The sequence below is a fragment of the Carya illinoinensis genome, chromosome 6 (assembly GCF_018687715.1).
Source record: "Carya illinoinensis cultivar Pawnee chromosome 6, C.illinoinensisPawnee_v1, whole genome shotgun sequence".
Classification (NCBI taxonomy): Eukaryota; Viridiplantae; Streptophyta; class Magnoliopsida; order Fagales; family Juglandaceae; genus Carya; species Carya illinoinensis.
The window spans coordinates 4,752,751-4,806,285 of record NC_056757.1 but is presented as its reverse complement, the minus strand read 5'-3'; the positions used below and the strand labels follow the sequence as shown (position 1 = coordinate 4,806,285).

The window sequence follows — 53,535 nt, the reverse complement described above, 5'->3', positions numbered from 1 at the left end:
TGCTCTTAAGTGTTTCAGTTCTACAGAGTAAAGTCATTTTAATTTATTTATTTAAAAAAATTGAAACAAAAAGAAAGGAAAATGAATACACTATTAGAACAAAAAAGATATAAAAAAGAGACATCAATTCATATGCGCCGCGAGGCTATTAAGGGTCTTTTGGTAAAACATGATCCTTTATTTAATTCTACGATCGAGCTACACATCAAATGGTCAACGGTCTTAAAAGTCCTTTGGTAAAACAAGACTCAATGGACTTAACGGAAAAATACCAAAAATTAATGGAAAAACAGCAAAAGCTACTATTTATAGTTAGATAGCCATTTATTAGAATATATTGTAGTTGGGCAACGTCCAAGGAACGTTCGCTCAGTGTATAGAAATATTTTTTTAAGAATTAATATTGTTTTTATTAAGGAAAAAACTTTGATTAATAATGTAATACTTTTAAAAAATATATAATTTCTAATATCAAATAATAAGATAGACTTAAATCGGTTTTAAAATATTTAGAATTAAAATCTTATTATTTACTACTGAATGTGCTCATAGATATGATATGACTAAAAACAACAAATACGTGAAAAAAATAAAATAAAAAACCTTAAATCAACACTGTGCATTGCATGAGATGAATCGTTAACAGTAAAACAACGTGCAGAGCACGTTTTCTTAGTTTAATAAAGTGATTATTTTTAAAAAGTGATAATTTTTATAAAGAAATAAAATACTAAAGTTTTTATGAGATATTATTATTTGATTTTAATGTTTCATAATAAATTTAAATTGATAAATAAATAATATTTTATTTAAATAATTATATTCGTAAATGTAATTGGTAAATAGATTAACTTAATTATTATACATTTCTATTTGTTTATATAAGAAATGAATAGAAATTTTAAATGATTATAAATTATAGTTTATATAAAATATCATATATATATATAATAGAATATAGAATATATATAATTCATATAATTTATATAGATATATATATATACTAGGTAGGAGTAACGTGCAAAGCACGTTTGTCTAATTTTATGAAATGATTATTTGTAAAAAATAATATATATTTTATAGAAATTATTGATGTCACTTAATAATTTAAGGCATATTGGAGAAAATAAAAAAAATTAGTTCAAAGTATCATATAATCCAATACATGTTTATAACATCTATAATTTTAACAAAGATGTATACGAAAAATTTAATAAAAGTCTAACACAAATGGTAGTTCAAAATATGTATCGTTTGATGTTTGTATTATAATTTATCAATTTATGTCATCCTGTAGACAATCAATAGAGACAATATTGAAATTCTTATTTTGCTGTTGGTTGAGTCGATCAAGGACAACATAAAGTTAAAACATAATCTTTTTATAAAATTTGTGGTATAATATTTTCTATATATAGCATATATATAAATCATAAAATATATTTTGAAATTGTTGGCCGAATTTACTCTTTCTTGATTAGCTCAAGGATCACGGTCTTTGTCACGTGCCTATCATAGCAAGCCCACATATGGAATATGACTTAGCGAAAGCTACGTCCTACTATCATGGGAAAAAAAAATACTTTGATTAAACACACTTATATTATATATTATATGAGATTTTTAAATTTGAAATACTCAATAATCTGAGTTAATGAAACGTATAATACACGTATATTATACTTAGGAATTCACGTCTTATGCACCTAATGCATGTGTATATGTTAAGGAGAAAGAGAAAAATATAATAACTAATCTTTAATTACTTATTATTATATAAACTATTAAGTATTATAATTATTGAGATTAATAAATCATATAACAACATTGAATGCTATCTCTCTCAACATTTATGTCTTCATTTTATGTGCCAAACCGTTAAAACAAACGGTGTTAACTTTAACGGAAAAACAAGAAAAACCGTTAAAACAAGATTTTCCGTTTCATACACACTTTTTATATATAGAAGATATAATAGAATATATATCTAATATACCTCATAAATAAATGATCATCAATGCATTGGTTCTAGGATTGATGCATGCTGGATGAACTTTAATAACTATGAATTTATTCATAAGTGATTTGAGAGAGAGATTAAAAAAATAGCAACTTTTAAGAAGAGAGAAAGGGGTGAGTTTGTGATTACCGAAATTATGTAAGAAAGTAATTAATTTTATTATGATTTATGCAACTAACGGCGTTAATTTTAACGGTAAAATAACAAAAACTGTTAAACCAACAAAATTTCATTAGATAGCTACTTTATATATATAAAGATATATTATATGTTGACATAGAGCAATGGCATTGGAATAACCATTTGTTCTAGTTAATCATATTTTACTTAAGTTATCTTCATTTTTCTCTACATTGAAGAGGTATTGAAAAGGCAAACTTGATGTTAGTCATATTGGTTCAACATATTTGTTTAGATTTATTAGGTAAATGAGTAATGTTATATACAATTGTAGAGTATATAAATGTCGTACAGTCGCTTTGAAAAAGAGTGAGGTCTACTGTTAAAAGATTAATTTATTTTCTTGTGGGTCCTGTATTTATTTATTTATTTCAACATGATTGTGCAACGATTACACACTCATGACTGGAAGTATAATTTCTTTAGATAAATAATATAATATTTTTATTTTCTCTCTTTTGTTTTGATTTTTGAACATTATTTCATTTTCTTGAGGGTCTTGGTAGTTTTGATATATAGATAGTTGGAGATTATGAAAATAAAAATAAATAAATAACACCCATTAAAAATATATTAAAAAAATATTAATATTTTGTTATTATAAAAAGTGGGATGATCTAATGTGAAGTTTAATTTCTGAGTGATTAATCAAAAGTAAAGAGTGACATATTAATATTAGCTGAACTTTAGTTGAATCAATGTCAATGGTCTTAAGCTTGTATGAGTGGTATATTTGGTTTGTATAATTTCACTTGTTTTCGTAAATAAAATGAGTTGAATTAAGTTGAGATTAAAATTAAAAGTGAAATAAAATATTGTTAAAATATATTTTTTAATATAATTTTTTTAGATTTAAAAAAATAAATTGTTTATTTTATTTTATATAAAAATTTAAAAAAATTATGATAATTAGATGAGATGAGTTGACATAAGTTATGAAAACAAACGACAAAATGTTATGTTTGGATGTCAATTCTATCTCAACCTATTCCAAACTAATCATTACTAAAATCACTATTTTTTTAATTTTTCATAAGAAGTTAACATATTTCAACGAATTTAATATATTTAAACTTATTCTAATAAAATTTACACAACGTTACTATTCACGTAACAACAATTCAGATCACATGGGATTCGGCACCCAAACGCAGCCAATGCTTTTATTAAAGGAAAAAAAAAAAAAAAAAAAAAAAAACGCTTCGTAGTCGTTATATTTCGTATCCACGTCCCAAGCCCTTCCGAAGCCTCGACCGACAAATGGGATCGTTAGACGCACCGACTACTGGAGCGGAGAACGGCTCTACAATACCCGCCACGTTTTCCGGCCACCACAAGTCTCTAACTGGAGACGGGTTACCCGCCGGAAATTTTCCGGAATTGGACGCTATGAAGAAGCGGAAAGCGTCTTTTCTACCTCTTGAGGTTGGTACTCGTGTCCTGTGTCGTTGGAGGGACGGGAAATTCCACCCGGTCAAAGTCATCGAACGGCGAAAATTGCATACCGGTGGGCTGAATGATTACGAGTATTACGTACATTACACCGAGTGTAAGATCTCTCATATATAATCTTTTCTTGCCTTTGAACTTTCGCTTTGGATTCCTAATGTTAGGGTTAGGTTAGGGTTTGAAGCCTTGGAAGTGGCAGATGCCGTTTCGTGACGGACTATGGTGGTCCGGTGCTTCGTATTATTCGGTTTTGTTTCATAATATGTGTCAATTAGGGTTTCAAAATTACTGTTTGCTTTTGCTAAATATATTGCTTTGAATTTATTTTTAGGTGGGTATGTTAATGTTGATAGATATCTGAAAAATGTGGTGATTCGTGCTGCACTTTGTGGAGTTATGACTTATTACAAATCTCATCCTCTGTTACCGGAATTCAGTAGCAGATGCCTGTTTTTGGGTTGAGGCTTTGGCGCGTTTAGTTGCAGCCTGTGTTTTTTGTTAAAGACCCAATCATTGATCTAAAAGTCTTAGGACTGTTGGATACTAATTTGTTTCAGCCTTTAAGCATTAGGATCATAACATTCCGCCACACTTCCGAATCTGACGTCCACGGCGGCCCACTCTATTGATATTGACCCGGTAGTGGCCATTTCCCATTTGGCGGCTTCACTCATTTATTGGTATTCAATGACTTTACATAGTACCAAAGCATTTTAATTCAGCCTATAGGTCGCCTCTTCCGTGACTTGAACCCGTGATATGGTTCCTGATCTGATACCAATTGTTAAAGACCCAACCATTGATCTAAGAGCTCTATGTCTGTTGGATACTCATTTGGTTAAGCCTTTAACCCTCAGGATTATAACATTTTTTTTTTCGTGTTGTGCCCCGTTAACAGCCTATTGAAGGGCGCTTCAGTAGCTATAGGAGATTATCGAGTCAAACAAGACTCCATCATCCATATGGACAATATTTTTTTTATTTTTATTTTTATTTTTTTTATACTTATCAAAAAAATTGTCCGAATGGATAATGGAGTCTGTTTGATGAACAATGATGGAATGACTAGTTTATGAAAACACTGAATATGAATTGGCTTCTTTCCGCTATAGTTAAATTAGATGTTTGGATGATAAGCTTTCATTCTTTTACTTAAGGGGTTTTTGGTTTGACCTGTCTCAATTAATTAGGGGATTCTGCCAGTTTTCCTAGGACCAAATAGGCATATCCTCCTTTCTCTGATAAGAACTAGAGAGGGGGAGGAGAGGGAGGGGGCCCATGGGTCCATTCCTTACGGGGTCTGTGAGTTGTGTAATCGGAGAGAAGAAAAACTATGGAGCATGTGTTCATGTTACAGTTGGTATGCAATTATTTTTAGTGTATTAATAGGTTCTTGGACTTGTGGTCAAGGAGTTTTCTGTTAGGGAAATTGAAATAAGTTGCTTTGGTGAATGATTTAAATGTCAGCTAGAATGCTCCAAATGTCATGGGCTGTCATCTTTTGCATCTGATTTGTTCTGTAAATTTCTTAGCAGTGTTCTTACTTGTGGCCACACCCAATGACCCATGTCCTTTTATTCATGTTGTATTGAATGAAATTGTCTTTCTTATAGATAAATGAAATTGTTTTGCAAACTATGAAATCAAGGTTCTCATTTGGCATTCCATTTATTTCAAAGTTATCACCCTTATTGTCTATTATGAATGCCCATCTCTTCACTTCCCATACATAATGGTAGTGGAAATGATTATTATTATTATTATTTATTTTTTTTTATTTATAATTTTTTGCATTTTGATAGTCAATCGGAGGCTTGATGAATGGGTGAAGCTTGAACAACTTGATCTCGATTCTGTAGAGACTGTTGTTGATGAGAAGGTTGAGGACAAGGTATGATCATATGATATTGGTTAATTATTAGGCACTTTCCTTTCTCTAATTGTTGGTTTTGTTAAATGAGAATCCTATATCTTTGGGCACATCTCTTGGAAAGAGGGTTTTTTTTTTTTCCCCTGTTACCTTGCACATTTTACATGCTTCTCACAATTTATTATCTATTAGTGCTGATTACAAGAATTGTGCATGAGCTTTCCAGGTTACAAGCTTGAAAATGACACGCCACCAGAAGCGGAAGATTGATGAGACTCATGTAGAGGTAAATACATGTCAAAAACTGCTTGGAATATTTTTGGTGCTTTGTTGGTGCATTTATATTTCTTTGTAAATCTGAAATTCTATTTAAATAAAAGCTTGAGGACAAATTAGAGTGATCAAGTGAACCAAAAGGCAAAATGGGCTTTTGGAAGCAAGTACTTCTGAATTAGTTACGAGTGAAATGAAAATGGAATCTTGATGTGATTTTTTTATTTAGTTGGTAAGTTACACAGGCAACCAGCAGGTCTTTGAATTTGTGGTTTCATGCATCACTTTATTCATATGAGGGAGAAGTTGCAATTTTAGCTAGAGCCGTTAGCCTCTATATTCAATGTATTATGAGAGAAAAAATGAGTTGAGATTAGTACTTGGGCTATGCCTGTTTTTGGTAATAAAACTCTTATTAACTAAAAAAGAAAAAAAAAAAGAGTTGAGATTATGCAATGGAAAAGCTTTATGAAGATTTAACATAAGAATAGTAACCAATAAGTCAGGGCCTTCATGTCTCACGATCCCCCCCCCCCTTCTCTCTCTCTCTCTCTCTCTCTCTCTCTCTCTCTCTCTCTCTCTCACACACACACACACACACACACACACACACACACACAAACACACACAATCACACACCTACGAACCTTACCTACAGGAGAGTTCTTTCCCTTTGTAATGAATCTCAAGGAGCTCCATTTGTAATTTTACCAATCCTTTTGGAGTATGGGCCTAGATGCGGCTTGATCTTCCCTGGGTCATTACATTCTGCCTACATCATAGTACATCCCGTATTTATATTTTATAATCTGAATATTTCCTTAATAATTATTTAGGGTCATGAAGAGCTTGATGCTGCCAGCTTGCGAGAACATGAGGAGTTCACAAAAGTGAAAAACATAGCAACTATAGAACTTGGAAGATATGAGATTGAGACATGGTACTTTTCTCCCTTTCCACCAGAATACAATGACTGTTTGAAGCTGTACTTCTGTGAGTTTTGCCTCAATTTCATGAAGCGCAAAGAACAGCTTCAAAGGCATATGGTGAGCTGTGCCTCATATTACACTGTTTTCACTAGCTTTCAATTTTCATTTTATGGTATAGCATGCTTGTATGTAAAATTTAGATGGCAATTTTGGACTGTTTTTAGTTCATCAATATTATATATATAGTATTCAGTTCATCAATACATGAACTAAATATATATATATTTTTTTATTGGCATCAGGTGTCCAGGAACGTCGTCCCAACTAATACCTAGATGTTATTCTCTAGATTAGTCCCTAGTATTCAGTTCATCAATTACATACTAATTCCGACTAATACATGAACTAAATATTATTCCCTAGATTCTTAATTCTCTGCCATAATTGCCAATATACATTGAATCTGTTGCAATCTTGTGTTACTGCAGTTCATGAAGGGCACCGTATTTTTTTTTTTATAAGTAATAAGAAATTTTATTAATAAGCATAGTTCAGGTACATTGGAAGTATACATGTGAATACACCTATTTAGGATCTAGTAATTGATACAAGGGAATCTTGGAAACTGAGACCATTCAGCTCTAGAGCGATGGCCCACATAAATAGAGTCTTCCAAAAAGACCTCCTAAACTCTTCTAGGGAACGTTCCTGATCCTCAAAAAGTCTTTTCACTCCAAATACACCAAAGAATACAAAGAGGAGCCATTTTCCATACAGCTGCAATCTATGGTGTCCCCGCGATTCCTCTCCAGCTTGCAAGTAATTCTATCACTCTTCCCGGCATGACCCATGCTATATCCATTCTGCTGAAGAAATAATTCCATATTTCCCGAGCAAAATCACAATGTAAAAGTAAGTGGTCTACTGTTTCACCATTCTTTCTGCATATACAGCACCATTCTATTATGACAAGGCCTCCTCGTCTTCTTAGGTTGTCCATCGACCAAAGTAGTATGGTTTGGTTGGAGAGACCATTTGAAGAGGAAGAGGTACACATAGTAATCAGAAAAATGAATTGAGACAAAACACTGGGCCCGGATGGCTTTACTATGGCTTTCTTTCAGATGTGCTGGGAGGTGGTGAGAGAAGATGTTATGCAGGTTTTCTAGGAATTTTTCACATATGGTAAATTCGAGAAGAGTTTGAATGCTACTTTCATTGCACTTGTTCCAAAAAAAAAGGGTGCTATAGAGGTGCAAGATTTCGGGCCTGTTAGTCTTGTGGGGATCATATACAAGATAATTTCTAAAGTCTTGGCTAATAGAATGAGCACAGTTATGGATAAGATTATATCTAAGACTCAAAATGCTTTTGTGAGGGCGCCAAATACTGGACTCGGTTCTTATAGCAAATGAGTGCTTGGACAACAGGATCAAATTGGGAGTGCCAGGTATTTTATGCAAATTAGACATGGAAAGGGCCTATGATCACTTCAATTCGGACTTCTTGTTATACATGTTGAGCCGATGTGGTTTTGGGACAAGATGGAGAAAGTGGATGAGGCATTGTGTGTCAACGGCTCATTTCTTGGTGTTAGTAAATGGAGATCCGGTGGGTTTCTTTAATAGCTCGTGGGGATTACGACAAGGTGATCAATTATCACCCCTATTATTTGTCATTGTAATGGAGGCCCTAAGCAGAATGATGTCAGCTGCAGTTGAGGGGGGATTCTTGTCTGGTTTTGTAGTGGGAAACATCAACATTTCACATATTTTGTTTGCGGATGACACATTGCTGTTTTGTGAGGCAAATGCAGGACATATACAATCTTTGAAGGCCATTTTATTGTGTTTTGAAGTGGTATCTGGGTTAAAGGTTAATCTTGCCAAGACGAAGATGGTCACGGTTGGTGGGATGAGGAACATTAGAGGGTTGGCCAACATTTTGGGATGTGTAGTCGCTTCATTGCCATTGAAGTATCTTGGCCTTCCCTTGGGGGCTACCTTCAAAGCCAAGGTAATTTGGGAGGAGGTGTAGGAGAAATTAGAGAATAAATTTGCCGGGTGGAAAAGGTTGTATTTAACTAAGGGGGGGTGGATCACTCTTACTAAGAGCACCCTATCCAACCTTCCTACATACTACTTGTCTCTATTTCCTTTTTTTTTAATAAATAAAATTTTATTAATCAAAAGAATGGCAAAATGCCTGTGTTACAACTCTAATGCCCCACCTAAGTGGGTGCAGTAGAGGCTAGAAAGTCCCGAAGGGCCATACCATTAAAATCAACAGCTATGACCCAATTACAAAGAGTTCTAAAAAATGAAAGTTTAAGCTCCTCTATAGATCTTTCCTGGTCTTCAAACGTCATTTCATTGCGCTCCCGCCACAAACTCCACACAATGCAAATCGGAATCATTCTCCACATAGCTTTAATCGGCCGCCTTCCTCTTATGCTTGGCCAGCTAGCCAATGCTGCCTCAACCGTTCTTGGCATCACCCATACCATTGCCGAGCGAGCAAACACCTCGTTCCATAAAGTCCTTGCTACCCCACAATGTAACAAAAGGTGATCGACTGACTCTCCTCCACTTTTGCACATACAACACCAGTCTGCAATGATAATCCTTCTTTTCCTTAGATTATCAGTGGTAAGAATCTTACCCAACACTGCTGTCCAGATGAAGAAAGAGGCTTTTGGAGGTGCATTGTGACGCCATATCTTCCTCCACGGGAAAAGAGAAGTAGACTCTGGGGTGAGAACCTTATAGAAAGATTTAACCGAGAAAATACCTTTTCTTGTTGGCTTCCACCACATGACATCCTCTTGCTGGCTGTCTAGATTTATAGAGTATATAAAGCTGTAAAAATCTGCAATGCTACTCATCTCCCAATCCTGTAGCGCCCTACCGAAGTGAATATTCCAAACAATCCGTCCCTCCATCACCTCCATAGCATCCGCCACTGAAATATTCTTTGCACTCGCCAGTTGGAAGAGAGATGGGTACACATCTTTTAAGGCCCGACAATCACACCACACATCGCTCCAAAATTTAATCCTGGATCCTGTACCCACCTGAAACTTAACAAAACGGTTAAAAACCTCCCATCCTCTTCTAATGTTTTTCCACAAACCAACTCCATAAGCCCCCCTTACTTCTCTCGTGCTCCACTCTCCCCATAAGCCGTCATACTTTTTTTCTATAACCATTGTCCATAGCGCATCTGGTTCTCTGGGGTATCTCCATAACCATTTGCCTAATAGTGCCCGATTAAACACCCTTAGGTTTCTAACACCCAAACCTCCCCCCTGGATAGACTTACATACCTGTTTCCACTTGACCAAGTGAAACTTGAACTCATCTCCCAATCCTCCCCACAGGAAATCTCGTTGAAGCTTCTCAATACGGACTGCTACACTTGCTGGAATTGGAAAAAGAGATAAGAAATATGTGGGTAGATTAGAAAGTGTGCTTTTTATCAAGGTGATCCTACCGCCTTTAGACAAGTACATTCTTTTCCACCCTGCCAGTCACCGCTCAATTTTCTCAAACACCATATCCCATATAGAAGTAGCCCTTGAAGCACTCCCCAAAGGCAATCCCAGATAGGTCATAGAAAGAGAAGCAACCTTACAACCCAGCGTTCGTGCCAATAGGCGGGTGTTTGGAACCGACCCAATTGGCACCAATTCTGATTTATCCAGATTCACCTTCAGCCCAGAGACAGCCTCAAAATAGAACAGTACAGCCTTTAGCGCTTGAACCTGCCTATGCTCAGCTTCACACATGATCAATGTATCATCTGCAAATAATAAGTGGGAAATATCAATGATGCCCCTGCTTGGGGTACCAATCGGGAAACCTGCAATAACACCATTCACAACCAGTGCCGATATCATCCTGCTTAGCGCCTCCATGACCATGACAAACAGCAAAGGAGACAATGGATCCCCTTGTCTCAAACCACGTGAACTCTGGAAAAATCCCACTGAGGTTCCGTTCAATAGTACCGAAAATTTTGCCGAAGAAATACACCAACGAATCCAGGCCCTCCACCTCTCCCCAAAACCACACCTCCTTAATAAGTGTAAAAGGAAATCCCAGTTAACATGATCATACGCCTTTTCCATGTCAAGTTTACACATGATTCCTGTTTTCCTGGCGTTTAGTCGACTGTCGAGGCATTCATTGGCAATTAACACTGCATCTAAGATCTGTCTTCCTTTAACAAAAGCATTTTGGGGTTGAGTAACAATCTTACCCATCACCTCACTTAGTCTATTCGCAAGTACCTTGGATATTATCTTATACACCCCACTCACTAGACTGATAGGCCTAAAATCCTTAATCTCCGTCGCTCCCACCTTCTTAGGTATCAAAGCTAAGAAAGTGGAATTAAGGCTTTTTTCAAATCTTCCCACCCTAAAGAACTCCTGGAAGACTTTCATTAGATCTTCCTTAATAACACCCCAACAGTCTTGGAAGAAACCCATAGAGAATCCATCCGGTCCTTGTGCCTTGTCCTTAGCCATTTTCCTCACAACTTCATAGATCTCTCTCTCTTCAAAATCCCTTTCTAAATGTGATGCGTCACTCAAACCAATGGTATTAAAATCCAGCCCATTCAGAGGAGGCCGCCATCCCGCCTGTTCCTTTAGCAAGTTCTCATTTTAACCCACAACATGATTGTGAATTTCCTGTTCATCTCTGCACTCCATTCCATCCACCTTCAACATCTCAATGTTGTTATTTCTCCTGTGTGAGTTTGCTATTCTGTGGAAAAAGCCCGTGCACCGATCCCCTTCCCTCAACCATAAAGCTCTTGATTTTTGACGCCACGACACCTCCTCTAATAGGATCAACCTTTCAATTTCTGCACCCAGCTCAACCTTTCTGTCTTTTTCTGCCTGTGTGAGGTGTTGTACCTCTTGAAGTCTCTCAAGCGCCTGAAGTTCCGCCAGCTTTGCTTTTTTGGTTTCCCCTACATTGCCAAACGATTCCAAGTTCCAAGTTTGGAGATCCTTTTTAAGAGCTTTCAATTTTGCCGCAAAAATGAAACTCGGGGTTCCTTGAAGCTGATAGGAGGACCACCATTGTTTAACCCTATCCACAAAACCTTCTGATTTTAGCCACATATTCTCAAATTTAAACGGCCGACGACCCTTCCGAATACCTCCACAGTCTATCATAATTGGCCAATGGTCCGAGCCAATACGGGCTAGCCTCTTCTGCCAAACCTCCGGAAAGTGACTTTCCCATTCCGGTGAAATGAGAAAACGATCCAGTCGGGACCAGGACTGATTATTCGACCAGGTAGCGATACCCCTAGCTATAGGCAGATCTACCAAATTCAAATAAAAAATGCACTCTGAGAAAGCCTCCATTGCTGGTCGTAATCTTCTGCTTCCCGATGCTTCACTTGGGAATCTCACGACATTGAAATCCCCCCCTATGCACCAGGGGAGATCCCACACACTGTGAATCCCAGCAAGTTCATCCCATAGCAAGTTTCTTTCAGAATCTGAATTGGCACCATAAACACCTGCAAAAGCCCAACGATAGTTATCGGCTATACTCTGAAACGAGCATGCCACCGTATAATTACCAATAAATTCCTCCACCCTTTCTACCACACGTCTGTCCCACAAAACCACAATTCCCCCTGAAGCTCCATTAGAGGCCAAATAAGCCCAATCTACATGTACACCACTCCATAAACTTCGCACTATTTCTCTATCCATACCTTTCAATTTAGTTTCTTGCAAACACACAATATCCGCTTTCCATTCCCTAATCATATTTCTAATCCGCAGGCGCTTATCCCCCTCATTAAGCCCACGAACGTTCCATGACACAATTTTTGGTTTCATGGAGAAACATTCTGCCCCTTCCCTTTTAACCTACCCCTACTAGTGCTACCCTCCATGTTCATCGACCAAGTCAATCTTTGGAGTTCCCTATGCTTTTTTGATTTTCCTTTATCCTTTTGTTTGTGCCCTGCTTCGATGGCTGTAAACAACGCCATAAACTGATCCTCATACCCATCACACTCAAGCCCCACTATTTTTTGAATTTCTTTCACTTTATGATAAACCCAATCTGTTACAATCGGTTGGGAAGGGAGGCAGAAATTTAATGGGGTAGGTTCCTCCAATCTACTTAGCAGAATTTCGTGACTGACTCCATCCAGATCAACATCATCCAAACCCACTTGTTTTTCTTCATTAGGAAGCACAAAATCACCCTCCACCGAGTAACTACAATCATCGGGCCCCTCTCCTTCCGCTTCCTCAAACCCACTTGTCTCTATTTCCTCTCCCCGCCAGCATAGCAACAAAAATAGAGAAACTAAAACGTGATTTTCTGTGGAGTGGTCTAGGCGAGGAGCTCAAATTCCACCTAGTGGAGTGGAATAAGGTGTGTACTCCGTTGAGAGATGGGGGCTTGGGGGTCCGTAATGTGAGGGCCTTTAATGAGGCATTATTAGGAAAATGGTTATGGCGTTATAATAAGGAAAGGGGAGCCTTATAGAAAGGAGTGATTGACATGAAGTATGGAAGTGAACGGGGTGGTTGGTGCTGTAAGGAAAGTAAGGGGGCATATGGGGTGGGGTTATGGAAGTACATAAGGAAAGGTTGGTGTACCTTTGCTAGTAATACTCATCTTTGTGTGGGTGATGGCACGAGGGTCAGCTTTTGGAATAATGTGTGGGTGGGAGACACGGTCCTAAAGGAGGCTTATCCTAATATTTATGCAAATAGGTGCTTGGCTCTTCTTTCTATACGTGATCACATGATTTGGGTTGAACGAGCTGTGTGAAGTGTGAACATATTGAGGATTGAGTACGTAATGGCCTATCAATGGCTGATTTATTAACTGTGCCATTTCAATTAGGTGAAAGTGGTTACATGGCTGAGATGGTCCTTGGTGTTATTATTGGAAATAATTATTTTCTATCCATATGTAGATCTCTGCCTATTAATGTCTTCAATGAATTGAGATCTTAGATGGGAGAGATGGTTGATGAATACTGTGGAATAGTTGCAAGGGTTGAAGGAATACGTGAGTTCTTCCAGGCTGCTCATAGTTGTTCCAATCCCCATGGCCATTTTCTAATTTTGGCTGAATTTGGAGGTGGTGATGGCAAAGGACACATTCTCATACCGGAAACTATTAGAGGTAAGGGCTGGAAGGGTCTTGCATTGGCATTACATAAGGTGGCATATGTTTTTCAGATTTTTGTTGGTGTTGGATAGAAAGCAAAGTTGACGAAAAAACTAGAAGTCCCATGATTCTTTAGCATGCGGGTCAACCCATATGCAGAGGTGCAAAGAATATTTGTTTCTAAAAAGCAGTTACATGTGGAGGTACGGGCAAGGCTGAAACCGAGCTCAACAAGCATCACATCATATAGGGCAAATACCAGTAAAATTTCTAAAATTAAATTTGGAAAACCAGCTGTTGGAGTGTTTAATTCCATATCTCCTGCCGGACAAACTTTTGAATGTGGTACCGAGACTTCCAGTGGGAAGGATGTGTCTGGTATGGTAACTGCAAAGGATGTGCTTGTAGATGAGCATAGTTTACTTCGTGGTTTAAGAGGCAAGTAGAAAAGGTTATAGGGGAAGTGGAGTTAATTGAAAAGTTGGAATTAGGCTATGGGTTAAATGAGTTAACTAAGAGGCCACAAAGTATGGGTCAAAATGAGGCCCAATTCAATATAGGGTGGTTACTAGCCCAACTAGTGTTCTATGGACCTAGGTATGCTGTGAAGGCTCATAAAAAACCCAATGTTTTGAGGCAGGCTCAAGGGTAGGCTTGTCATCATCCTAAAATAGGCCTAGTCATACATTCAGAGCTAAAATGCCTATTGGGATGATGACAAGCCATCCCTTCATTCCCTTGAGCCTGCCTCAAAACTTTAAGGCGGATGGTGTTCTCAAGAAGTTAATGGGACATTTGGAGTTGGACTTTGGTAAAGCATCCGAAGAGGTTTTGGGGGAGTTTTTCCATTTTTCTACATATGCATGTGGTCAGAGATGGTTTGAGGACAAAGTTTTGGCATGATGGGTGGTCCGTAAACAGTACTCTAAGGTAGCTTATCTGGAACTTTTAAATTTTGCTCGCTTCAAGGAAAAGCTTCAGTGGCAGGCCATTTACAAATCTCCTATGGTTCACATCAGTATGATGTTGGTTTTATTGAAAAGGTGAATGATTTGGAGATGGATGCTCTTACTTCATTTGAGAGGTAGTACTCCACCCATTAAAGCCAAGGTGGTGAGGACAGGCTATGTTGGGTTCCCTCCAACCGAGGAATATTTGAAGTACGATCATATTTTAGAGCTTTTGATATCTTATGATAGATCCTCTTTCCCATGGAAGAGAATATGGTGGAATAAGGCTGATTTCTGTATGATTTCCTTTGTATGGATAGTGCATTAGGGAAGACGGGGATGTTTTAGTGATTGACTGGTGTTGTACGTTCAAAAAGAGTGGGGAGATCCATACTTTAGATAACTTAAAGTCCAGAGGCATGTTGTGATAGAGTGGTGTTGCAGGTGCAAGAGGAACGAGGACTCCATTGATCATCTTCTACTCCATTGTGAGGTAGCTAGCACATTATGGAAAGGCTGTTTCCAGTCTTTTTGTGCTAACCTGTGTGATGCCTCGACGGTTGGTTGATCTGTTAGTGTGCTGGAAAGGGCGGTTTGATAATCCTTGCAGTAAGACCATATGTTGAATGATCCTGATATGGTGCATATTGACCACTAGTAAAACTTATTCAAAAAAAAAAAAACATTGGGTCATTCCTCAATGGGTAGTTGATCCTTTGGTGTGCTGTAAAGACCGGACCAGTAATCTTCATAGTGTTACTTTATGGAAATTGATCCTGTTGTGCTCAATGTTGTTCTTTTAGAGGGAAAGAAATCTAGGAACTTCGAGGATTGTTAGAAGACAATGTGGTGAATTTGGATGAATGTTCATGTTTATACTATTTCTGATTTACAGGACTTTCTTGCTTTTTATTCCTTTGTCGTTTTGGGTGCATGCCATTTATGCTCCTTGTGTACTTGGGAAGCACCCTTACAGCTTTCTATTAATAAAATTATTAACTTATAAAAAAATGTAAGTTAATAATTTCCCAGTCTTCCTTGTTTTAATTGTTTTTAGTCTCAAGATGTAATTTGATTATTGAATTCCATTCTATATATGCAGAGGAAGTGTGATCTTAAGCATCCACCTGGTGATGAGATATACCGAAGTGGTACATTGTCAATGTTCGAAGTAAGTTTTGTTAATGCTTTGGTTTTGAAAACCATGTTATTTCTCCCTTCTTAACTCTCAGCTTCTGTTTGATAATCTTTTAGTTGATTTAACGTTTCTGTGATTGAATGTTTTGGAGCAGGTTGATGGCAAAAAGAACAAGGTCTATGGGCAGAATCTATGTTATTTGGCAAAATTGTTTCTTGATCACAAGACTCTTTATTATGATGTTGACCTATTTCTGTTCTATATTTTGTGTGAATGTGATGAGCGGGGATGCCACATGGTTGGTTATTTTTCCAAGGTAACATTACTTTTCGGTTTCTCATATTTAGTTTTGAGTGGAGTCTTTTACCTCTATTGGGTAATATGGTATTTTATAGAAGTTCAAAATTTTTGACGCAGGAATGTTGGAATCTCGTGTAAAATTTGTTGTCATGCTGCATGCAGTCTGTGTGAATTTTGCATGCATTTAAAATGATTTATACAGTGGATACATACTTCAAGCATTGGAGGGAATAATTTAGAAGTTTTAACATGTTTAGGATGCGTAATTGTTGTATCCCTACATTGACATTGTTTGCACTTGACGTATCTTCCATATAGAAGACCTTGATCGGTTTAGTATTTTTGTGGACTCTGATTATGGTAAAAGTAGTTTTAACCTCTTCTCTATATGTTATTCTGTTGTTTTGCTTCTCCCGATCTGATGTTCTATGCTTTGAGTGACCTATAATATTTGACCCTATTTTACTGAATTTTTTAATAGTAGCTAAAGATAATGGAATAACAAAAAGTGAGGATTAAGAGCCATGTATTTTGTGTATGCTGGTGCAGGAAAAGCATTCGGAGGAGTCTTATAATTTAGCATGCATTCTCACCCTTCCTCCTTATCAAAGGAAAGGCTATGGAAAATTTTTAATTGCCTTCTGTAAGTTCTGTGCCTTTTATTTTATTTATCTAATTAATTATATTTTCTATTGGAAAATCTTTTTTTATTCTTTGCATATCTTTATCTTGTCTCGTGCATTTTTAAGCAGAAAGAATTCTTAACATAATAGTAACATTATTCTTTGCTTGGAGCAGCATACGAACTTTCCAAAAAAGAAGGTAAAGTTGGCACGCCTGAGAGGCCCCTTTCTGATCTTGGACTGTTGAGCTACAGAGGATACTGGACCCGGGTTCTTTTAGACATCTTGAAGAAGCACAAGGGCAATATTTCCATCAAGGTGTGATTTTTTTTGCATATTTTAATAAGATCAAGACATTCTCGCCCTCTGCAGTTCAATGGCATATTTTTTCTTATGTGAATTTGTTTGTCGTATTCAGACATCCCATGGAAATGATTTGAAGTTTTAAATACTACTAGTATTCCCATCAGTGTATCAGGAATTAATTTACATAGCTATGCAAAAAAAAAAAAAAAAAAAAAAAAAAATGATAAAATATGCACACTACGGTCCCATGCCCTGAAAAGAGGAAAACTCAGGATATGTCTAGAGATATATTTGAACCTGATAATTTTTTTGCAATTTGTTAGTGTTGAGCCTGTGATGGGTATTTACAATTAATTAGTGTATACATGGACCTTTGACAATATATATATATATTGGCAATTTGACAAATCATTTTTGGGTTTTTATTTTCATTGTTTTTTACCTTGTAGGCATGTTTGTGGAGCTTTGCTATACATAAGCTCACAAATCACACTTTTTTTCTTTTTTAATTTTTTAAAAAAATTTTGGGTTTATTCTTCTTAAACTAATTGAATTTTCTTACTAAGAATTCTTCTACACATTATCCCTAATCCAAACATCTGGTAAAAGAAAAAAATAGAATTTTTCATGTTTGTGTGATTCTCTCTCTCCATTGGTTCTTATTTTATGAACTTTCTGTTGAACCCCTGCTTTCGGCTGGTTATGCTATTTATTTGCAGGAACTTAGTGACATGACAGCAATTAAGTCGGAGGATATTTTAAGCACCCTTCAGAGCCTTGAACTGATTCAGTACAGGAAAGGGCAGCATGTCATCTGTGCTGATCCGAAGGTCTTGGATCGCCATCTAAAAGCTGCCGGCCGTGGGGGTCTCGAAGTTGATGTCAGCAAATTGATTTGGACCCCTTATAAAGAACAAGGTTGATGGCAAGAGTCATCCGGATACTTGCTTCCTATCTTGACTTGTAACTGACCTCTCTTGTATAGAATATAGGCTTTTAGGGTATGAAACTGGGAATTGTCTTGGTGACTTTTTCCCTGCATTAACCATTTTGTGATATCCTGTACGTATGCATGAACAAAAAATTATTAATAGATTCTGACAACACTAGGCGTAGGTTACCGCTGATTATTTCAATTGACTCAAAAGTCTTTTGTGCTTGTGAAGATTTTGAGTTGGCACCAAAATCTGTTCCCATGAGATGAATTTGTCAATGACAAACTGCTTTGATGACTTTCCCAATACCCTCCAGAGTCCAGAAGAAAGAAAATTTCAACAAAAACTGTGGGAAGTGCATCCATGAGGAGGGAAAAGTAAACTGGCAACAGATATATGTGGTTCGGTTCTACGTACCGTTTCAGTGGTATTGCCGTCTACGCAAAAGATTCCAATGTCATAATGTAATCTTTTTTAAAAGCCCAGTCTCCCTTCCAGATGCTCTGTTCCCTCTTATGGCCAATGCGATAACGGTTTACATATTATTATTATTATTATTATTATTATTATTATTATTATTATTGTTGTTGTTGTTGTTGTTGTTGTAGTAATGGTTTATATTTCTGTTATTATAAATAAAATAATAAAAAGAAAAAAGTAATGCTATTTTTCATCGGTTTTGTCATTTTTTGTCACATTTTAATTGATTTTATGTAGTAACCTCTTAATAAGTGTCATATTAACAAATAACATTCACAGAAGGAGAATGTTATTAAGCTCTTAACGAGTGCTATTTGGACTGGTTTGAATTTAGAGATGAGATGAGATGGTTTTAAATGAAAGATGAAAGTTGAATAAAATATTATTAGAGTATTATCTTTTAATATTATTATTGTTTTGAGATTTAAAAAAATTGAATTGTTTATTATATTTTATATAAAAATTTATAAAAATTGTAATAATGAGATCAAATGAAACGTTTTCCAAATCCAAATGGGGAGATAACGTGAAAAACCGAACAATCATACAATATCTTCCTTGCGCAACTTGTAGGAATTATGTAGCTCGTGTTCACAGAATCAATAACTGTAAAAGGCTCAGAACAACTACGAAATATTGAAGTACCTAAAGAGCCAGTTATACCACAGATTAATTATGTTGGAACTGAGACGTGTAGCTTGGCTTGCTTATCCATTTCATTTGCGTAAAGCTAATTTTACATGTAAAGAAACCGACTGGGAAAGCCTCGGAGCGTACTTCCTGCAGGATGATCATCTCGTGATCTCTTTTCTCAGTTATTATTGCCTTTTTCATTTTTTCTTTTTCCCATAATTTTCTCATTTCTTATGTCAAGTTCTCAACAAATGCCTGGATCGACGTTAGAGCAATTACAACATACATCATGATAATTAAGCAGCACCGAACTGTGAACAAAGAATTAAAAAAAAATATTCAGATTTGGAAATTAAAACCAAATACATTTACATGAATGTTTTCTTATGCCTCATCTTTCTCATCTCCCATTGAAGTTTTCTTAACAAAAAGTGGTAGGTTGAAGATAATGCTTAGGATGATGAATCTTTTGAAGCTGTAAAGTTTTCAGTGCTACCCCACCAGATCTCCTCTTCCAAAGATTTTCCACTTCTGGCTTTTGCTCCTTCTTGATAACCGGCAATGGAGGATCCAAATCTTCGATGCTGATAGGAACACATTTCTCTCCACCACGATTAGTCTTGAGCCCTCTTGCACTATTCATGGTCACTTGTCTCCTCCTTCCACAGCTAGCAGTGGTGGCCACGTTGGTGACAGTTGTGGTGGCAGCCATCATGTCGAGGTTTTTGTTGGAGAAGAGTTTCTTGAGTTTGGAGTACTTGACAGATAAATCGACGTTGTTGTTGTTGCTTTTAGCATTGTGGTTGGTGGTGAGGGTGAGTTTATGAGAGGTAGGGAAGCCACTCACTCTGTTGTTTCTCCTGACCTGGCCCAAGCAACCGATTTTCGGGGACAAAGTGTCGTCGGAGACAGACACCGAGTGGTCTTTCCATTTCGGTAGTGCCACATCTTTGACGGTCATTCTTGTACATAACATGGGCATGAATGTAGTTCTTGAATGGAGATGCAGGCTTTGGTACTGCTGGTGGTGGTGGAGACGATGGTATTCTTTGCCCATGTTTTGATGTTCCCTTTGTCTGTCTTCTTTGGTGTTTGGGAGAGACACAACTACAACAACTACAACTACAAATACAAATAGACTGGGTGTCTATGTTTCTCAAACTGATCTTCTTGGTTAATGAGAAGAAGGCATGGAATCTGTCCAAAGTTGCTTAGGTTAGGTGGTCCAAGCGCATGCAGAGAGAAACTGCACAAAGTGGAGTGTGATGAACGCAACAACGTTAGTGTTGCATGCCCTTTTTCTCTATCTGTCTACCTAGTTCTCCCGGGACTCCTTCCTCCCTTAAGTACCCCTTTAACCAAATGAATAAGACCAGGAAAGCATTAACTTTTGTTGGCACTAATTACTTATCAGTTGCAGAACTGTAAAGTGGACCCTTGTTTTGATGACTTTTGGAATGAGTAAATTTGGTTTTCTGAGAAAAACAAAAACAAAAATGGAAGAAAAGCAGGCTGTCAAGATTATTGATCAGCCGGGGGAGTTAGCCAAGTGGTTCAAGCAACTTTACACGCTACTTGGTTATACATCATCATAGGCTGACCCTCGGGTTGTCCCCTCGGAGCATAAATCAAGAAGATAGTGGAAGTGTGAAAAATACAAAAGAGAGGCATTATTATTTTCATAAGTATTTTGTATTCTTTCACACCATATACAAAATACCATCAGTACTATAATATTCATTTCGGGTACAGATAATTTAAGTGATGGCAGAAATATCCTTTCTCATAAATTCAATAAATGCGGTAATTATAAAGAGATCTCACAAAAATAAATATATAAAATGATATAGTTTTATATTACATATCAGGCAAACTTTATAATAAAAATAATTTTATAATCTAATATATCATATTAAGTCACATCAGTTTATAGATTTATTTTTATTTTTTATTTTTTATTTTTTGGGTTGATAAACGTACTGGGATCGGTTTCCATTTATTTTGAATTTTTATTTTTATTTTTTTCAGTAGTAATGGCAGAAAACCTAAATCCTTGACTATAAATAAGTAGAGTCAAATGGTCCGAAGTAGAGATATTGGACGATGGCAATTAATAGGAACACATATTGTTGGTGGAGTCAAGTTTGGGAAGGTGCATAACGTCCACGTAGTCATTATTATATAGGCATAATTTATATTGTAGTAAAGATCGGAATTAGGATACTGGGCAAGTGACAGCAACTTTGTCATTTTGAGTTACCTCATCATTCAACGGTCGGCCTCTCTTCGCACAATTTACCTTGCATTTATTTATTTGTAAAATGACTATTCAAAATAAAAGTAAAAGAGAAATGATAATTGTAATAGTAAGTATGCAAGAGCTGCACAATTACTTTAAATAAAAAGCGAAAATAAAAGAGGGACATTGTTCCATCCATATGTGCTCTCCTAGCTCTTGCAAAGACAAAGCAAACTGTGCTAGGTGATGTGCTATATTATTTTCTTCCTTAAGAGTGAAACTTAATAACCATCTTTGGATGCTTCTTAATTTCCTTTTTCCTGAAAGGCCGGTAGCTTGATTGACATAACTCCTAAGTATCCAAAATGGGGATCTTCGAAAAGCCCCCTCTCCCAGGCCAAATTTATCCAAAAAAAAACAAAATCCCTTTTCAAGTCTACCGCAAGCTGTACATACCATGCTAAGGACGACTCTTCACTCTGAATGGCATTAATAACCATTAAAGCATAACTACTTTCCGACAACCCAGCTCAGAGCACAACTATATACTCTACTGCCTTCGCATTGCGCGCGGTGCCAAACTTTTGTTCTCGACTGGTGGTCATTTATCTTTAACAAAAATTGTACTCTTCATTGATATGAATCATGATTAACATGAATGGCTAAAATGACTTGGAAAAGTAGTAATTGAGTAGGATCATTACCTATAAAGCCAAGTGACTTCAACCCAACATAAAATTCTTGCTCAAAGTTGAAATTCATCATTTAATATATATGTATGTATATGTATATATATATATATGTATATATATATATATGTATGTATATATATATATATATATATATATGCCTTGAGCTAAAACTCATCTATCAGAAATTGAGGGAAAAGAACAAAAGAATTGAGGAAAAATACATAAACCAGCCTTCTAGGTCTTACTTGAGTTTGAGACGAGAAAAATAGATTTATATGGCACCCTTTCGTCATTCTTATCATAATTAAAATGATGTAAGATTATCTATCAACTTAACTCTTGAAAATGTTGTTTGGTATGGATAGCATTTAGGTATTCTAACTCTTGGAAAAATGAGAGAGTTGAATACCTAAATGCAACATTTTCCCATCCCATTTTATTTGAATCTCTTACTTCTCCATCATCCTCCCATTTCAGTATTTGAACCACCCGCCTTGCCGTCAAGGGTCGGTCACCCATGCCTATGGTGTGGGCCACATGCTACAAACTTCAGATGGAGTCTCCACAGCAAACCCTCCTCCTATGCCTGACTTTAATACCATTAATGTGGATGGAGCCCACTTTTTTTAAATGCAGCTATAAATCATAGAAATCGTCTGATTTGACACTTGGTCAAAAGACCCAAAAAATCACGTTAGGCTACGATCACGTGCGTGTCTAGATGGGATACTTTGATATTTATATACGAGAATTGTGAAGGCAATAAATACATCACATAAAAATAAGAAAAATTATATGTGGAATCATTTTTGTGGATTCTTTTATGCACTTCAATAATATAATTGATTGTGTATTAAAAAAAAATTAATTCAGTCAATCATATCAATGAAGTGCGCAAAAAATATACAAAAGTGACTCATTTATTTTATAATAAAGACTCATTTATTCATTATTTTTGCAGCATATATTATATATAATTTTTTTTAATTTTATTTTTGTTAAATTATAAAAATTCTTCTATTTATTATACATACATCACATATTTGATAAAAATAAAATAAAATAAAAATATAAAATATGTTTAGTGTATAATATAAGTACGATGAGAAGAATTAAAAAAAAAAAATTATAAATTAACATATTTTTATATGATTCATTAGATCTTTACAATAAAAATAATTTTACAATTTAACATATTATATCAAATTTCATGAATTTTCGTGAAGCATTGTGGTCGATGTATAACGTCTAGGCCATGCATGTGAAAGCTTCTCTATGTACAAAATCTCAATAATACGACCACTCACCTTCCAACTTCAATATTCTTCATATTTGATATTTTCAGCAATTTGAATCTGGACACACCATATTATCAATATTCTTATTTTGTTGCTTTTACTTCCGTACTATTTTAAAATATAAATATATATGATGTTATAATTATTATCATACTAGTCTATATCGACTTCGACGTGCATCATTTGTGTGAATGTTTCTCACGATAAAACTTTTATAAAAAGCAAGGTTACAAACTGATGTACTCGATTCTAGATGTCTTATTGTAATTTCATTTATATTTGTAAAATATATAATATTTCATATCAAAGCATGTCGATCTATAAATTAACTCTAGTAAAATTTCTATGTAAATCAAAAATTTCTCCTTGACAAGAATGTTTTACATCTTCATGGAATGTAATGTAATGCATTGCCATAAAATTCTCCCCTTCCATTCCGGATCTTTCTGCGTATAGCCGTCACTCATTGCCAAAAAAAGTTATAAGCTTAAAAGAGAGCTTCTCATTCACCGCATGAAAAGGGAAAGAAAATGGCTCGGTGGCTGTCTTTTCTTTCCCTTTGTAATTCAACTTACTTTTACAAGAAACATGTTTTAAAAGAAACATCATTAAGAAGTCTCATCATTTTCCCCACCTTGAGCTGAAAATGCTTCATCCTGTGGCAACTTGGATTCAAGAATATCCTCTTGTAATAAAGGAACATTATATGAACCATCATCTTCCCTGGTATGCTCTTTTGAATCGTCATTTGGTTCTACACTACTAGTATCTCCAGGTTCTTTATCGGTGACAACTCTATGCTGCAGTTTCTGAGTTTGAGAATTGGGCAAAGGAGAAGGAGCAGCGCCCATCCCCTTGGAAAGACAAACATACTTGAAAACAAGTTGTTTGTAATTGTTCAGCAGGTCTTCTATATTGTCGACTGTAAGGTCACCAACATGAGCAAACAAATATGGATAATCCGAAAAGACTTGGCTAACCATATCCTCCTTCAAAAGCATAATTGCCCCTTTGTTCTCCAAATCGGAGAGGGATGGAATTTTTGTCACTGATAATGGATCTCGAGATGCGGAATCCCCATCATTAGAAACATTAAAAGACGAATGTTTAGGATCCATATGTTCTGCTGTAGACACGCCTGCTGCATTTCTATCACTTTTATCAGACTGGCCATCCCAATCAGCTGAGAGTCCAGAAAGAAGTGCTCGAGCAGATTCCATGTTCTTTTCAAACTCAATTTCATCCATCGAGAGCGTCTTTGCATCAATGTTGGAGATGAAAGACTCAGCAGAGAGCATGTTCGTAAAAAAATATGCTGATTCCGCAACTAATCGAGATTGATGCCTGTACCTTTGAATATACAACAAATTTGAGTGCAGTTGCGGAGGGTTTGCCTGCTTGATATCATTCGTGCAGTCATAAATATAACATTATAAGTGTCAAATTGCAAGGGACATTGAAGAGAGATATGAAGCATGGAAGCAAACAGTTTGCAAAGCATTATTGGTACTAAATCAGGCTTTGTAATCACAATAATTTGCATTACCTCCCATCCCATCTCCCCTTACAGGATAGGTGGAAGGGATGCTACCATTTCATTATATCCTAAGACATACTATATGTCTTCTAATGCGATCCTATCACCACAATAAATTTAGATTAAACAATTTATCCTTTGTTAATTTCAATTTTTAAAAACACGGCGGACATTATTTTAATAAAAAATACTTTTTATACCAAAAAATTCAAAAGGAAGATCTTAGAAGTTACACATTTATGATATATGCTGATTACTTAGTAAATTTAAAGGAGAAAGCAAACATCAACAACGTTTAAAAACTATATCCACAAAAATATATCACAAATTAACAATAATGGAACCAATATGACTTTGAATAACAAAACGTGCGCCATGTTGGCATGAACAGTAATAGCAGATTTATTTGTTTTTAAACTCTATGGTAATCGCAATGTTTTGTCTTTTAACATTTTATCCAATATTAGAAAATAGGGTTTTATTTTGAATGTAATTTGAGAGAGCATAGCAGCTTTTTAAGGAGATGGACACAAACGTATAGCATGCACATGGATATAATATACGGTTGTTTGACTTCTAATCCCCATGTCAAGTCCTACTTCTAAAACTTACCCTTTTCTGTTTCATGGGATGCTCCATTATCAATGATTAACGGGTGAAGCAATAACAGAGATAAGGGATCCAAAACAAAGATACTAATTTCATCATGAACACAATTAACTATATGGAACCATCAGATTTTTGTTTTCAACAATAGTAAGATATCAGCAATTAAATTATGTAATTATATAGTATATCTAAACTCACCTTTATGGTAACATAAATCAGGACAGGAAGAAATTCATCAGCTCCAGGGGGGTTCTCATTTGAAGAAATAGAAGCATTAAGCAGTAAGTTACCGATAACCTTGCAACAATTAAGTATACAAACAAGCTTGTCTCTAGGAGCCTTGTACATATTGATCTTCTGCAATTCTTTCTGTGCAAGCTGCCAACACCGAAATAGAGATGCAATTAAGACTATATAAAAAATATTAAGCAAACCCCCGCGCCCCCCCCCCCCCCCAACAAACACCACAACAAAACCCAACCCAAAAAAAACCCAGTTTAGCATTCTTCTAATTGAGCATGGAGGTTAACGGAAGTAGGAAAATCTTGTTAGCCTTTTGAGATTGTTGCATATCCCACATTTCAAAGGATGTTCTACATGCACTTTTGCTTAAACCATCTCCTAATGCCATTTATGGTAGTTACTTATCCAAGAAACATACAAGGTGGTATCTGTCAGTGTTAATGGATTCAATATATTCCTATTCATGACCTGAACAACATTCCTTGTTGATAAAATTCAGCTGATGTGGGACTTGACATATATCGGGACCTAGCTCTCATCAAACAGCCTGAAAATGACAGGATCAATATAAAGCTAGTGAGTTTGTTTAATTGGCACTAAGTGACACATGGTATGCCAACTGTGGAGTCAAGATAGAGAAGTATAATGATGGAAAACTTCAGATGGAATCATTACCCTTCTTCAGTACTGAAAAATATAGTGAAATCCACATACCTAGAGGTGTTTAGTGCAACATATACAGAAAAAGGTAGATAATATCAAATGAGTCACGCTTCACGGGTACTAATTTATCATCGGAGGATATTCCAAACTCTTCCAGTCACTTTATTAGATTTTTTCTTGCTAAAGAAAACCTTCTTTTGCTAAGCAAGCTCTACAAAGTTAAAAACCTTGGGCTTCAAATGACTGGAAATTGAAAGCCCCAAATAAAGTTTTGAACTTAAAATTTTGAATCCCATTTTAGTAATTTATATAATATCCATAACAGGCAATGGTAACAGAACACAAGATCTGGAATGCCCTTCATGAGAACTTTGGCTGAATATCCATTTAAAAAGAGAGATAATTATATTTGGGCAGAGCCAGCCAAAGGAAGGGCATTACCAAAAGTAGGATCTTTTTGTGTACTCCAGAATCTCCTACTCGAAGCCTCCACTCAATCATAATAACACCTCTCTTCCTCCCAAACAAAAAAAAATCAAGAAGAAACATAATCATTAAAAACCAAAAATCTAGTTTAGGTCAATCAAGCTACGGATTATGGGAGATGAAGTATGAAAATTATAGGCAGCAAAAACCTGAAGGAAATGATGACTGAAATAGACCTTTATTTAAAAGAAAAAAGAAAAAAAGAAAAAGAAAATGACCACCTCCAGTAGGGGAGGGGGGGCATCTTGGGCATGCCATCTTGTAAAAACTCTGTTAGACATGAACTTAATAAAAAAATTAAAAAAAAAAAAAAAAGAATAAACTCATGAAACTTTATAAATGAGAGATCTCTATATGTTATTTTTGTGCATGTGTAGGAGAACATATATAAGCTTTTTATATGTGCCATCTCTTTTGGCGTGCTAGAGTGAAACTTTGTATGAGGAAACAACTGTGGGAGTTCTCTTATGGCAGCTTGACAGTTAAAAAAGTCAGAACATAAGTTAAACTTGAGTATGTTGGGTTGGGTCCCACACTTAAAATGCATCCAAGACATTTTAAATTATGAAAAAAAACTAAAAAAATTCTTATGACCATCCAAAATATCCATTGCTTCTTAAAATGTAAACATGCTAATTAATGCCAATAGGTTAAATCAGATATATATATATATATATGTATGTATATACAGAGAGAGAGAGAGAGAGAGAGAGAGAGAGAGAGAGAGAGAGAGTCCCACTTACTAGCCATGATGTTTCATTTTGAAAGGTTGGTTTAATATCCAAATTTTCTGGTCGAATGAATTGTTGGATCAAAGCGGTCTTCTCAAAAAGTTGGTCATCAAGTTTAACGTCATTTGGATGTGAAGCAAATACACGAGGAAATAACTTTGTCATGACATACTTCTCTAGTCCCTGTATTTGAAAGGTGCAGTGGTAAAGAAATCACTATAGATAGAAGTATGTTCACAGCACAGATTACAAAGAGGAAAAAACAACTAAAATGGAAATTGAAATGAAAACAACCAATGTTTTAAATTCCGTTCTAGTGACCATTCCGGTTGAAGCACTGGAACATAATATTTTGGTACTGGTGCATTCCGGTGTATTGTTTCGGGATTAGTTATATATATATATATTTAAAGATATAACTGATATTTAATAAAATAAAGACATGTATATGTAAGTGTGTATCATGTATGTATTTGTGTGTGTGTGTATATCAATATATATATGGAAGAATTGGAGATTTATAAAATGAATATACGTTGAAAACATAAAAAAATGGTGATAAAAGATAATATTAAAAAAAATCACAAACTTGAGTTGAGACACACAGACACAAAGAAAAAAATAAAAGAACTGAGAAATTATTAAAAATAATGAGATTTAGAGAGAGAGAGAGAGAGAGAGAGAGAGAGAGAGAGAGAGAGAGAGAGAGAGAGAGAGAGAGAGAGAGAGAGAGAGAGGAACATATATAATGTTACAAAAAAATTAAATTATATCATTGACTTTTAGATTTTAAAATTACATAAATGCCATCTAGATTTGAAATTTACAAAAACGTCATCCAAATTCAATAACATTACAAATTTGCCATTAAAATGGTCTGGAATGGAGTGAATTGACTGGAATGAGCCGGAATTTAGAACAAAACAGAATGAGCAACCATCAAGAACTTCATAATAACAACCACCCAACAAAGAAGTGCAATTCAGTGTAAATGTCCAGTAACTCACTTCCCCAGCACTCTCCAGCTCCTCCTCTGAGCAACCAGACCAAAGTGGATGAACCCTGAAAGCTGCTTCCATATTGGCAAGGAACTCCTGTACTGCAGCACCATCCGTCTCTGGATCAGGAGCATTGTTTGAAAACGAGACGATAAAACTGCCATGTGGAAGACATCACATTCAAGACCTTGCACATGATTGCTTGTTATAAACTGTTATTACCATATGCACCTAAATATGCAGAAGGAAAGAACCTTTTGCTTAGGTGAAGAAATAAATAAACAAAGCATGGTAAATCTTATATGGAAAGGCTATCATTAGTTTTGAGTAATGATGAGGTACAATGCAGTCTCTCCCATTCCAAGTATCTCTCACGTATAATTGGCTGCACCCCTAATCACTGGATGGGGAATTCTATGAAGCTCCAGAGTTGAATTAATTATCCTTCGACTATAAACTTTTACTGAAGCATGTGCCCCAACTCGCATGCTCCATGCAAGAAGAGCACTGCTAGGGCCACTGAGGCCAGTCCCAACAAATTCTACCGACAAGTGCAAAATCTACTTTTTATTTTGTGTGTATTTTTTTTTTAAAGTATTTTTTTGAATCCCTTAAACATTTTAAAAAAAAAAAGACAAAAAATCACAATTCATTAAAAGACACTTCCTTAACCATTAAGTTAAAAAAAATAAAAACAAAAAAAACAAAAATCGGTAGAAAATGTCTGTGGCCATCCTCGTAATGTTTTCCATGCAAGAAAGGGAGTGTGAGTTTCATTCCACAAACCCGAAAATCTATAATTGAAGGGAAAGCTTGTGGCAAGTTTTGTTTACCACTCTCTCACAACAGCTTCACTTGTCTATTTTAATCATCTTGAATTGCAGGTTTGAAATGTAATTCCTCATACCGTTCCTAAACGGGTTGTGATACATCCTATATCAGCCAAAACCTGACGCAGTTTCCTCACACACACACACACCCGCCCACGACTAACTTCAGCTTCGATTCCAGTGAAAAATAAATTCGAGCAGTAGTTAAAACTATAGGCAATCAATCATAACGTAGTCGGAGTCGGAGAGAATCATAAACATCAAGTAATTGACTTTGAATTCAGTGAATTTTCCTTGTTCTTTTTTTTTTTAACTTTGAACCAGTGGTTAAAGACCAAGTCCTAGGTCTTTCATGCAAGGAACAGAATCATCGTAACTACTCTATAATCGGAACAAGATACTCTCAAAGTCCTATTCAAATTTGAAGGCTTCTGCTAGGAGAAACATATGAAGTGGTGGGAGTATTTAATAATGCCGGAAAAGTCCAGATGGGACTTCACCAGTCTATTTCAACGCCCTCAAATTTAGAGAGGAAATTTTTCTTATATTATCTACTGGAATCTTGGACAGAAGAAACAGCTTCCCAAAAACTTGCTAAAATTATTGGCTAAGCAAAGCCATCATAATTGCAAGAAGAACTTGGTAATAAATACATCACAGAATCAGGAAAAAATTAGAGGGTTTAAATTTGGAATTAATTTGGATCATAAATGCAGTACCTTTTGATAGATTTGACGAAATCTGCTGCGGAAGGTTGTCGCATACGCTCCAGAAAGTCGTGGAGACCCAGGAAAACGTCGGCGTTCTCCATCCACCCACGCACCCCCGTTTGATTGTGTCAAAACCTGAGCTTTCAATGAGAGATTACAGATTACTAGGCCAGTTTAACAAAGCAGAGTTACCGATTAAAAAACAAAGGAAAAAGAGTTCGCAAAAATGGAGTGGCTTGGTGCTTGGATAATTTAACAGTATCTGTCTTTTGTTCCTTTGTATAAATGAGAAGATTCACCCACAATTTTTTATTGAAAAATTCTTTTCATCGTCTTCGAACTACACATCACAAATTATTATTATTTTTTTTTCATATATAATTTTTTTATTTTTTTCTCTTGTCCAATATATAATATATAGATGATAAGTAGAATAACTTAATTACTTTAAAAAGAATAAAATTTTAAAATTTTAAAAAAATAAAAATAAATACAGTGTCTAGTATAATGATGAATAACAAAACTAGCTCTAAATAGATAAGCATCGTACCAGCCCTATCAAAATAAATAAATAAATAAATAAAACTTTTTTAAAGTAGAGTACTTTTTTTACAAAAACTTACATGAAATTTATCTATTTGAGACTTGTATAAATTATTTATCATCCACATATTCCTCCTTCAGTGGAGCCTGCAGCCTACGAGGGTCATCTAATCAAAACTTCTCACAATTTCTATCTCAATCATCATGTAAAATAAAATATTTTTTAATTTTAAATATTCAATTTTTCATTTAATTATTATCTCTCTTTTTTTAAGAGATTTAATTATTATCTAATGATTACAATTTTTACAAACTTTATAACAAAACATCAAAATGAATACAATTTCTTCAAATTTCAAAACAAAAATAATATTAAAAAACTATATTAAAATAATTTCTTAAGTTTATAATATGTTAATTCAAAAAAATTTTTTTTTTCTGTTTTCCTAAAATTCAATAAAACATCTTGACTCAAACCAATTCAGATCATTTTACTACTCTTCACATAATTAATGAAATACTCCAATGTCCAAAGAGAAACCCAAATATTATATGCACCAATTTAGATTCTATATATAGAAAGAATATAAATGAAATAACAATTAGAATGTAAACAAAAGCTAGCAAATGATTTTTTAATAATTTACCTGCAAACTTTTTGATGCCATGATGAAAGACTGTAATTAACTAGATTCATAGAGAGGGCTCTAATGATAATAATTTTTCTCCTACAAAATGTTGTGCTAATGAATATTCTTTAATGTTCATCTTCATTTTAAATCTTGTTAGTTTCAGTAGTGCACATTTTAAATTTTACATCAATACCATGTATCCTTCACAAGTACACATGCAACAAAAAATGGGTTGGAGGGTCCCAACATTTCTCTCTGGTTAAATAGAGATGCTCTAAAATACATGTAATTACTGACCACAACAAAATGGAATCAAGACTTATTTCATTACGACATCGTTTAGTTCATCTTTTTCTTCTATAAATAGGAATGTAATACCAGATTGATTCTTTGAACAATTTGGTATAATTGAGTTCTTTCTTGTAAGGAGGTTCTGGGTTCCACGAAAACCCTTGTCAAGAATCAATAAAAGTGGATTCTTGTTTCCATTGTCTTTGAGTGAGTAAGGCTTACTGGGTTAGTTCCTTGGGTTCGTGTGTTGTAATTGTTCTCTGATTTGGTACCTTACATTATCAAAACATAAGATGTTGATAGAGATTTTCACCACAAATTGTTGGTCATGATTTCCAATACGCAATATGAATGTTGCATTCAACTTACAATTTTCACTACAAAAGGTAACCATAATGAATCAGGTAACTTACTCCCGCTAATGAGGGCTACAACACCTTTAGAGCATCTCAATCCTTATAATTTAACTTAAAATCACATTTTCTCAAAATTTTTTCTGAATTTTATTCATCTTCTAAAAACCTCCCACATCTCATTCCCCATCCCCATCTCTATTCTATTAAATAATATTTCTCTATTCTTTTTTTTATTTTTTTTTTCTCTTCTATTTACAATCTTAACTATTAACTCTTTTGTCTTATTATCTTTTTTTTTTCAAATATCAATTTCTATTAAATTTTTTTACGGTTTTGACTATCAAATATAGTATTTTTTTAACCGAAATTCGTATTATAAAAATAGTAATTTTTTTAATTTAATTAGTGCATTTTCTAACGTGATGGCCATATTTTATTATTTAGTACTCTTTATCCGTTTTTTTAATGATAATACCTAGTTACATATTGAATATAAAATTTCTACTCATTTTTTTAACGGTAACATTTTTTGTCTTTTCTCCAACGGTAATATTTTTTGTCTTTTTTCCAACGGTAACTTTTTTTGTCTTCTCTCAAACGGTAACATTTTTTGTCCTATATGTAACAGTAACTTTTTCCTCCATAAATAAGCATATTGGTAACATTCACATTCTCACAAACTCTTATTTTATTTGATCTATAGAACCGAAATTCAATAGTCTCCCCTGATTTCCCACTTCTTTCATCAAATGGCTGGTACTTTCTTTCACAAATTGTTGACATACGTATCCTCTGAAAATGATAGCGATGTTGTGCTTAATGAGGAGGCTGATGGGCATCGTAACAATCGCGAACGTCGTAAGTTTATTCGGTGTGATCATATTCAGGGACACGAGCGCCTATTTCGCGATTATTTTGCAGAAAATCCAGTATATCCCTCGAATCTATTTCGAAGGAGATTTTGGATGAGCCGTCCCCTATTTCTCCGTATTCTAAACAAGGTAGAGTCTTACGAGTCGTACTTCGTCCAGAGAAGAGATAATGCCGGAAGACTCGGTTTATCTTCTATGTAAAAGATAACTGCAGCACTTAGAATGATGGCTTATGGGGTTACTGAAAATTTTATGGATGAATGCATACGTATTGGTGAAAGCACCGCAATGGAGAGCCTCAAAAAATTCTCTGAGACAATAGTAAGTATTTTTTCAGATGAATATCTGCGGTCTCCAAATGCCAACGATATTACCCGATTGTTTGTTGTAGCTGAACAATGAGGATTCCCAAGAATGCTGGGAAGCATTGACTGCATGCATTGGAAGTGAAAAAATTGTCCCGCAGCCTGGAAAGTTATGTAATTTGGCCACATCCGTTAACCCACTATTATTTTAGAAGCAGTTGCTTCATATGATCTCTAGATATGACATGCATTTTTTGGTATGCCCGGTTCACATAACGACATTAATGTTCTAGAGAAATCTTTTATTTTCACGGAATTTGCCCAAGGGCGTGCTCCTCCAGTCAATTACACAATCAATGACAACGACTACACTATGGGGTATTACCTTGCTGACGGTATTTATCTCAAGTGGCGAACTTTTGTAAAGAAGATTCCATCACCAAGAGGGAATAAAAAGAAAAATTTTGTGAAAGCACAAGAATCCGCAAGAAAAAATGTCGAGCGTGCATTCGGGGTACTTCAACAATGATTTTCTATCATTCATGGACCTTCCCAAATGTTCAAAGTGAAGGAACTAACAAATATAATAAAAGCATATGTTATTCTACATAATATGATCATTGAAGATGAGCATGATGATAGTGAAAGTATGAACATTGAGTATGATCAACTTGATAATGATCTCCCGAAATTTTCGCGTAATCATACAACTGAGCTTACGGACTTCATCCAGCGTCATCATCATATTAGAGACAGCTCAGCACATCATCAGTTTCAAGAAGATCTAATTGAACATCAATGACTATTATATTCCCAACATTAGTTGGGGTCGCGTTATATTCTATTATTTCTTTTATGTTATTTTAAACTATGTTTGAGTTAATCTGCTTTGTATTTGTAATTACTTAATGTTAATAGTGACTATATTAATCGTAATCAAGTTTGGCCTCGTATTTTTTTGATATAATAGTGGATTAAATTTGAGGTAATTTATAATTGTTTCTGAAATTGTGGCATCTAATTTACTTGCACAAAAATATCACAGGAAACTATCATCAAAAGTACAAAAAAATATTTATATTACTTTTTACACATATAAAATTGTCCGAAACATAAAATAACAAATCAAACCATATATAATCAATCCAAATTTCGAGCATTACTGCGTCTCATCATGATTTTCCTCTGGAGTTGCTGGAAATATAGCCGCTGCATTTCTGGCATGACACTCACATCCATCATCATAATGCGCTGATCTGATTCCTTCTTCGCAAGCTCCACTTTCTCAGCCTCCAATCTCAGTCTTTCGTCCTCTTGACGGATTTTACTTTGTTCTTTTTTCAGCTCAATCCTCATCTTCTCTGCCTCCAACCTCAGTCTTTCATCTTCAAGACGTAATTTTTTTCCTCTTTCTTCTTGTCATACTCCATCTTTTCGGCCTTAAAGCGATAAAATTCTTTCTCCTGAGCACGTGACTCCTCTAAAAGAGTATACTTCATCTTTCTGAGTTGAAAATTTTCCTCTGCTTGCCTGCCTTAGGCCTTTCATTTTTCTTTTTCAGCTTTCCTGCCCATTGGTCGGTCCAATTCGATAACTTCATTTTTTATCACATTCTCCATCTCGAGATCAAAAACCGAATCCTCTGTAGTGGAGGAACATCGAGTTGGGGTCGGGGTCGGGGATGGGGACATCGTCTTCCTTCGCTTTAAATCATTCTTTGTGGCGCGCCAAATCCACTTAGGTTAGTCCTTCAATAGGTGCCAACAATGCTCGAACTGGAAGCTGCATTTTTCTAGAGATTGGTACATAATATTCGCCTTCTCAAGCTTGCATTTAAACAAATAAAATCCATGTTAAACCACTGCAAATGAAAAAATAAATTACTCATAAAATAAGTAAGAGTATGATATTTTTACCTTATCTTGCTCGGTCATGCCACTTTGATTTAACCCTTCAACTTGAGTTAGTTTTACACAAAATTTATTTGTGGTCTTTTGAATAACCGACCACCGATGTATTAAAGACTTTATTGTCCGCTCATTTATGGTTTCTTTATATTGCTGAAAGTACTCAAAGATTTTTTCCCAAAGTTGGAAGTGTTTCTGATCTGTTCACTGAACGACATCAAGGTTACAATTTAGCCATGCGGAGACAGGTAACTGGTCTTCTTCGGGGGTGAAGTTCGCACTCCTCACTGATTTCCTAATGCCGATAGGCTTGTTAGGGGGTAATGGTGGAGAGTCATCAAGGGTCATAGGAGAGTTCCCACTTTGCCCACTGTAAGTGGGATTGAGTTGACCTTCTTGACTAAGAAGGTTGGTGAAGTACATATGTCCTTGGTCTTGTGAATCCATCTCTAAAATATTAATGAAATGTTAGAACAAGAAACAATGAAAGTTGGGGTTTACTCGGGATCGCCGGCTCAGGAACCGAATGATGACATATTGGAAATTTGGTCACCTATTTGTGGCTGCAACAACCGGTTGCCAATCATAATTGGCCGTTCGGGTTACCTAGCCATTGAGGAAATGACCAACAATTCACAATATCTCCACATGCGATTGTCATCATCACAGCCAACGGGGTTTAGTTTACACATAATACAAAACACTTCCCAAACATCATGCAAATCACAATAATAATAAATAAGAGCATCTCCATCCGATTCACTAATATATAGAATATATTAATAAGTAAAAAGGTTCAGAATGGTGATGATATAATCAGCATGCGTACGTAAGAAGCCTTACAGCGAATGGCTGCAAAACTCCACCTGAACACCGATTGCCTTTTGTGGAAAGTACCAAAAACTGCAATATGGCCATCCGGGTGAAGATTACCCCACCATATCAATAGGGCCCCATTAACACTTGTGACTTACCCCGCACTAAAACACTATCATCACAGCCTAACAACAACCCCCCACTCCCAAGAGATACGAAATACTACAAATGACCCAACAACACAGAGATACGAAATTCTGCTTGGCCACTGAGAATTTTCATATGAGAATTTTGAGTTTTAAGATTAAATGTTAAAATATTATATTTTAATATTATTATTATTATTTTAAAATTTGAAAAAGTTAAGAAAAAGTTAAATTGTTTATTATATTTTATATGGGGATTTGGGAAAGTTGTAATGATGAGATGAGAATTTTGTATTTGAGATGAAAAATTCCAATGGCCAAACAGTAGCTAAATTACCCTCTCGAAAGACCCAAACAGTGCTGTTACCTAAAGAAAAATTAGCAAATGATCCACATGTACAGCATATCAAGTCATGTAGAACCAATTAAATGCAAGGAGCCTATAAAATACAAGGAACCAATTAAATGCAAGGAACCAATTAAATGCAAGGAGACTAAAAAAAATATATAACTAAAATTATATCATGAAAAAAATGGTATGAAAAAAATACTAATAGACTACATAAATATAGTCAATGAATTATGAGGCAAAGACAACACGAAAGTAAGAACCCAAATAGATTGTTATATATATAGCTGTAAAAGAAATGCCCACAACAGTCCCACTACCAACAAGAAATCATCAATTAATTTCCCTCCGTTGGTTACACTATCCAACATATATATATATATATATATAAGTGTCATCTGAATTAGCATTGGATTCAATGGCAATTCTTTTAAGTATGTAAAGAAGGAAATGTAAGACTGCATGTTTGGTGTAGTAAGCACAAATATCATTTTCAGATTTGCCCCCACGTGGGCAATGGCCACGTTGAGGGTAATTTGAAGAAAGTATACACTTCATACTTAAGATTAAACAAAGAAATATGGTCTTGAAGACCAAAAGCCAATGACATAGAGAAGGAGTGCTTGCACACAAACAACAATATAGCATATAAAGAACAAGCTATCTCAATTCTTAGAAAGAAAAAGCTAAACTTTGCAACATGGACTTGGAACACCAGCTTTGTCAAAACAATATTGGTAGATATTTACAAACTTCAAATGACACAATTCAATAGGAGATAGAATTTATTAGAAAAATAAAAGATTAAAAGAAGCAACTCGGTTTTTCCTATGATCTATGTTGCCGAAAATTCAATGATGGAAATACACATCATTGAGCAATGAGACCATGTTTACATCCAACAATTATCACCAAGCCATCCAGTCACCAACAACTACACTTACCAATGCATGTATTCAGGGTTCAATGCAAGAAGAAGATAATGGTAGAATCTGAAAATAGAAGATGCAAGATAAGAAGTCCTTCAACATTATAAAACCTTGCTGAAAAACCTGCCACCCGAACCCCCATCACCAAGGCCAACAACACATCACAATTTCTATACTCATATCTTTATAATGAAACATTTCTAAACAATCAGTCATGAACTAAGCACAAAGTATACTGGTCTCATAACAAAAAGAATAATGCAACAAATTTCCCAAAGGTTCTATCAGCAGGATATAAACTGAGGAATTTTTCTCATAATTTAGCAAAGCATGTTTCTTTAAACTAAAATAGTCAAAGAATGATAATAAAATGACCTAAAGATTATACTCGCAAAACTTGGAGAAATCCTCAACAACTCAATTTCAAAAAGCAGCTGAAGAAAGTGAAGAATAAACCACATCACAACCAATAAATCTAACATAAATCCAATATATTCAATTCAAATATAGATCCTCAAGTAGTAACAAAAAAAAGCTAGGAACAATACTAGCAGGGGAGATGCTAGCCAATTTTTCAACTTCAATCTATGTATTGGTTAAATCTAGGAACAAAGCTAAAAACAGCTAGGAACAAAGCATATCATCTCTTCTCCTTTTGCTTTACTCATAATGTACTTCAATTTAATGTATTGGTTAAACATTAAATTGTAAAATCAATTAACATTCAGATAACCAAGTATCGGAAGTAAAATTCTCAGGTAGTGTTCAAGTTTATTCAGATGGATCCAAGCATCCCCATAGCAACCAAAAAAAGCATTTGGTACTCAGGAAAATAAAAACATAAATGTTAGATATAAACCCAAACTCAAAACAAAACTCAAGCTTGCATTCGGTCAACTCCCCGCTTCATCTCCTATCAAATTCTCAGAAACCAAACAGACTGCATTTGTAATCAGCACAATAAAAAAGAATCAAATTCAGATGAAACTAAAACAAATATACAAATAATGTAAAGCCAATCGTTGTCCCCTTTCCACCATTTACTGAGCAACCAAAACAGAACAATGGCAATTCAGCAGAGATATCAAATTGGTTGTTGGAACAAGAAAAAAAAAAAACAAAGACGAGAGGGAGGAGACAGAGAGAGGACGAAAACAACATCACGGGAAAATGAAGCAAACTGACTGAAATGGGGATTTTCTAAGGATCTCGGTCATGAAGAAACAAAAATTATAACACATACATATACAACTATATAGAAACGCATGGATAGTTCAAAAGAGAGTACCAAATAATAATCGATCGAACAGGGAGTAAAATGCATCAATCCTCAGTCCAATCTCACGATAAATCGTGAGGAAGAAAATGGAGAAATGGAGAAATAGAGAAGGAGAGAGAGATGGAAAGAAAAATAGGCAAAAATTAGAGAATACTTTATCACTTATAAGCGAGGAGGGCAGAATCCGGCCATGCTGCGTTACGAGGGAAGGGGGGAGGGGGGAGAAGAAGACGCAGGGTGGAAGGGGCAATCGTTGGGGCGAGAGAGTGATGCAGATGTACAGTGGGTCCTCAGATATGGGGACCTCCTGTAGCACCCCTAAATTTCATCCCCATTTTGGGGAACGGGATGGAATGCGAAATTGAGCCAAACCTTATAATTTTTCTCCAAATTATAAGGATGGGGGTGGATGCACAACGGGATGGAGATGCTCAATACTACAACATCTAAAAGGAACAGACAAAAAGGAGGGAGAACTACATTGTAAAATATTCAATTGTTGTACAGTGTAATGGAGAATTGAGATCTCCCACATCTAAATAAAATTTGAATTTTGCTGAACAGATTCGTCCGTGTGAACTGCTACAAGTTTGAATGAACAGCTTCAATATGACTTATGCACCAGCTTTTACAGGACTAGGAGTCTGAGAAGCGAAGTTTGAATGACCAGCTTCCATAAAACTTATAGACCAGCTCTTGCGGGGCCAAGAAGCCGGTATTGACTTGTGTATAATAAATATATATGCACAACTTTAATGCTCTAAACTGCCGCCAACACTGTAGTCTGTGGGTGAATGGGATTGAAAACTTTGAGTATCCTTGTAGGCCTAAGGAAGACCCTCACCCTCTAGTTGAATTACTATAAAGCGCTCCATACAGCTCCATTCCCTTCACCACACTTCGAATGAACATACTTTATCTTCTCCACTGACTTGCAGATTCCGCTACAGCTCCAATCAAATGAAGCAACACATACATTACCAGCCTGTGCCTTCCACTCACAATCTGCAGCAACGGCAGAGCATTAACATTGGTTCAAATAAAGGAACCACGGCCATAAACAATGTCATACATGGATGAGTTTTACTTATTGAGTTCACAGATACCAATCAACACCTCATGCCTGACCTAGAGAAGTGTCTTAAACTTACAGATCGAAATTCAAGACCCAGAATTTAAAGTTTAAACTCAAGATGCAATAAGTGGTGGTTTTTTATATGTACACAATAAAGCACTTTTTAATTGTATCCAGTTTCTTTAAATTGTTTCAAAATTGTATTCCAAATTCTCAATCAAAAAGAACATTCATCAAATGGGGGAAATAAACCATATTGGGTCGGATTTGGTATTAGCAATCTTGATTAGCTAGTGGTGTATCATCCAGAAGCAGTAGACATGAGCGACATCACCATACAGTTCTTGAAATTTAACTTTCTTGTTTTTTTTTTTTTTTTTTTAAGTTTGTTTCTTCCCACTTATCGGAAAAAAAGTTAAACTATGCTCTAATTACATATGTCTTCTAAAAGAAATACCTGGTGGGGTCCCACAGCACATACTGTGGTCATCAATGTGCTCAACTTCAAGACCAATAAACCATGAACCAAGTGACACGTCTTCATTGGCATACTGATGCAATATAGGCCTGCAATCATAACCAATACCTCTAAGAACTTTATCCGTGCTTCATAAGGGATATTTGTATTTGCAAATATTCAAAATTTAAAAGCTACAATGTCCAAGAAGTCTTGCAACTTGCAAGTATCCAGATGGATCATAAACCAGTATCTTTGAGATAAAAAAAAAAAAAATCAGTGCCCCTTGGAATTCAATTTGATTGTACACACTTTACCCCCCTCAACAACCACTCGTTTCGCAATATGACCATTAAATTACCAAAATAGTTAGTTGACCTTGAAATTTGAAACATAAGTTGCAATTTACCCTCTCATCAAGAATTGACTGTTAAGATGGCCAATAATAAATGAGATGACACGATCTCAATGATTGGACCTTAAGGAGGAGTAGCATGCAACTTATGTTTTAAGTGGGCCATCTTAACAGTCAATTCTTAACAGGGGATAAATTGCAATATATTTTTTTTTTCAAAAATGGGTTAAGTGACAACTTTAGTAGTTGAAAAAGAAGTTTTAGTTTAGAGAGGTAAAGTGTAATTTTCCTTATAATTTTGATCTGATTCAAAGTTTTCTAAATACAAATTTTAGGCCAATTTCAACTTCAAAGTTCAAATGAAATTCTCAAAATATCTTTTTGACCTAGATAAACTAAACAGAAATTCTCAAAACACTAAACAGAAAATTGATGAAGATGATGAAGCTCATCATCCTTAATGTGGTAGCTACAGCATAGCAAATTAGGTTACTTCCAAATGAAAAACCTTACTGGTTGATGGAGATGTATGTGGCCAGATCCTTCGAGATTGCATATATCTGCCCAGTTGCATGTCGGAAGTATTTATTCCCCTCTTCTCCAAATTTCCAGTGCTCTGGTTCATGATACTTGACATCTCTAGAGAACAGAGGGAACTTAAAATGTTAATATAGCACTGCAGATATGGAGCAGAAAGTAAACGAAATAGCAACAATGTCACCCTCATCAAAATATAAGCTACAGGAGAATTACTTTCGAGAAAGCACAGGTCCAGATTTCATACACCCAATGTAGACTCTGGGTTTGGAACGGTGACGAGCAAGAGTTGTAGCTAGCATACCTACAAAAGCAAGATATGTAACAAATCACCATAGCAATGGTGGTATAATGCTTTCTTTTCTATAATGGTGATAAAGCAGTAACAATGAAAACAACAATAGAGATGTTGAGGCTGAGCATACCCAAATTGACATGGACATCATCATCCACCTTCACATAGAAGTCAGAATCCCATTTTGCAACCGCAGTGGCAAAGAAAATTTTAGTTTTTGCAGACAACTCATGGTATCCTTCAATGTGCTCCTACAAGATAATTACAGTTATCGAAAGTTTGATACCGTTTCCCCAGCAGGGTGTCTTAGATCTTAGATTAATATACAATTTTACGGGCATTTTCTTACCAGCCTAAGAAAGTCTTGATGCTGATCTTCTTCTGAATCAATAGCTCGATCTAAGATGCTGTTGGATGTTGCACTGAAACAGTCATGAAGGTATCAGTGAGTTCAGCGCCATTTAAAACAACAGAGAAACATTATATTAATCTATCTTTTTCAATTTCAACATCTGATGTGTGATATATCTAACATATGTTACAAAAAGGATATAAACTGCAATTTCTCTCAGAGATAATGTGATGTTGCATCGTCATGATGTCTGAAAGAACAATGCTGAATTTTTTTTTTTTTTTTTTTTCTGAATAGAATGCTGAAATATTAGACTCTACTTTTTATCCATCGTTTGAATTAAAAAATATTCTGTGTGTTGAATCAATTTATTAAAGAGGGTTATTAAATTCTTCCCATTAGTTTATCATTTATGCTTTAGACAAAATTAGAGATTTTAATATTTGCTGTTATGGGTTTGTCTCTGCACTAATATTGATCCACCGGTCAGTATTGGAATCATCCTTCTCTCCCAACATATTTATCTATTCTCCCAATTCATTTTGCTTTCATTGAGAAACCTGACAATCACAGTGTCGTAATTCAATGGATTCAAGCAAAAGTATGATCCCAGCCATTAACATTAGATCACTGCACACAGTACAGAAATTTTACAAATGAATTTTGAACACAGTTTTTTACCTCAAAATCTTTATGTTGGTTTAACATGCTAACACTACGATTGATGAAGCATGGAATGCAGAGGGCTTGCATGTAGTTTTGACTCATATATGCTCTTGAAAATAAAAAATTATCAGGCCAACCAAAACTTCATTAATTCTATTGTCCAATCTCTAATCACTTTTTTTGGGTCAGCAATTCACTGAACTGCAAAGCTTGATAAAAAAGATATTTCTTTTAGCCTCATTAATACTCCTGCTCATGAATTACATGCTTCCTGGACGTGAAGTAATGGTGGCATTACACGCATACAAGCATTTTCAATCTTTTTTCTGCTGTCTGGTTAAGTTTTTTAAGTTCAGGCCGATTATACCATGAAGAAATGAAATTCAAAACCTTTCAATTGGCTAAGAGATCAATATTAAATTTTTTATGGAACCATATATAATAAAAACAAGATTTTTAAATTTCTGAGCATGCAAGTAAGCAATGAGATTCACCTGCTTACAAATGTCCATTTCCACCTATTTCAAAGCATCCTACAAGTTCTAGACAACACAAGCTTACGCCAAGGGGTGTGTGTGTGTGTGATGAATCCAACATCCAAGGCATACGATGGGATACTTATAAAAAGAACCTGGAGAAGTAAATTAACCTGTGGCCAATCATGAACCGGACCACAATTCCCTTCTCGCGCTCCAATTGGACAAGCTTGTCACCTAATCGGAACAAAATAAAACATTCTCAACAACCCAAACCCACACCCACAAAACTCAAACAAGTCTAGGAAAAAATAAAGTTCAAGCAAGAACTATATAAATAAACCTTGAGGCATCCAAGTCTCTCTGACCGAATCACGCCGTTTCCTACTACTGAAAGCAGTGTTGATTCCAATAACCACGAAAGCTTTCTTCCTCTCATTGGGCAACAAAGAGGTGGCAGTAGAACCGTCGGAGATCCCCATTTCCCGAGAACCCCGAGTCGCCGATAACTCCATATTGAGTTGCGATATCTGCTTGTCTAGGGATCTGGAAGCGTCTCCAAACAAACCAACAAAAAGCGTCCATATTAATTTTAAATAAATCGGTTAGAAACTTAAGAGTACTGTCCAAAATACAGAGAACGCTAAGAAACTCACTCAAGGGATTCCTCGGCTTTGTAAACCCTCTTCATTATATCGCTATCCGGTGCCGGTTTCTGATTAACAGCCAAGCCAAAACGGAAAACAAGGAAAATTCAGTACCCGACAGGATTGAAAAAAGGAAATTCAAATTCACGACAATTTGAAAACTATAAACATACCTTTTTAGGTGTAAAATCGTCGGTGACAGCTTGAAACTCTTGTTCATGTCGACGCCGGGACATGAACTGACCATTGGATTCCGGTGGGGCCCACGACCTGCGCAATAACGATCCGAACATCACAATCTCGTGAGCTCCGAAAAAAGCAATATCAAACGAACAACCACCGAAAACAAAAACAAAACTTTCCCTCTTTCAACAATTCGAATCAAAAACAAAACATGAGAGATTGTACAGAGAGGGCGAGAAAAGAAGGAAAAAGGGGACCTGCAGGTGATGAGAGTGCCGAGAAGGAAGGAAGAGATGCAGAAAATGGGAATCCACTTAATGGAGATTTTTTCAGAGCTCCGATTCTTCATTTTCTGCTAGTCTCTTCCTGTGTAATCGCCAGAGCGAAAGAAAGAGAAGAGGGGGAGAAGGAGGAGGAGCTTGTATTGGCACGTAAACGAGGGAAGAGGTTATATATATCGGTAGTGGTAAATAAAGGAGGGAAGAGGTTTGATTCTTGTTTTGGCTTAGTACTTGGTTAAATATTAAAAGAGTTTTATTAGGTATAAAGTAACGTACTCATTTATATATTAATATTGGTTATTTTATATTTAAAATTTAAATTAATATTATTTTTAATAAAATTTATATTTTGATTAATTATATTAAATTAATATAACTATTAGTATGTAATTATACTTACAACTAAATTTTTCTATATTAAAATCAGTTTTCCATTTACATACTACTTTAAACTAATTTTGTATCTCAAGACCGATCAAATAACTCTTTCATCCACTTGCATCAAGTTTTAAAAATACATAAATAAATATTTTACATGTTATAAAACTTTCTATACATTTAGAGCAATGCTATAGCCATAAACAGATTTTATAAAAATAAATATATAAATTGACATGATTTCGCATGATACGTTAGATCTATTTTAAAAATAAAAGTAGTTTTATAATTTAACGGATCATATCAAGTTATGTCACTTTGTAAATTTATTTTACTTATAAAAAAATTTTAGATTTACATTGTGAAATTCTTTTGTTACTCAAATATTTTTCTTTTTTAAAAAGAATGCGCTAAACTTGTACCTCTAATATTTTATCTAGCACTATGAATATATATAAAAAAATCTAAATGCAATAATAAAAGAAATGCTTGTAACTTACTTATAACTATGAATAATGATAGGGCCACCGCCCATAGATATCGTTGGGAGCTACCGTTGACTATTTTTATTTTTATTTTTATTTTTTTTACTTCATGATTAAAAAAGTATTTTTAAATAATATTATAATTTAAAAAATATATATTTAAAAATGTTAAAAAAATACATGTAAAAAAAAGTCAAAAAGAAAAATATTAAAGTGACTACTGATAGCTCCCAGAAGGAGTTGGGAGCGGTAACTCTAGCATTCTCCTATAACTATACAAATTAAATTTAATATTATCGTAGGGTTGGCTTGAGAGCTTACCCAAAGCAAGATGCATTAAATTTCCCTATATGATGGAAAAGAGTAGAGTGGATGTATCATGAAGTTTTATATAATAATATTCTTTAAAAATTTGATGTTTACTTTTTGGTTTTTATTTGTTGTTTTATTTTTCTTGTTCATTATTTTGAATTGATTTTTGCCTCGTTAAAATTTTTTTTTTTTAATGATATTTTGGATCTTTTTGTTGTCTTTTTTTTTAATCGATTTTTTTAAAAAAAATATATTCATCATATATTTTCTCATCATCCTCTCATCATCTCATGATGTGACATTAGATGATAGATTTATAAGTAAAATATAATAAATAATCTTCAATCATCTAATGCCATATTATAAAATAACGAGAAGATAATAATAATTAAGATGATGTATAACATTACTATTTTTTTTTCTTTCTAAACTTTTGATTGTTCAAAAAATATTCGAATATTTTTTAAACTCACCACATATATGTGATATGTAAGACGATAAAAACGTTAAATAATAATTGGTAGTAGTAAAGTGTAGGTATTTTTAGGCTGTGCTTGGAAAGTGGTGACATCTCTCTATTATTATTTAATATTTTATTAATATTTTTTTATCTATTATTTATTAATAATTAATATTTTATTATTATTAATAAACCATTTAAAATTACCTCACTATTTAAACGTAGACTAGTCGCTGACAATTAGACGGCGAGAGAGGAATTAATTTGATGAAACTTGAAAACACAGCCACGCATGCAGGTACATGCGTGTTGAAGCGTTGAACTTGGAACTTCAACCGTCGACATTGTTAGGCAGTTGTTACTTGGATGCGACTTTTTGTTCGTGTTTAACACGGCGCTCGTCCACGCCAGTCACGGCACAGCTCCAGTCAATATGTCCCCCAACAGCCGCCTCTTTTTTTCTTTTTCCTTCCCTTTTCCTGTATTCGTACGGCTAACCCCATCCGTTTGACCTTTTTAACAGGTAAATTAATTGAAATTTCTGATATTTTTTATTTAAATAATCAAAACTTAAAAAAAAAGGAAATTATATATACTACACTACTATTTTAATTACATCTCATTAAGTAAAATATAGTACATTTATTATCATTAAATAATTATTTATTAAATATTTTTTTATCATCAAATAATGATAAATGCGTTACATTATATATAATGGGATGCAAGTGAGATGGTGGTATGGTATATAGTATTTACTCAATGATTAAAGTGTAAGTAAGATAGGTATATGGATTATTCTCCATCATTTATAACTATTTAAGTAAATTTCGTGGGCAACATTAAATGTTTAATTATTGTTCTATGACTCACATCAGACAATGCGAATTCAACATTAAATATAGTTGAGCCTACATGTTATATTTATGTCTCTTTGAAATGTAGAAAGTGTTTATACCAAAGAAAAAAAAAATCAGAAAAGATATGATTCATGAATTACATGGTAAAACTTCTTTTGCTTTTTGGTTTTTGTTTTTTTTTTTCTTCTACAAATTTTGGATCTTTTAAAAATTTTATATAGATTTTAGAATTTAAAAATAAGAAATAAATAGAAATTCTCTAAGTTCCATAATTGGAGTAAAAACTTTAATAAAAAATTGAATGAGAAATAGGAATATATATAATAATAATTTAAAAGAATTACTCTACTCAACAATTCTACATAAGTCACATAACTGTGGAGAAAAAAATAAAAATAAGTAGCAGGTATAGAATAATTAAATAGAATATTTCGATTCAAAACGTGAGATCCAAGATTTCGTGATTCTTATGTATGACGAGTTGTTACAGATAGATTTGACAAAATGAGGATAATGTCTTCAAAAGTTGTTTTGACTTGCGGTGGAGCTGCCGACTGATGGAAAGAAATTTTGTCCAACGCTGAGAAAATAAGGAGTCCCAAAAATTGCTTTAACTTTCGGGCAGCCAAACAAGTACCAATCCTAGCTTGGTCACGTTTATTTCTGCAGCCTGTTTGAAAATTGGGATGATGCATGGAGGAGGCCTACGTAGAGTACAGCTCAGTCAAATGACTCTACCATCCAAAATTTGTTCAAAATGTGAAAAACTAATCTGCATTAAAATGGTTAAATATAAGTCGAGACTCCTCCTTCTCTTTAAAAATTATCACGAAATCAAAATCTCCGCAAGAGGAGGAGGAGTTTCGGATCTTCCCTCCCTCCTCCCTCCTTCATCTTTCACACTCCTTTTTAGCTTTATTTATTTATTTATTTATTTTAGGGTTAAGTATGGCGAAAAGTCAATCTGTTGCTCTTTGGTGTCTCACGACCACCAATCGCCCTATCACAAATTTTTCAAGGCACCGATCTTTTAAATGGACAAAAAATTTTACCAAATGGAGCTATGCATAAGCCACAAGTACGGTCTAAAGTGGGCAATTGAAATCCACAAGCCACCGCTAAGGGTACTCTTTTGCAGCCACACGCAACTTTTCTAAGTCCAAAGTTATCGGTTACTTTAGACCTGACTGACCGCCATACTTACAGGGTGGCGCGTGGCTCCAAAGCACCATCACAGTCATTTTATTTGTAATTTTCTTCCTCCAATGTTGAAAATGCGGATATTTATCTTTCCAAATATGCAATTCATTTTTTTACCATGTATCTTTAATTTCTGTGATTTTTTTTTGTTTTAAAGTAATAAAAAAATGCATAATCTTTTAGACTTTCGTCCATAAAGTATGTCCTCTACTCCGTCTTAGGAGTATGGAGTTTGTTAATTCTATCTTGGATAGAATTGTGCTATCTCTTAGACGGTGGTTTGCAGAAGTTTGCAGCATGAACTAGATCATGTCAATTACAGTAGTGTATTGGAGAATTTTTAATTTTATAGTTGGTTTGTAATGAATGTTTTAGGTCAAATTTATAATGTCCATTATTAATAAATGCAATATGTTTTGTAAAAAAAAAAAAAACAAAGGTTAAATATAAGTCATTGAGCTAGCTAGAGTAGTTGGGCTATATACGTAAGTTAGCCATTTAAATTTGTTATGTTATTTTCTCTCCACCTCTGGCGAAATGGTAACATTTTCACCACACATCTTCTTACAATCTTAAGATTTTTATATATTTTGGTTTGTAGGATGTTGGATACTAAGCATGAGGCTAAATTTGTACATATTTTGATACTTTGTATTTTGGAATGAAATTAATTTAGTTTGCTGGACATATTTTATATATATTGATGTATGAGAGGTTGGAAATTATGAAAATGAAGATAAAAAGTTTTTAACAAAACAACAAAAAAACATATTCATTTAAAATAAGAAAAAATAATTACTTTTATATAGAGTAAGATGGCTAGTCGGTTCGATATTTGAATGAGTAATCAAAAGTCAAAAAGTGATATATTAGCCAAAATTTACTTAAGGATGTAGCTAAACCAATGCTAATGCTTTTACAATACATGACAAACTTGAGTAGAAAATAAATTTTGAGTTATGTATAAAGAAAAATGATTTGCATAATTTTAGAATGTACAAGTTTTCCATAATCTTTTAAAAAAATTGGGGCAGATTTGGAATCCATAAGAAAAAAATTTATTTTTCATGTCGGCCCCACTTTATTAAAGAGATTATGTGAGATTTGCAAATTTTAAAATTGCATGTATGAACTTACTATTCACATGAATATCCCATATTTGAATTGTAAACTAAAATATTTGATTTAGAGTTGTTAATATTCTAATTCCATATTGAATTTAGCCTTTCCAACAAGGGTGAGTCAGACAGCCCCAGCCCCCTGTCACAGATTTAGAATTTTTTTACATGTCCTATGCGGCCTTAGGAGGTTTTGTCTCCACAAAGCTCCTAAGTAAGCCTTCTAAAGGACTCAAGACAATAGAGAACAAAACTAGAGAGAGAAGATAGAGAGAAGCTCTAGAAAACTTGTTTGCTCTTATTGTTTGGTGATTTACACAAATGAGACTCCCTCTATTTATAGGGAACTCTTGGCACAAAGAATGGTTAGAATTGTGACACTTGTCACCAATCCAAGGGTAAAGAACTTTCTAGATCACTACTCTAGAATTGTCTATAAAGTCCTTCCCTAAGAGGTTCTACACCATTCTAGAATACTCCACACAATTTTACAAGATTCAAGAGTAATCTACAAAGGGCTAGGAGGCTCTAGAAGGTTATGGAATTCTCTAGAAAAATCTAGGTGATGACATTCTCCCCCACCTAGCTTCGCGACGTCCTCGACGCAGTATCTTCATAGAACCTTCGGATGTGATCTTCAAATTGCCACAATGACTCATTTTGTTCCCAAGTTGTCTCACTTTCGGGCAATCCCTTCCACTTGATCAAGTATTCTTGGCGTGGCTTATGACTCTTTCGCCTGATGACACGATCCGCCAAGATTTCTTCTACTTCTTTGTCAAAAGTGGTAGTTATGCCCAAGGGTGCGCTTAGACTCTCCTCGTGTTGGCTCATCTTCATCACCATGGTAAGGCTTCAAACAGCTGACATGGAAGACTGGATGAAGCTTGAACTTGGAGGGCAAGTCTAGCTTGTAGGAGACATTCCCTATTTTCTTGATGATTAGGAATGGTCCCTCGTAACGTCGTACAAGCCCCTTGCGTAGCTTCCTTGTAAATTTATGTTGGCTTGACAAGATCTTTACTAACACCAAGTCGCCTATACGATATTCCGCGTGTCTCCTTTTTTGATCAGCCCACTTCTTCATCTTCTTGGTTGCTTTGTCTAAGTAGGAGCGGGTCACATCCAATTGTTCGTTCCAAAATTTAGCAACCTTGTAGGCTGTTGGGCAATTCCCCACATAGCTTGTCTCCAATGACTGGGGAGTGAGTGGTTGTTGCCCCATTACAATCTCAAATGGGCTTTTATTTGTGGATTCACTCCTTTGTAAATTATAGGAGAATTGAACGACATACAATAACTTAACCCAATCGGATTGGTTGGCACTTACAAAGTGCCTCAAGTATAAGTCCAACAAGGCATTCACCCTCTCAGTTTGCCCATCTGACTGTGGGTGAAAGCTGGTAGAGAAATGTAGGGCAGACCCCATAAGCTTGAATAGTCCTGACCAGAACTTTCCTGTGAAGCGAGGATCCCGATCACTAATGATGCTTTGTGGTAAGCCCCAATACTTCACCACATGCTTGAAGAATAACTTTGCAGTTTCTTCAGCTGAGCAATCCTTAGGAGCTGCTATGAAGGTGGCATACTTGGAGAATCAGTCTACCACCACAATGATAATACCGCACCCCTCAGATTTAGATAGAGCCACTATAAAATCCATGCTCACACTTTCCCATGGATGAGAAGGAATGGGTAGTGGTTCTAGTAATTCTGCAGGACTTTGATTCTCTACCTTTTCTTGTTGACACACAAGACAAGTTTTCACGTAGAGTTCGACATCATCTCTCAATTGAGGCCAATAGTAGGAAACTTCCAGCAAAACTCGAGTACGTCGTTGGCCCGGATGTCTAGCCCACAAGGAATCATGGCACTCCTTGATAAGGTTCCTCCGTAGCCAATAACTTGGTAAACATGGCTAAGGAAGGGAAAACTAAAAGATTCTGGGTAGAGGACGGTCTTCTCTACACCATAAGGCGGCGAATATATGTTCCAAAGTGGAGAGACAAGTTTTCACATAGAGTTCCACCTCATCTCTCAATTGAGGCCAATAGTAGGAAGCTTCCAACAAAGCTCGAGTACGTCGTTGGCCCGGATGTCCAGCCCACAAGGAATCATGGCACTCCTTGATAAGGTTCCTCCGTAGGTTTCTCCACTTTGGAACATAGATTCGCCGCCTTATGGTGTTGAGAAGACCGTCCTATACCCAGAATATTTTAGTTTTCCCTTCCTTAGTCATGTTTGTCAAGTTCTTGGCTAAGAGATTATGCTCCATGCCTTCACGGATTATATTAAGTAGCTCTCCTTGAGCTTGAGTGATAGCAGAAAGTTCACCCTTCCTACTTAGTGCATCAGCAACAAGGTTGGTTTTGCCGAGTTTATACTCCAAGACAAAGTCAAATTTTGCCAAGAAGTCTTACCACCTAACTTGCTTTGGACTTAGTTTCTTCTGACTTTGGAAGTAACTAGTGGCAATATTATCTGTCTTGACCACAAAATGGGAGCCAAGCAAATAGTGTCGCCAAACTCTGAGGCAGTGAATGATAGCCGTCATCTCCTTCTCTTGTACGGTGTATCTCCTTTCAGTCTCATTGAGTTTGCGATTCTCATATGCAATGGGATGTCCCTCTTGTATGAGAACTCCCCCTATGGCAAAATCTGATGCATCTGATTGTACCTCAAAAGGTTTGGTATAATCTGGTAGGGCCAAGACCGGTTCCTCCGTGATGGCTGTCTTTAGATCGTCAAAAGCTTCCTGACACCTTGATGACCACTCTCATGTCCTGTTTTTCTTGAGCAAGTCGGTGAGGGGGAATGCTATTGTAGAGTATCCCTTTATAAATCTCCTATAATAGTTGACAAGCCCAAGGAAGGATCGAAACTCGATAACCTTAGTGGGAGGATCCCACTTCTTGATGGCCTCAACTTTCCCTTCTTCCATGCTGAGTTTTCTACCTTGGATTTTATGGCCAAGGAAATGGACTTCAGTTAGTGCAAATGAGCACTTCTACTTCTTGACATAGAGTTGGTGTGATGACCCGTTTTTACGTGTATTTTCACTGAAGACGCTTTTTAATTTATTTAATATAATAGTTCTTTTATTTTAAATTATTGTATTTTAAATTGGTTTTAATTTATTTGATGTTGTATTTAATTTATTTAGTCGTTTTACGGTTTTTAATATCGTTTTCGGCGGATCTGTTTTTGGTTTCCGGAGTGATGATTGGATCTCATTTCATTTCTTTTCTTTTTTTCCTTTTCCCTTTTTCATTTTCTTTTTCTTCTTTTCTTTTTTTTTTCTTTCTTTTTCTTCTTCTTTCTTCCCCATTTCCTCCCTCACGCGCGCTGCCCCTTCTTTTTCCCCTTACCGTCGCTGGCACTTCGGCCGCTTATTGCGCCGCTGTCCGGCGGCTGTGTTGTACACCACCCCCACCATTCTCTTCCCCTCCCACCAGAGTTCATCCCCACCAATTTTCAGAGCCATCGGACCAGCCGTTAGCCTCCACGAGCCCCTGGAAGTCACTGCACCTGCTCTGTTTTTCCCCCTGTCGCCGGTTGCTTTCGCAGCCCAGAACCGCCACTCGCCGGCGGCGTGGCCTACACCACCCACCCATTTTTCTTCCCCTCTCACCGGTGAACATCCCCACCAAGTTTCACCTCCATCCGAGCCACCGTTAGCCACCACGAGCTCCTCCAAGCCATACGGTTTTTCACCGATTCCGGCGCCGTCGCACCACCTCCGGCCACCATCTCTTCACAGCTTCTTCCCCTACCTCTTACCGACCTAAACCACCCATTTCCGGCCTCGATCCATTGCCGGAGCAGCTCCCACGAGCTCAACTCCGTTCAGCCCTTTTTTGGCCTTCGACCGCCATTTCCACCATCACACAACGACCAAAACTCGTTTCCTTTAGCTTCATAAATATCTCAAGACCTTTCTTTATCAAGTTCGTGCCTTGGTTTGTTCCCGTTCAAAAGTGGGTAATTTATTACCCACGGCAATAGTGTAAATTACACTGTTACGTTGCTTTTCCTCCGCCGTTTGCAACACCGTGAGCTTTCTAAAAATACCATATAGCGCTGTAAGTATTTTTCAAACTCTACTTTTAGATTTAAATATATTTTTCTCATTCAATAAATATTCATCTGTTGGTTGGCTGATTCCGGACTGAATCCGAGGAGTTCGGGGGTCGGATGGATGGAGGACGGAGTTGCTTGTTTTATTGATTTATGGTTGGTTGATTGTTTTGTGCACTGAAATTGCATTTACATGGTGCATGCACGTGCGTTTTATTTAATTTGAGAAAATCCTGTTTTATTGGCGTAAGTGGATTTTCGGGTGCGTGTGTATCACGACCCCAAGCCGGGATGGGGTATTATCCTGGTGGAGCTCTTCTGGTCACTCGGGAGCGTAATAAACTGAGTGACGTCCCCTGGGTTGTCGCTGGGCGACGACGGGAGCGGGGGATAGAGGATGCTTGGCTACGAACGCGCCAGGCGCGGAACCGGGCATCGCTCTACGCACCGACTCTGTGGCCCTTCGCTGGTGAGGGCTAGAGGATGCTTGGCTATGAACGCGCGGGGCGCGGAACTGGGCATCGCTCGTTTAGGTGTCACATGCGTGGTCGTTACCTGCGGTGTGACACTGGAACCAGGGTGTGCGAATGACCCCTAAGGGAGGTCATGGT

At 35.7% G+C, this 53,535-nt stretch overlaps 4 protein-coding genes across 6 annotated transcripts; 1 reads left to right on the top strand and 3 right to left on the bottom strand.

Annotated features, from left to right (window-relative positions):
* Positions 1-3,406: 3,406 nt before the first annotated feature.
* On the top strand, positions 3,407-18,331 carry LOC122313448 (histone acetyltransferase of the MYST family 1-like). Its single transcript, XM_043128467.1, has 9 exons — positions 3,407-3,749; positions 5,452-5,540; positions 5,746-5,805; positions 6,629-6,838; positions 15,937-16,005; positions 16,127-16,288; positions 16,822-16,915; positions 17,071-17,213; positions 17,921-18,331. The coding sequence occupies exons 1-9, from the start codon at positions 3,461-3,463 to the stop codon at positions 18,122-18,124; spliced, it is 1,320 nt and encodes a 439-aa protein (XP_042984401.1). The 5' UTR covers positions 3,407-3,460; the 3' UTR covers positions 18,125-18,331.
* A 1,339-nt stretch (positions 18,332-19,670) lies between these two features.
* Positions 19,671-20,210, bottom strand: LOC122312568. The gene has a single exon (XM_043127210.1). The coding sequence runs from the start codon at positions 20,208-20,210 to the stop codon at positions 19,671-19,673; it is 540 nt and encodes a 179-aa protein (XP_042983144.1).
* A 3,608-nt stretch (positions 20,211-23,818) lies between these two features.
* Positions 23,819-30,567, bottom strand: LOC122313921 (vacuolar protein sorting-associated protein 9A-like). 3 transcript variants are annotated; one of them, XM_043129230.1, is made up of 5 exons: positions 30,295-30,567; positions 28,755-28,976; positions 27,760-27,930; positions 25,823-26,011; positions 23,819-24,872 (listed from the first exon to the last, which is right to left on the bottom strand). In XM_043129230.1, the coding sequence occupies exons 2-5, from the start codon at positions 28,824-28,826 to the stop codon at positions 24,087-24,089; spliced, it is 1,218 nt and encodes a 405-aa protein (XP_042985164.1). In that variant the 5' UTR covers positions 28,827-28,976; positions 30,295-30,567; the 3' UTR covers positions 23,819-24,086. The 3 variants fall into 3 exon arrangements, with proteins under 3 accessions (XP_042985164.1, XP_042985162.1, XP_042985163.1); XM_043129228.1 differs by having other exon boundaries at positions 28,755-28,902; positions 30,295-30,566; XM_043129229.1 differs by having other exon boundaries at positions 25,823-26,002; positions 28,755-28,902; positions 30,295-30,565.
* Positions 30,568-39,163: 8,596 nt separating this feature from the next.
* LOC122314373 (beta-1,3-galactosyltransferase 7-like) lies at positions 39,164-44,211 on the bottom strand. The gene is made up of 11 exons (XM_043129904.1): positions 44,011-44,211; positions 43,744-43,840; positions 43,580-43,638; positions 43,267-43,469; positions 43,097-43,160; positions 41,779-41,851; positions 41,560-41,680; positions 41,351-41,438; positions 41,111-41,236; positions 40,243-40,352; positions 39,164-39,715 (listed from the first exon to the last, which is right to left on the bottom strand). The coding sequence occupies exons 1-11, from the start codon at positions 44,100-44,102 to the stop codon at positions 39,570-39,572; spliced, it is 1,179 nt and encodes a 392-aa protein (XP_042985838.1). The 5' UTR covers positions 44,103-44,211; the 3' UTR covers positions 39,164-39,569.
* Positions 44,212-53,535: the final 9,324 nt, after the last annotated feature.

What these genes read in the sequence shown, in the direction of transcription:
- LOC122313448 (XM_043128467.1), top strand. Translation starts at nt 3,461, where the DNA reads ATGGGATCGTTAGACGCACCGACTACTGGAGCGGAGAACGGCTCTACA. An exon ending in GTACATTGTCAATGTTCGAA is followed by an intron (nt 16,006 to 16,126) that starts GTAAGTTTTGTT and finishes GTTTTGGAGCAG; the next exon opens with GTTGATGGCAAAAAGAACAA. An exon ending in TGGTTGGTTATTTTTCCAAG is followed by an intron (nt 16,289 to 16,821) that starts GTAACATTACTT and finishes ATGCTGGTGCAG; the next exon opens with GAAAAGCATTCGGAGGAGTC.
- LOC122312568 (XM_043127210.1), bottom strand. Translation starts at nt 20,210, where the DNA reads ATGACCGTCAAAGATGTGGCACTACCGAAATGGAAAGACCACTCGGTG.
- LOC122313921 (XM_043129228.1), bottom strand. Translation starts at nt 30,386, where the DNA reads ATGGAGAACGCCGACGTTTTCCTGGGTCTCCACGACTTTCTGGAGCGT. An exon ending in TTCGTCAAATCTATCAAAAG is followed by an intron (nt 28,903 to 30,294) that starts GTACTGCATTTA and finishes TCCACATGGCAG; the next exon opens with TTTTATCGTCTCGTTTTCAA. An exon ending in TGATTTATGTTACCATAAAG is followed by an intron (nt 24,873 to 25,822) that starts GTGAGTTTAGAT and finishes GATATCAAGCAG; the next exon opens with GCAAACCCTCCGCAACTGCA.
- LOC122314373 (XM_043129904.1), bottom strand. Translation starts at nt 44,102, where the DNA reads ATGAAGAATCGGAGCTCTGAAAAAATCTCCATTAAGTGGATTCCCATT. An exon ending in ACGATTTTACACCTAAAAAG is followed by an intron (nt 43,639 to 43,743) that starts GTATGTTTATAG and finishes GCTGTTAATCAG; the next exon opens with AAACCGGCACCGGATAGCGA. An exon ending in CGGTTCATGATTGGCCACAG is followed by an intron (nt 41,852 to 43,096) that starts GTTAATTTACTT and finishes TGACTGTTTCAG; the next exon opens with TGCAACATCCAACAGCATCT.